The 72089-nt window shown below is 40.0% G+C and overlaps 3 protein-coding genes across 3 annotated transcripts; 2 read left to right on the top strand and 1 right to left on the bottom strand.

Annotated features, from left to right (window-relative positions):
* The first annotated feature begins 18267 nt into the window (after nt 1-18267).
* On the top strand, nt 18268-23752 carry LOC149303320 (transcription factor Ovo-like 2). The gene is made up of 4 exons (XM_089481644.1): nt 18268-18367; nt 19158-19393; nt 21580-21766; nt 23442-23752. The coding sequence occupies exons 1-4, from the start codon at nt 18268-18270 to the stop codon at nt 23750-23752; spliced, it is 834 nt and encodes a 277-aa protein (XP_089337770.1).
* Nucleotides 23753-29429: 5677 nt separating this feature from the next.
* On the bottom strand, nt 29430-35251 carry MGME1 (mitochondrial genome maintenance exonuclease 1). The gene is made up of 4 exons (XM_089481436.1): nt 34672-35251; nt 31566-31788; nt 30927-31059; nt 29430-29576 (listed from the first exon to the last, which is right to left on the bottom strand). Exons 1-4 carry the CDS (start codon nt 35204-35206, stop codon nt 29430-29432), a joined length of 1038 nt encoding a protein of 345 aa, XP_089337562.1. The 5' UTR covers nt 35207-35251.
* Nucleotides 35252-38583: 3332 nt separating this feature from the next.
* Nucleotides 38584-69652, top strand: LOC149303318 (sorting nexin-5-like). Its single transcript, XM_089481435.1, has 14 exons — nt 38584-38784; nt 47428-47450; nt 49610-49709; nt 50283-50393; nt 51003-51124; nt 53980-54103; nt 55050-55145; nt 55514-55619; nt 58256-58331; nt 60930-60969; nt 63264-63350; nt 63576-63735; nt 64992-65077; nt 69602-69652. Exons 1-14 carry the CDS (start codon nt 38584-38586, stop codon nt 69650-69652), a joined length of 1383 nt encoding a protein of 460 aa, XP_089337561.1.
* The last annotated feature ends 2437 nt before the right edge of the window (nt 69653-72089 follow it).

Genomic DNA, 72089 nt, shown 5'->3' with positions numbered 1-72089 from the left:
TCTGACGCTAAAGCATACACACACACACTGGCACTATGATACAGTAGACATACCAACTCTGGCACTATACAGTTACACACTGACTGACACTACAGTATACAAGAACACAGACTCCACCACTGTACATATACAAACATACATAATGGTTCTGACAATACAGTACACACACATACATACATTACTCCCCCTCCCACCTTGCAGAAGCCTGCCTCGCCGCTGCCTGTCTTCTACCTAGGGGTCATGAAACGTACCTTATGTGACCCCATTGGGCGCCTCGCAGCCCCCGCTTCACTGTGCTGTTGTAGCCAAACAGAGGGAGTCTGATTCCTGATGGCGACCCTGGTCAGTGCTACCCCATTGTCCTGCAAAACTTTGATTTTCAAGAAGTGATTTTTCTTTACAGAGGTTGCTCCTTTAAGCAAACCTCGCCTATATTAAAAGCAAAGCTCAAACGTTATCTTAAAAATAAAAAGATCCTGAAGCAGTAAAAAGAGGAAACCTAGGCACAAATCTTTAATATTGCAACTAAATGTGGTAAATGCTATTTTCGGCACTATTTACCAATACTGCTTGAGTTTTGCTGATCAACAAAGCAGTCAGATGTTACTTTACATTCCTGCCCCAGGCATTTCAGTAAATCCAGAAAATGCAGCCAAGTCACTTGAACTATAAAATAGTTGACTGAAAATAAAAGTTAATTTGTGTTTACAAACATAGTCACCCTTTGAATCTTATTTGAACCAGTGGCTGTCCAATTGTGGGTTTTACCCACTGTTGTTTTGTGGTTCCTATATTGCTTGGGCCAACTTACTTGGTGATCAGATCCCTTTCATGTGCCTTACTGTATAGAAAAGCTTTGGCTAAGGTATGTATATTCATGTATTTATATAGTCTCGGAAGGTTTGCTTAGCTCTTGACACTATACGTTAAGTGCATTAAATTGAATTTAAGGTATAATTATGAAAGGGAGTACAACCGGTAAGTAAACCTTGAAGGGATAGTTGAATGTGTCAGGCAGCCTCACCAGAAAATAATGAATATTAAAATACTTTGTGATGACTTTAATATGAATTCTTTAAGATGTTAAAAACTAATACATAAAATACTAACCATAATGAGAAACAGAATGCCCCCAACATGGTTCAGCTGAGCACATGTCCTCCATGGCAAATCGTAAGGACACCACGGAACTATAAAGGGACCACTCAGATATTATATGTTAAAGAGCATATGATGGCTGGAGTGTCGCTTTAATGTAGAAGATTTCAGCCTCATCCAGATTACATTGTACATAAAATATTGTGCATGGGTTTCTAGGAGATTAAACTTTACTTTTATCTACTTCGTTATAATGTGTGCTCGTTACAATGCCTCAGCCTAGCTCAGGACTAACAGACCAACCCCAAATTGTAGAAAATATACAATTACAATTTCTAAAGTGTAATTCTATAAATCGAGTTGCAGATTGGCAGCTAAAGGGAAACCACTTGTTTGGTCCGTTTGAACTATATATATTATCTCTATTTTGCCATTGTTCATTTAGCACTGTGTAAGTTGTGTACTGTAACCATTGTATTGTGTTCATTTTATTATTCTAGTTCCTTTTTCTATGTTTCCCCTTACACCTTACTGGTGTGGTACTCTCATATACATGTTTATATATATATATATATAATTAATATTTATAAAATACTCTTAGGTATACACTATTCTAATTGGATCATTGGTAAGCTATGGGATTCCACTTCACGCCTTGTTTTTATCAGCGAAACTGTAAAGATAAAGAGGGAGGGGAACACCCAGTAACGGTAGACAAAGGTGAGTAGAATGATAAAATCAGTCCTTACCGAAATACTAATATGTATCCACCTGTATTGTCAACCAGAATGCCTGCTGTTGGTGGCACTGTTGAATTGAGAGGGTTTTTTTTGTAGACCCCAATTACCCAAAATTGCTAGACAGACACCCCCCCCCCCCCCCCCCCCGGTACTTCCCACTCTACAAAACCACTGCTTTTGCATTATGGACATGGAGTACTTGCTCATCTGGGTGTAACAGGGGTGCGGAAATACTTAATATTTGTTAAATAAGCACTACTAGTAGTACAATATCCATGTCAGTTCATTTTACATAAAAATAACATGCAGTAATACTGGGTGTATATCGTGGAATCAAGGAGAAATCTTAAGGCCACCTTACTGATTAAGCTAAGCATTATGCAGGGCTAGCAGGGCCAGTCTTGCAAGGGAAATTTTAAATTGCATAAAGAATCATGTGAACGGAAATCACAATTCTCTTACAAATTCTCTCACAAAGTCTTTTATAAGCTAAACTGTGTAAATATAGTGTAACACTGTAAGGTTTAATATTTAATATATCGTAAATATGTGGAACATTGTACAGAACTTTAGAATCATCCTAGGTTAACAAGATAAAAAATAAATGGTGATACCTAAACGGATATCAATACGGGATGCCCTAGATAAGCCAAAAGGTAGTTAAGTTATTACAAGTTAAAGTAAACTCATAGTTCAGGTCATTGTCCTGTAACTGATACGACTGCTTGTGTGAGAGACGAAAGGGGAACTCCTGCCATACTGTTATTGTCTTATGGTGGTAATATTTGGTGCAGAAAGGCACATAAACGGTAACTTTAGAATGTAGTTTTCACGCGGCTATTCACACAGCCGTGATCCTCTGCTTTCTGAGAAGCTGGTTTTTGCAACCTGGAAGTCACTTTGGAGATTGGAACATGACATCTGATTGTCCTACATGTGACACGGTGTGTAAATATTGACACACAGCATATAAATCTGTTTAACCCCTTCAGTACCGGGACGTACCTGGTACTTCCTGGTTAACAGTCACCGGTAGACCGGGACGTACCAGGTACGTCTCCTCCAAAAAACGCCCCCACATCACCACAATCGCGGTGATCGTGGGGGCGCTGCTGCTGCTGTCTGCCCAGGACTCCTGGGCAGACAGCACAGCCTGTCTAAGCCCGCCCCCAAGCCCACGATCACTCCCACGGAGTGATTCTCTAGGCAGAAACTGCGATTGCAGAAAAATCTGCAATCGCTGTTTCAGCTGCCACAGGCAGCTTCAGGGAAGGGGGGGGGGTATTGAATGGGTCCCCACACAAGTGTGGGGACCTGATCCAACACCCCCCTGCTGCCTGATCGCTCCATGAGAGCGTCAGTGCAGCGTTAACCCCTTCAATGCCGCGATCGCGGCATTGAAGGGGTTAATTCCCGTTTTTTAGGGGGTTCTGCTGCTGGTGGTCTGCCTGGAAGCCAGGCAGACCAGCAACAGCAAAAACGAGCCCCCAGAAGTCCTCTGATCAGTCCTGTAGGACTGATCAGAGAGACTCCTCCCCTACAATCTCCAGTCTATTGGAGATTGTGTCCCAGCTGCCAGAGGCAGCTTCAGGGACAGGGAGACAGGGTTCTTTGGTCTCCACATGAGTGTGGAGACCAGACCCCCCCACCCTTCCTCAGTTAACCCCTACCCCCCTCTTCCTCAGTTAACCTCTTCCATGCTGCGATTGTGTATGACCCCCATCGCAGCTTGTGGGGACTAAATATCAATCAATGCTGTGCTTCAATGGAGCATCAGCATTGAAAGAGTTAAAAAAAAATAATGTAAAAAATAATAATAATAATTAAAAAAACAAACAAACAAACAAATAAATTAAAAAAAATTAATAAAATAATAATAATAATAAAAAAAAAAATAACAGCACTGACCTGAAAGTCCAGGGTGCTTCCAGGTCAAATGCTGGGCTGATCAGATCGCCCCTGGCCAATAGGAGTGATCGGATCATTATGGCAGCCCACGGATGACCCTGCTCTACAAAGAGAGAGGGGTCATCTAGGGTAATTATGAAAAAACACAAATTTCTTAATAAAATGAAAAAATCATAATTATTACCTGATCACTTGTCGGTGACATTTTAAGTCGCTGATTATTGATCGGTCTCCCTGATTGATGTCAGCGGTCTAAACCTGTCACTTACAAGTAATCTGATGAAAAAAAATATTTAAAAAAATGTAAATGCACATGTTCCAGTTTTGCCCTCATAGCTTCCTCAAAAAATACATGAACCATGCATGTGAGGCCTTGTTGGAACCGGGGGGTGTTGGTGAACAAAATGTGGTGCTTTCTTCCACTGTTGCACATATGCTGTGCAAGAAATAAATTTTAACATTGAAATGTATTTGTTAAAAACGCAATAAAATAAATTTTCCGTGAACTTTGGCAGACATCAGTGAAGAAAAGGCTAGCTGAAAACTGTCAAAACTACCCTAGTTGAACACCTTGACTTGTCTACTGTTCATAAATATATACTTTTATGGGGTAATTTACAGCAGGGGGCTTCCAAAATGTCCCAAATGGGATATGGGCCCAGGAAACCAATTTCTGAAAATTCCAAATGTGAAAACGAAAATGCGCATGTTCCAGTTTTGCCCTCATAGCTTCCTCAAAAAATGCATGAACCATGCATGTGAGGCCTTGTTGGAACCGGGGGATGTTGGTGAACACAATTTGGTGTTTTGTTCTGCAGTTGCACATATTCTATACAAAATATAATATAAAATCTAAAGCAACATTGCAACATATGCAAAAAAAAACAAAAAAATATAAAAATACCTCAAAATTTGGCAGCAATTGGCGATAAAATCCCTGTTTGAAAAGTGTCAAAATGACCCTAGTTGTACACCTTGACTTATCTACTGTTCATAAACATATAATTTTGGGGGGGTAATCAGTATCTGTGACAACTATTGCAGTTATTAGACTGCCATGCCAAATTTGAAAAAAATTACATTTCAAAAACGTGATGCATGCCTTGCAATATTTGCCCTATACTGGTCAAAATAGATAAAAATCCTGGCCATGTTGGGTGGTTTCCAAATCAGGACAAGTTAATGAATATATTTGGGATAATTTTTTCCCATTGGTTTAATGTGTGTACAATTTGTATGTATACAAAACTGTAAAAAAAATGCGTTTTTTCATTTTTTCCCCACTTTTTCCAGTTTTTTTCAAACAAAACAATGTACTACCCAGCTTACTATGGTTTCAAATGAAAGCCCTACTTGTGCTGAAAAAAACAATATATGATTTGTGTGGGTGCACCAATTGATAAGAGAGAAATTACAGTTGAAGAAAGACATGGCAAAAACACAAAAATGGCTCCGGTCCTTTAGCGACACCTTAGTATCAAAATCCCGGTCCTGAAGGGGTTAAGGAACTAACCGCGAAAGGCGTCAAACATCCTTACGCAAGTCATATTGTTGCAAAAATAATAAAATGCGCGTGGATTTGCGACAATACTCTCGCTTGGTGTGCAGCGCTTCTGACGTCAACTTAGGCAAGTACTTGTGGCTCGCAACTGTGGCAATTACTGGCTATACTGCCTTTAAATCACACCACATAAAATAACTAAGTTACATCCGTGCAAAACCTGAATGTAAGCGTTCCTGCTCTTCTGCTTCAACTTCCCACTTAGCAACCATTGCTTTTTAATTGCCATCTAGCACCTGTGAAAGAAAGAAACACTTGATCCTCTGGCCTTTAGCCCCCTACAAAAGGACAAGTCTGAGCATATTGGTGAGGGGTACATTGTACACTTTTTGTTGTCTGCACTGGTAGAAGTACTGGAAGAACTGTTTGGTGGGGGGAAGTGGGTTGGTATTTTGGCTGTTGAAGATTGCAGCGGTTCTCTGGGGCCGAGCGGTCCATGACATCCAGCCCTCCTGTGGGTTTTTCTGGCAGGGAAGCAAAAAGAAGGGGTTGCAGATCCATTCGAGGAGTGCAACAACAGAAGAAGAAGACTGGGGTCCCGGTAGTACACTGCGACCTTGCAAAGACCCTTGGACAACCATGTTTTTTTTTTTTGTTTTTTTTTAAATACTTTGAATTTAATACTGCAAAAGAAAAAAAAACATTTAATGAAGAAAAAATCCAGTTTTCACATGGTACATGAAGCATTTTTGGAGCAATTAAAACCTAGCAGTAGAGTGCTAAACAACCAGTGTACAGTCCATCTTCTAATGCTTGAAACAATGGTGCTTACTGTGATTAGCTTTCTTTTCAGAATTCATACTTCGTATTTAAACATTAAACAGAAGAATTCCATCGGCTAACACAACGCCCCATGGTGCAATTGGAAAGGGAAGCAGCGTACATGGCGATAGTGTATCTTCCACTGCAACACCGGCGGTGACGTACAAGACACAAAGATTCTTGTTTTAATCTTTTTTCTCCGGAGTTGGAATTCATAAATACTTGCATTTCCACAAATATTACTGGATGTTTGCAAAGGACTGAGTGGCTTGAAGCACATTGTATAAAAAGTCCATAACTACTATGCATTGCCCCATCGGCATCAATAATTTAAAGTCCTCTGGTTAAAGCGTGGGACAACTATATTTTTCACATTTTCATAACAAAGCACTGTACCTTGGGCTTTAACACAAAATAGGTTTTTAAATAGATATGTCACTAAAATACGTTAGCAAACCTGAGAGTGAGAGCAAAAGAGATAGATTAGAAATACTCTAAAGTATTTATTTAAAAACGAACAGTAATTCATAGTACTTGTGAGGACATCTGCTATATCTTTCTAACAAGAAGAACAATCTGACAATTGAAAGAGAAAACAGATAACTGAATTGTCTAAACAGGTTTGGGTGTCTTCCCAGCTAATGTTAACTTTAGTAGGCACTGCTTGCCTACTTTCATGGCAGCTACTTGCTTACATAGTCGGGTAGCGCTGCCGGGGCTCATGTGTGATACCACTGTGTGTAAGTACAAGTATTAGGAGTGGATGCTCATAGACTCCCAATGCACTGAACCCAGCTGTGACCTATTTTTTTAAGACAAGCTAACATGTCAGCGCATGGAAAGGGATAGGGTGGGGTTAAGGGAGTTCTGCAAAGAATAGGATGACTCTCCATTACATGGAGAGAGTAGAAGGTTATTTATATGAATACAAACAGGGATGGAGACAAATGGAATGACTGTTCTTTTAACCTCACATAGTATAGAGACTATTTGCAAGCTAAACCAAAATGTTTCCAGCAGAGTTAAAGGATAGATGGTACAGCAACCTAGGAAGGAAGGAAAGAGGATATTTAAGGTAGAGAAAGAAATAGGGTGGGGGATGGAAAATCAAGAGGAAGACAAAGGGGCCACTAGGTGTTCTCTGATAGTATGGAGGGTTTGAGTGGGATGTCACTTTCTTTTTGATATCATGTGACCTGTTTTCCCTTGTTTTCTTAAATCCAGATTGTTATGTGCTGAGCTAACTGTCCTGCTTTCCCATTTTACGGCGCTGTGGAATATGATGTGATCATATAAGTTTATTAAATAATAATAATCTTAATGTCATATAGTACCTGGAAGAGGACAAACATTCCTCTGGGGTGCTCTGCATATCTAGGAACTCTCCGGGTCTGACCCAGAGTCTCTTCTCTTTGCTGGGCAGGGAAGCAGTGCTTGGCCATGACTACTCTCCCCATGTTCTGCCCATTCCATGCCCACTTTGATCTGCTCTGGCCCACTTTCCTCCCACAAAGCCAATCCCCAGAAGAGGTAGAACTCCTGGTAGCCCACCTTGGGAAATTCCCAGGTACGGTGCTTTGATTTGGGATTTAGGCAATTGTCTAAAACAGTCTAAACAAAATCAAGCAATGTGTAGTGATGAGCTGAACTGTGTCTATCCTTCCCATGCAAGTCTGTGCTACTGAATGACAGGCTATGTGTTTGAGGACAGCAGTGTCTGTGACATGGCTTCTGGGAGGTTTTTTTACCTCTGCTATGCAGCTCACACCCTCTTCCACTGTGTATCTAGTGTGTCGGTTTATTACCAATATCCTATTGTTTAGTAAGTGAAATGTCAGCCTAGACTGAGACTGCCTGAAGATTTACAGCCACTGCTACCTGTTAGCTGACCATTTACTTTGCTGTGTGCCAGATGTAATGAATTCCAAGAATATAACATTGAACTTTTTGTTTTGTTGCATGATTCAGGGTTAGGCAACGCATTGCTCCCCACTTTTTGTCCGCTATATCTTATCTAGGAGGTCTGCCATGTATGTATAGCATATGGTATATGTGAAGAATCTATGTACCCTGTGTTTGTCATACCTGTAATTTAATCAGACAATGTATGTTCGCAGGTTGTATTGTTGCAAGTCTTTTCTAGGAGCTCTGCTTATCACTGATGACAAGGGCAACTCTTGTATTGAAGTTTTGGAGATATACACCATGGTGAGAGAATATAATAGGTTGTATTTGTCACCTTCATTCTGCTTCCATAGAGCAGAAAACAATTAGCTCCAGTAATTCCTTGAAAATCAATAGCATGTTTTTGGGTTTTGGGGTCTTACTACTTATTTAACTCCTACATATATTTTAAGCAAAACTTCTTTTTGGGCTGCCTTTATATCTTGAAAAGACAAGTAATAAGTGCATTTTAATAATTATGACCCTAAAGTGCATATTTGAGGCCACAGGGGCATAACTAGACGCCTCAGGGCCCGGGTGCGAGAATCTGTTAAGGGCCCCCCCACCCCCTCACCCCCCCCAAAAAAAACATGATTTTTACCCAACAATTTTTTTCAACTAATTCAACAAATTCAATTTACATATTGAATCATATCTGTAAAAAAATCTAAGCAAAAGGGGCGCATGTACAAAGGGCATAATCCAGAATTGTATACGTGCGCGGGCCGCACTCATTTTTCACTGTGACAAAAAATATGGCCTTTAATAAAATATGCAGATTAAAATAGAGTAAAATGACACAAAACCTTTACTCTTCCTCTCACTGATTTCTGGGCCTTGAAAGTTTTGCGACTACAAATTCAGGATTCCCTAGATTTATTCTAGGGATGAACTAAAATGAAAATTCTGGACCAAAACATTCAGGGTTCACTTAGCCAAAACCGAAAATGACCCCCACCTTTAAAAATAATAATAATAAAAACTCACATGTTTAATAAAAGTAGCTAACACACAATTGGACAAAATTAGCAATATGACTTGGCATGATAGGAGTGTGATTGCTAACAGCAATCACACTCCTATCATACCCAGGCAACCAGTAAATGCTGGAACCTAGGCATTATGGGACTGTGATTGCTGTTAGCAATCACACTCCTATCATGCCAAGTCAGCCAGTACATGCTGGTACAGGGTGGCTGTAAGTGCAGACCCCATACTGCTGGCAGCATCACTACACAAGGGGGGCAGCTGGCCAGGTTTCAGCATGTACTGGCTGACTTGGCATGATAGGAGTGTGATTGCTAACAGCAATCACAGTCCCATCATGCCTAGGTTCCAGCACTTACACATCCATGCTATCACACACACACACACACACTCATTTATTCATATAATCATTCATTCACAGATTCATTCCCTCAATCACACACACTCATTCAAACACCCTCCCCACCCCCTTACCTGCACTGCAGCTCCTCGATGCCGCTCACAGACCTCAGCAGGGGGCGCGGCCTCCCTCTGCCTTCTCTGCTAAAGAACAGAGGAAGTAGGATGTCCGCTTCCTCTGTGCAGTCCAGAAGACCCTCCCACAAGTAAGTAGCAGGGCTTGAGGTGCGGCTCGCGTAAGATCGGTTGCCCTGGCTGCCGATCTTACGCGAGCCGCACCTCGAGGTCTCGCGGGCCGCATTTGGCCCGCGGGCCGCATGTTGGACGCCCCTGCCTTACTTAAAAAAAAAAAAAAACGGAAAAAAGATTTCGGGCGGCCCCTTGGATTGGGCCCCCCTGCCGCCGGGGCCCGGTCGCAGTCGCAACCCCTGCGACCCCGGTAGTTCCGCCACTGTGAGGCCATCATGTTACAAACGTGTGGTGTTATAGCATCCAATAGGAAGTGCTGCCACCAATTAGCCACATTCAGTATTTCTGAGCACTCTTCATAAAAATGGTAGTTATAAATATCTCTTAAACCTTGGCCCATGAATGTCTTAATCATTTCCCTAAAATTTATTGTATATAATAACCGCCACTTCAAAAATCAAGGCGTCTATGGCAACAGTCCCCTCAGGGTTCACGTAATACCAGGATTCCACTTCGTCCCAATATAGTATATCCACCGACCTTTATCAAGCCATTGATTGATAAAGGTCCGCATGGACTGAAACATCGCCTGTTTTATGTTGGAATAAATTACCGTATCCATTGAAGAAGTGTGCTGTGTCCTTTTTCTGGTGGATACAAAACAGATACGATGATCAGACGATTAACCCCTTAAGGACAATGGGCGGTCCCAAAACCCATTGAAAACAATGCATTTTGAGCCCGTACATGTACGGGCTTTGTCATTAAGGGGTTAAAACTCCCCTTTGTATACAGATTAGAGATACCACCAGGTCACCCTTACTTACCTATACTTTTTTGAACCATTTTCTAGAACCCTAATAACCAACAGCTTAACCCCTTCAGAACAAAGCCCATACATGTACGGGCTTACAATGCATCGTCATTAAAGGGTTTAAGGACAACCCTGTCGTCATTATGGGGTGAAGCTAAACTCTAAAACCCTCCCCCATCTTGTGCTGGGAATGCAACATGTTGTGTTAACGTTACTAAACATACAGCTGCTTTACTAGGCTCACCAACACAATGCTATCTTCCCATGGGTTAACTGTTATGACCTGAGATAAGAGGTGACGCACCCGCTAACTACACTCAGCTGCTTGCACTCTGTACAGTTACAGGAAAGATTTTCTACTTGATTGTAAGCTCACAAGAGCAGGAAGGTTTTCTGTCTTAATGTGTATTATTGTTAGTTTTGTATAATGTCTATTTTAATGTTTAGTTATAGTACTGGCACCAGTGGCACCGTCCTTACTTCTGGGTGTTGGGATATGACATAATTTACTTTTAAAGGAAGTGTGTTTGGAGGAAACTATGGAGTATTGTGTTGACTCGACACAGCCCTCCATAGTGTTAATGGGGAGGATGGAGAGATCAGCCATCTCCCTTTTAACCAGCCCATTGACTAGTGACCATATCTGGGAGCTCACCCAGTGTGCTGCTTCTCCGGTTCTCCAGTTCAAGACCCGAATCCTCCGGGTCGCGGGAGCGGGGTCTTGACACTGAAGTCAGAGGGAACTCTCACTGACGTCAGGGGGAACTCCTACCGATGTCAGGGGGCCTCGTCCCACAAGGGAAGGCTCCAGGTAGCCAGAGCTCAGAAGTTCCCAGGTATGCTAGTGACATTACGGTAAGCCTTATCGCCCTGTCATGTGGGGGGCTGCCACCCCTCTGGACCAGGAGCCCTAGGCCACAACATGCCTCTGACTGGCACTCGTAATAAATATAATGTAATAAGGGTAAATGTCTACTAATAACTTTTGTTTGTTTTTCTGCTGATTTAAAGGAACGTAAAAAAAATATTATTGGTTTAGCCTTGTTTCACCATCTAATGAATAACAAACATACCTGGGAACCTTTTTAAAGAGCTGACCCTCGGACTCTTACAATATTATTAATCCTTTAATAGCACATTGCGAATATTCTATGTAGTTACTTGTCAAATGTGTCAAAAGTGCTCCTCCAAGAAACCTTGACTTGTCATTATCCAAAGATATACTTGAGTCACCTGCATTCAAGCAGGGATATCAACCATAACATACTAGCAGCAAATCCACCAACTGGGACTCTTATACATGATCCCAGTAGTGTAGAATAGGAAGAAGTCAACCCCAGACTATGTGACCCTAAGAGTATGTCCCTTCACCCATAGACTCGGAGGCAAACCCTAAGAGTTCCCAATTATGACCACAAGCATGCAGATCACTTCTCAGCTGGATGTAAAAAAATGTCAGATTGTAAGCACCCAGGAACCATGTCGTCATTATGTTTATGTAGTTTTTAATAACCCTTGACTATCATTATGTTTGTAAGTTTTTTTTGTTTGTAAATTTAAAATTACAAAATTTGGATGAGTTTGTCTTGTCCAGAAGCTGTTAAATAAAAATGTATTGTTCAATCAGTTGTAGTCAATTGTAGTTGAAGTTGTAGTCTCTCTTTGTGTTTAAAGTTGGGGCTATGAATAAATGTCATGGTGTGAATGGAGCTATAACTTGACCTCAGATCGGCAGTAAGCAGTGAATTTGCTGGCCTGAATGATGCTTCACTAAGGATGTACTAAGGGACTTTACTAAGGGACTCCACTTACCCCAGAGCTCTTCCACTTTCTATTCATATGGCAGCTGAAAGGGGTCAGAACTATGGGTAAGGCACCCCCAGGCTTTATGGGGACTAAATGCTTTATCCATACCAATGACTTCCACAAGCCCTGGCATGTACACGGTTGTCTGATGTTGGTGAACAGGATCTTATATAATGGTGGACAAAGAAAGAGTCATGAAGCAAGCATGGGGCAAATATAGCTTAAAGTGCATACAACTCATGTGTCATTTGCCCTAGAAAAATGATGGTGAGCTGCTGTACCTGGGGACATCTACCGTTGTACCTTTATATATCGTTTATAAATAACGAAGGAGGGCATGGGGCAGTGACTTTGCTTGACCCAGGGACATGTTTGGTAAAAAAAAAAGTATGATGGATGACCACTGGGGAAAGGTGGGCTGAGTTCAGCTATACCAACAGGGACGCCAACATGCCTAATAATATTATATAATAAGAATCTTGTAATATAGACATATGTCATATATGCCTGGATTTCCATAAATCAATCTAGGCCCTTACCTGGATCATAACTTGTATTAGCCACATACATTGTCCACATACATCCTTGTTGTATGTCTTAGGCATGTCCAAATTGGTATCAGTTTTTTTTTATTTAACTTTTTTTGGGTGATGACAAATGAATCGGCATGGATGTGGCTTAGTTGCACATATGGTTATTCTCTCCCACACTCTACCCTTTTTCCATACTCCCCCCATATACTAGCTAAGCCATGGCTAGTATATACAATATTATATATATTTACAATTAGGAGCATGGAGTTAAGGTGAGGGAGGATATCTCCAACACTTAATAACAACTAAACAGTAACAATTTTCTGTAAATGTAGAATCAAATGACGTACGTTATGTTTTCACTGCATTCTGAAACTACTATAAAATACCAGAGTTTCAGTGCCAGAGGGCGTTGGGTAGGGTGTGATGTAACAGACTCGCTAGAATTACTGACAATGATCGTAGAATAAAATGCGTGGTGAGATAATAGCTCCAAAAGGTCCAAATGGAAGCTGTCCTAAAATCTATATTGTATAAAAACACTATTGATGGTGGCTCATATTTAACAAGTAATGGGATTGTAAACTTTGTATAGGTTTGTGAATGAGCTGTGAATTCATTCTTCCTAAACCATTATTACAATGCTTGAGTGAAAGGGTGTGCCCGAAATTTTCCTTTGAAGGGTATGTTGTAAAAACACTTTCAGCGGATCACTGGATGACAATATTGTGTTGACACACTCATCTTGTTATACATTTGCTTCTGGAATAGCTAAAAAAGAGTAATAATTTTCTAATTGGTTTCACACCTTTTTAAGCTTTTACTTGATAAAGAAGCCCTTAAGGTATGAAATAGTATGAGGGCAATCAATGAAGGACATCCTACTATTTGTACCCTGAAGCTACAGCTTGTAAACAATCTACACTGAATGGCCTGTAAACTAGCGTTTCAGTGAGACTTCAAAAGGAATATTTAATTATAAAAGTATACAAATCAAGATGGTAAAAAAGCTGCATCCTAATGAGCACATATGATCCTGATGATCACTTTTCCATTGTATTGATATATGTAAATAACCAATCAGACTGCATATTTGCAATATTTAGGATAGCCAAAATTACAATAATAAAATGTAGAACTTTGACACATAGGTATGTGGCTGCTTACAAACATATAACTATGCTATTTATCAGGCCTCATACACTTCTGTAGCATTGTGTTAACATTACATAGCTGATGCATTGGCAAGCGGGATAAAAATTGGGCCTGGCACTTTAAGGCCAGCTGCTGGTAACACGCAGCTGAACACTACATTCTTACACTTTTGCACCCTGCGTTTAGGTGAATGCAGTCTCCTATTAAAAGGCTCAGTCCGTTGTCTGATCTTCCTATCCAGTGTAGGTTTAAATGCTCTCAATGTATTAGCCTCCACCACTTCTACTGGGAGACTGTTCCATTTATCTACCACTCTGTCAGTAAAGAAAAAACTTCATTACATTACATCTGAAACACAGCAGTGATGGGATCACAATAGAAACCAGTGCAAAATATTATCGAGCTACCCAAATTTGCACCAGTTTAGCATTAATAAGCATAGCTCTTTGTGTCAAAATTACTATAACTGCCATGAAATTCCATCAAAAAAATAAATCTAAACTTAAATAAATTGATATTTGCAAACCTCTCAATACTTAAAGGGGAAGACCAGATATTATTTCCAGGTAACGAGTAAATCAAACTATGTTGGCTTCACTGGATTTGTTGTCTGGCTGAATTTGGGGTTGATTAGGTAAATGAACAAATACCAATTGCACTTCACCGAGTGCCACCTGGGGAGGTTAAAGTTAAGATAATAAAAAAGTAAATAAAAAAAGGAAAATTTAGTACTGTCTCTTTAAAATATGTTTGCAAGGAAAATGGCTTGTTTTGTTGACTTTTAGGTTGTTTAAAATAAATATTTGATTTTAATTTCGATAAAAGAAACATGATCTCTATTGATTTGGTACAGTACCTAGAAAGAGGACATATTAGTGAAAGAAAGAAGGCATTTAGTCAAAAAGTGAGACTGCTTTTACACAGCATTGTTCACTACAATATTATATCTATCTATCTATGTTCACTACAATACTATATATATATATATATATATATATATATATAAGTGTGTGTGTGTGTGTACTTAAATCTGTTGTAGAGCAGAGCCCCAAAGCATGCCTGTCTGGCTCCTGCTTTGTGATTGGCAGTTCTGCATTCCTTCCCTTTACTCCTTGGAGGTAAGAAGCCATACTTTAATCCTGAGAGCTACTTAAACCAGCCAAGGAAATCCTTCATGTCTCTGTATCCCAAAACCCTCTCACTCCCCTTCCTAGTCTTCCAGAACTGGAGTCATTTACACCCATTCTTGTGCCATTGGTGATTGTGATGTGGCTCTCGTTGTTCTTACTTTTCTTCTTTAAACCTGTTGTGCATTCACTGACCTAATGGTTGCATTTGATTAGTTTCCTGACCCAGATCCAAGGCAGCCTCATCTGCTGTATTTGCCCATACATGTAGGGTTTGGGGACTATTACCCATCATAGGGATGCAAATCTGTGACCTCTAGGACAATTCCCCACCCCCCAGTATATCAGTACCCTGTATATACCCAGGACGATTTTGTAAGGGCAAACATAACAGCTATCAAGAGGGGCATATATTAACCCCATCCATGCAAGTACCAGACCCCAAGAGCTTATGGATGACCACATCAGTTTGCATAGAACATCAAACACTCTTGGGTCCTCTATATACTTACCAAGGCATGATCGATCAAGTTCTGCAGCTCTAGGTCTAGGATTTAGGTGACCTACAACACTCATTATTATTGCCTCCCCCTGGCTGTGCATGTTGGGAGTTACAGATAAGTTAGTTTTAATTAAGGACATTTCTGCCTCATTGCGGTTTCTGCCACATCAGAGTTTGCCTCTCTATCTCTCTCTCTCTCTAGTTCACTCGCCCCAAGCGGTAGGAGGAAAGTCCTCACTAACCTGACACCTCACCCTCAATGTGCCTGAAATGTGAGCAGCTCCCAGGCATCAGAGGCCCTGAAAACATGCAAAGTGATAGCGATCCACCTTCACGGTGACCTTTGGAACACAAACGCTTAACGGATCCTTCCCTCTCCGCTTAGTCCTGGCACAATGCGGACATTCTTCCACCGGGACCGATCACCAACGATATACAATGGAGACACGTTATTTCATTACATACCAGGGGTACCGATTAACCCTTCAAGCAAACATAACAGCTCACAATTCTACTGGATTTATTTGATGCCCAATGTCAAAGTGCATAAGGTTACCGCCATAATATATGTATTACCGTATATTTAAGGAGTCGGTGACAACGATCTGATCTTTGCCTTCACAGCTGATAAAAGCCACCCTATTGCTCTTTAAATAAACAATAAGAAGGTCAGTTTAACGCTTACAGTACTGAACACTAACTTTTATTTACAAATGTTAACAATCTGCAACTGGGGTTAACCCATGATGACTTTAAAACATATATATATATATATATATATATATATACATATATATATATATATATATATATGTAGATGTGCATATACTTAATGCCAGGCTGAGAATACCTTTCTGTCTTTTTTGTTCCCTGGTGTTGGGGATGGGCGAAGTATTATTCCTCGCCCTGGGGTGGTGTTTGATGTAACCGACTCAAAACAATAGCCCTGGCACCCGAAGAAACCACCTCAGACCTGCTTATCAGGGGTGAGATTGGGCCAGTCTAAAACAATAAGGCAACATCAAAGATGACACTACAGAAGGATGGGGATTGTTTAGGAGATGTGTTGGATTATTTGTTGGTGAAACTTCATATACTGATTTAGTTATCTAATGTGTAAACAATATTACATATACAATATACACTTTTATTATTATTTCCACTATACTGTTACACAGTAGGGACTCTTGTTGCCCCTACAAAGGGGATGGTGAGCTCAAGATTCTTTAGGGGCCCTACCAGTTATAACCCAATTGAATTTTAGGGGGGATTGTTTCCCTCAAGGATTTCAGCATAACCAAAGTTAATAATTCGAATTATGGTTTCAGCTTTCTTTTTGGGAGTTAGTGGCAGAGCCAGCATTATCTCATATATTTCCTATCCCCATGTTCTCTCCCTTCTCCTCACCAACCGTTACAAAAGCTGTTTGTACCAATCAACATCAATCAGCAATATAGTGTGGGGGAGATACCTTATAGGGGAGGGAGATAAGATAACTGTCCCCATAGTATATACACATGGTAGTTTTTTTATTATATGCATAACGTTTAGTTTAATCTGTAAAAGCAGTAAAATTGGTTTATTTATTGTGTAGAACCTGTGAAGAACTTTAAGAGGATTAAGTATTAAGTACTGTATTTCCTGGGAGCGGTCTACACAAAAGGTTCTCATTTAGACTTAATTAAACAATTAATTTTTACAGATAACAGATAACACCATTTTCCCATATTATCAATCCTTAAACTATTTTTGTAATGGTATGTCAATGACCCAGCCTTCTTGCTAATACCTCTTGTATAAGACAGACCAAATGAATACATTGTTGCAATACATAAATAATAAGTGAACCTGGATAACAAACTGGGGGGAAAAAATGCAAAAAAAAATAAAAATTTGTAATAAGTTCCAAAAATGAAATAATAATAATAATAGATATTAACAATATAATTATTTTCATAATACAATTAAATAATAATGGTAAAATATAATATAATGAATACATATTAACAATACAGTAATTTAATAAAAAAATTTGTCAAATAACTGTTATTTTAATAATAAAATTAAATAACAAAATAATAATACTAATAAATATTAACAATACAATAATTTGTTAATAAAAATAAATTATGTAAAATAACAGTAATTTAATAAAAATAATAATAATACTAATAATGATAATAAATAATAATAACGTGTCCGTTTGCATTTCCTTGCGTTATTTTGTTAATGAGTTATAAGCACGAAACTTAAACCGCTGGATTTATTTGAAAGGGCGGGTGGGTTTATCTCCACCGGGCAATGAATGGACTATTGGTGGCTGCGCTTTGTGTTCTGCCAGACGTTGCATTCTTCTGCAAACACTCAGCCTGAGGAAGGGCCGGGACTGATCAGAGCCGCTCTAACCGGTCGGACAGGTAAAGAGGGCTTGTTGACACCGTTATATTTGCACTACGCATGCTCGCTGCTGCAGTTCCTGGTGCATTTTTTTCTATTCCACCTTCTTCTTGCGAGTTTTGGGTAAGGTTACTCTGTAGTAATAGCCTAGCGGATGGCACACCGGGCACCTTAACGCCGTGACTTTGGCTGCAGTGGAGTTTGGGCGGACCCGCCGTGTGAAAAGCGATCTGAGAGTGAGGGAGGAAAAAAGAAAGAAAGAAACAAAAAAGTTTCGAGGGAAACCGCAAGGTGAGAGGAGAGCGGATCCCGACTGCACCCCTGCCCTTCCTAGAAGCGATCAGCATGCCCAGGGCTTTCCTGGTGAAGAGAAGGACCCCGCCGCCCTCCGTGCGCAGCTGGAATGAGCTTCCAGACGAAGAGAGAGCGGACACCTACATCCCAGGTGAGCGGAGACCCCCGGCATGTGGGCAGCCAGCGACCCGATCCTCTCTCCGAGCAGGATCTACATATATCCATATATACATTATATCTATTTATACACTATATCCATATATACAGATAAATTATATATATATATATAATGTGTGCGCGCACGTGTCTTCATTTAATGGGGTCGCACCGTGCGAGAGGCTGTATAGGATCACGTTATATGATGATAATTTTAACGATTTTTTTTTATTATAAATATAATACATGATAATATAAATCACTTGTGTTTAGAACGCTCTCTCGTGTGGCACGGTTGTGTTCCGATCGGATCTCTGTAAATAGTTTTGTAACCTGGGGGGGTTTGTTTCTGGGGTGGCGGTCACCGGGTCCCCGCGCTCCTGCCTGGGGGGGGGCATTGCTTGGGCAGCATGACTTTATACGGGTGCCAAGCTTAGACCGCGGAGGGGGCATTACATTATGTCATCATATCTTGAGCTTTGTCTCCTAATCTAACGGAAAACTCCACGCCATCACTGCAACTTCTAACCACGTCCTATTTGTTTGCTCTCTTCCATTGACTTGTTAATGAGAGGCTTGCATTGTGACTACACCCTCAGTTCAAACAGTAGGAGAAAAAAAAAACCCTCACCTGCCTCCTCCTCCCTCCCCACCTCCACCTTCCATCTCTAGTGATTGTTGCTTCTGGGGGGAAAAAGCTCAATTCCACATATTTGCCTTTCTTTACTTTGCCTGGCTCATCGCTGCAGGTGATGCTCATCCTCCTCCCCTGTGTTTGTGTGCAGACAGCATAGACTGCATCTTGAAGTATGTCACGGAAGACAGCTGGAGTAACAGCAGTGACCCTGCAGGAGACAGTCCCGAGAGGAGCAGCAGTAATGGGGGCGTCACAAGCCCAAAAAGCGGTGACCACCTTGGGGAAGTTTTATTCCCCACAGCAGAGGGCGGCAGGCAAGAAGATGCAGAAGAGCAGCCGCTGGATCTTAAAGGGAAGCGATCACCTGTCAGATCCAAAATAAAGGTAATCACTATATATATATATATATATATATATATATATTTTAATTACGCGTTTGATTTGATGCACAAATAACCCCTTTTATTACACTGCATTTCAAGGATATTCAATATAATTATAGGCGATGCTTGGCTGAGCATGATGGGATTTGTAGTATAGGGGGCTTAACTAAAATGTGCAAATAGAATCATCGCTTGACTTATCTTTTCCATTTGCCCCCCCTCCCCCGTATCGATGAATATGTTAGCCAAGTACTACGCGTATCTATTTTCAAGCACAACTCTCATGACCCTGTGTCATGGGAGCTAAAGAAGAAAAACTATATGTTTGTTAAATTAGACACGTGTTTTGTATATTTACCAATGTTTTATGCATGGATGTAAAACATGCCTTAGGATGATACCACATTAAGAACTCTGATATGAAAATGTTTTTCATTTTTCATTTCAGACCTCAGCTGTCTCTTACGTAAACTACGTATGCATAAGGCACAGATACCGGTTGTCTTAAATGTATCATATATACCTGGTTATAAATACCGGTATATATTATTTTTCTGCGGAAATTCACATCCTGGTTTTTTTTTTTTTTTTACAAATTTGTCGAAAACAATATAATATTTGCAGCCTTGGTCAATCTGAAGATTTTATTACATATTCTTCTCCTTTAACAGAAGTAGTTAAAAATAAGACCCACCGACCTGTATATAGAAGCTTGAAGATAGTTTAAATGCTTTTGACAAAGAAATAACCATTATTAATCCTTTTTTGTTTTTCACCTGTTTGGAAATTTCAAAATTATTTTAAAGAAAAAAGGGATATATTAACTTATTTAATGGGTTTAAATAGCATAGTATAAAGAAAGTATTTTAAGGGTATCTAGTAAATTGGGTCTTCTCACCTCCTATCAGTACAGGGATCTAGTCACTCATGACTGTCCCTCCTTTATTCTCAATAGCTTTAATCACAGCTCCTTTGATCACTTTAAAGTTTTTTTCCTCCCCTTGTCTTTTAATTACAAATGAGATCCGGCTAAATGAAGCAGAATGGAAAGTAACTAGTCAACTAGTCAGTGACTGTTGGTCCCAAAGGATCAGTAATCAGGATGCTGACTACAAAGAGGTCCATTTAAACCTGTGGAAAGGTACTAACTAGCAAGCATCAATGCCACTCAAAGGCTTACACATTCCAAAGCCATGTATGTATAGGTACATGCATGTGTACAATACATGTGCTTGTGACATGATCTTGGGTATTTGTCCTCCCCTCCTAAGAAACCAATTGTATATTCCCAGCATTTAGGGGAAGAAGAATACATTAAGTAGTTGTAGATTAAAATACTGGGGTACTCTACTAAAGATATTTTGGGGGGAAGAGATGCAAAAAGACAAACCTACCATACAATTCAGTTGATTTGAATGACATCACTTTGGACAGAGTTGTGTAGAGCACACATTATTGTGACTCCTGTGCTTGTTAGTTTAACCATTTACCAAATTAGTCATGGAAGATAAGTCTACTTAAAGATTCTTCAGAGTTCTGTTATCTTGGTCCTCATAGCTTGACTCCCTAGCTGGTACTGGTTGTTGCCCTGTGTTTGCACAGTGTCACGTGATTAACCCTTATGCTTGATTGGAAGTGAAATAATTTGGATAACACATTTTAGATTTTTATTAGGTTTTTTTTGCCTTTTTAAAAGTAAAGTTTGCTGTAAATCACACAATGAAATAAATGAAAAAAAGCTATATGACGTCACTCGATAATTAAATAATTTACAACCTGTAATATAATCTATATAGTTTATTATTATTTATTATTAATAATATGTCAGAAATATCTGGGGAGAAGAGAGAGAACAAAGAGAGGATACAATGCATAATAATAATAATTAATACATTAAAATATGTTTCAAACAGTGGCTAATAAGAACAGTAATGTGTGAATAAAATATACTTAATACTTTGTATAGTTGATATAAAAGGGGTGCATTTAAAGTACTGAGCAGTAACAACTACTACCTAGAAAAATCCATTGGCTGTGGATTACGACTCTCATCACTCTACATGCTTGCTGAGCGTGATGGTAATGGGATTCCCGTCCAAGTAGGCCGATGATTTGTTTCCTTGCTCTGTATGATGGTTAGTATTGTGATAAGAAACGCCTTTGTATTTATTGTTATATCTCGTTTAGGTTACAACTGGAACCTACAGTGAGGAGATTTACAGCTGCGATATATGTGGCAAAGGCTTCCGCCTACAGCGCATGCTCAATCGCCACATGAAATGCCACAACCAGGAGAAGCGGCACCTGTGCACCTTCTGCGGCAAGGGCTTCAACGACACTTTCGATCTAAAGAGACACGTGAGGACTCATACAGGTGAGACTGACTCTCTGGTGCCCTCTGCAGGCCGCGCGTAATTATTGCGATTAACTATTGTGTTAACAGTTTGCTAAACCAACTTTTCTGTACATGTTCTATATATTTCTATATATCATCTGTTTCAATAGCAAAATCTCTAGTAGGTAGATATAAAAAAAAATTACTCAAATTTTAGGGCCGCTGTGGTGTTGAGTAGAACGCATATTTATTAGAATGCAGGTTTATATTTAAAATAGATTTCTATAGCAAGGAAATACACAAAGGGTTAAACTTTTACATCACATTATTCAACAAAATACAACCATTGTCTTTCATTCTTTTTGAGTGTAAACTAGATATAAACAGTTGAAGGGCCATATATGCCCCAGTTACACTTCCAGGTCTGAGCAGTGTTACTATGAAACAAACCACTCATTTACTCCTTGATGTTATAGATTACACATGTTTCCCCTTCCCTCCCCTCCAGGGCTAGGTTAAGGACCAAACACATGTCCATGCTTGGGCCTTGAACCCTTTCAGATAGGCCAGGTTTCTTATGCCCATGCAGATGCATTCATAGTAATGGCTTTCTACTTGACTCTTGAAACATATGGAAAGCTTGAGTTAAAATAACAGCATGGCATAATAATTAAACATGGAGCCAGCAAAACCCTGTTCGGCTAAACTTATTGGCCAATAAAACATACAGTGACTCTGGAAAATACCAGGAAGTCCAAGCACTCAAGGTGTGTTTTACAGGCTCAAAGTTTGCCGATTCTGTGCCTTGGCTTGTGATCCTCGTAGGATTGCATCTATCCAAATGGAACTCGGCATAGCTTACACGTAATTGCGTTTTCTATCTGCTAACCTGTCGGTGACTATAAAGCTGTGACCGCCTTTACACTAAAAGTATTCTAGATTCTACTTTTATTGAATAGCATAACCGCTCAAATGGTCACGTTGGGTTTACCAAAACTGTTGCATCCCTATTATTTATAATGGAAATAAGTTAAAAGAATGATATATGTTCTAGAGCAGCACGAGCAACAGTTGAGGAGGTTGCGTGACTCTCTGCTTGTAAGGAAATAGCATGGGTCAGAGTTTATGTGCCACGATCCCCCAACCATCAACCTGCAGCTGCAGGAAAAGAGATACTCTGCAGATAGGAGCTGGGATCTGTGTTTATGGTAGTCAGTATGTGTCTATGTTTTTATATGGGGATATTTGTATATGAATGCATGTGGTTATGCTTATTAAGTGTATGTGTGCAGTTTTGTGGGAACAAAAAGTTGTTCTGCATGATGCCTCCCTAAAATATGATTCCTGTGCATGATACTGTCTGGAGCTTTTGACTTGTGCTCTGACTATCTAAGGGTTAAGGCAGTTAGTGGTGCCAGGCTATAGCACCGGCCACCATATTTAATTTTATTGGGTCACATAGGGGGTCCGAGCCCCTCCCTAGCGATGTCACTGCATTAAACAGACCCAGCCTTACTTTTCTTATAGGAGAAACTCATCTTCCTAATGCATAATGGAAGTAGGAGGTCACAAAGGCAATTTCATACTTTAGTGAATAAAGCCCACTAGCCGGGGCGTAAATCATGCTGATGTTTGCATAGTTTTGCTCTAGCGCATTGTGACCCAAGCTTATTTGAGTATTGCGTGCTGACTGCTTCCTTCTGTTGTATTGCAGGAATCCGTCCGTACAAATGCGAAATCTGTAATAAGGCATTTACTCAGCGCTGCTCTTTGGAATCTCATCTGAAAAAAATTCACGGGGTGCAGCAGGGCTACGCTTACAAACAGAGGAGAGATAAGCTCTTTGTCTGCGAAGACTGCGGCTACACTGGACCCTCCCAAGAGGATTTATACTTGCACGTTTTTGGCACCCACCCCAAAAGTGGATTTCTTAACAAAACCACCAAAAAGATGGCAGCCATTTTGCAAAACAAAATCACATCTGCTTTACAGGGAAGCCCTGAGAAAAACGAGGAGCTGGAGTGAGATTTTATTGGACATTTTTTTTACAGATGTTTACATGGTGTATAAAACATTCCTTTTATTGAAAAATTCACACTTAAAGAAAGAAAAACTGAATGCCTTTTACATTAATTCATGTAATGTAGTAGGACATGTGGTACGCCCAGTGACGTATTCTGCCCTGGGCCTAGTGCGGCAGATCCGGGGGAGCGGCAGCCCCTATCCCGATGCATAACAGGGACCCTCAGGCTGCAACACCATTACCAAATGGACTGGTTTCCCCATGGATCTCCCCAACTAGCCCATTAACGCTATTGAGCGCTGTGCTGAGTCGGCACAGTCCTTCATTGTTTCCTGAAGCACTTCCCTTAAAAGAGGAGCGTCGAGATATGACATCATACCACAAAACCTAGTTGTAAGAACAGTGAAGCAAAGGAGTTAGGCCAAGGGCAGCACCAAAGGTTAATACATCACTGGATATACCTAAAACTACAGATTTTTTGCCAAAAGACTGACAACTAACTTTTAGAATAAACTCGTTAATATATATCAATATAGCCTATTTCTAAGAATTCAACGTAAAGAATGTAAATATGATATACTATATAGTTGTAGAGCAAATATACAAATGCTTGTAGTAATTATTGTAAAAAAAGAAAATAATTTACTGTGGTATTCTTTTTAAGCATTTTTACATTTTTTTATATTTATGAAATGGGTGCTGGTGCCTTTTAATAAATTAATGTTTACATATTCCATGTCTTTTCTCACTGTAATGAATGAAAACAGTCGTTTCTGGTGTTTGCAATTTAACCCTATGTTTGTTGAGCCGGACGTTCTCTATTTTTGTATGAAAATCATATTTTTTTTGTTTTAAAGGACAGATTGGGCTTTCTGTTGAGGTAGTTTTTATAAATATAATAATTTTGTATGAATAATATAACTTAAAAAAGAGAACAGTGGGGAAAAATATCCCCTGCATACAGTAAAATCCCCCACACTTTTTTTTTTTTACATTTTGGATGGCCAAAGGGCTCCTTTACATACAATTTTCCTCTATTTTTAAACTTTTATTGGAGGGTGACAGCAAATAATTATTTTCATTTTATATTTCTAGTTTAAGGGCCACAGAATATCTAGGGTATTTTTGTAATCATCCATTTGGGGTCTTTGTAGACCTCAGGGTTGTGTCTCCTCTAACAAGACTGTACCCCAGATGATTTTTCTACTAAAACTCCGTATCTCCCTCTTGTCTTTGTGATTCTTTCCTGTGGCTGTAACGATACTGATATGAAGCTGGTTAGGAGTCCAGCAGCTGGGCCAGCAGGGTGTCCTGACGGAAGTAGCCGCTAGATGCCCAGGTGGTTGAGTTCCTGAGCTTATAGAAGGGTAATAAGCGTAGCCAGCCAAGCCGAGGTCAGCTGTAGGAGAAAGCAACAAAGTGAGATGGTCCAGAATTGGCAACGGGTAAAGTATAAGCAGCAGTAGGCTTGATTAAAGGGCAAATAGGAACCACAATAATAAGACACACACACAGTAAGTGGCTTTTTTAGGTAGAGAACAGACACTTGATCAGCCACAACTGAGGAGAATAGGCAATCATATCCAGGCTTGTGGAGTCATAGTTACTATGGAAAACAGGCTGGCCAACTGATAAGGATGAGGGCCATCAACATGGAAATCAGGGTTTGAGTCCTGGTGAAGTCTGGGACTAGGACCCACTAGGTTTTAGCTGCTCTCCAGGACATAAGGTACCAGCCCTCCTGTTCTTAAAGGTAGATGTGTGTGTGTAAGTTCTTGAACGATGGAGTGCAAAACTTTCATTGTCCATAAATTAATCATCAGAAGTGCTATTAACGTTACAAGTGCACAGTATTTCCCACTACAATCCTGCTTGGAAAAATATATGGAGATTTTTTCAATTAGTTGGGCACATCCCTCAAGAATAAATTGAAGAAATATTTTCTGTAAAAGCCTAATATAACACATTCCTTCAAGTTTAATAATATCAGTAAAGTACTTGTCTGTTTTTAAGAAATCCCCTTCCATACATTGACATTTTACTGAATGATGACCCCATTGACATATCCTCAGAGCAGAGTTTATCAGTCTGGTTCTCTCTTTTTTGAAATGATAATTTGTGAAATTGGAACTTTTATAGAGTGAGTTTGTGGAAACTTCTGTTAGTTAAATATAAAAGCGCTTATGGTATATTGTCTAAAAGTATGCATTTTTAAAAATTGCACCCACTGTAAAAATGTGTATCCTTTATTTTGCATTAACCATAACGCATATCAACATAGATATATATATTTTCAAGCTTTCAATGTATCACACCAGTAACTCAACCAGACATTGTTTGCTATTCCAAATCAATGACTATATTATATTTAATATCTTTAAAAATGCTTTTACAAACAGGCATGTACAATAGGATTGCCAGACACCACATTTCCTAGTAAAATCCCCTGATGCTCATATCAATTTTAGAATGTTCTTTTATAATGCCCATAGACTGACGATTATTTAAAGAGTGCTGATTAAAACTAATCTTAATGGACATCAATAAATAAACTCCTGAATGCAGACCTGTCATGTACACAGGTTAAATGTGAGGAACTACTTGGTAATCTTTGCATATTACACAATAGATCTATATTCTGCAGAACCTAGTCATTTTTGGTGTTTTTTTCCACTCAAGAGAACTAAACAGGGCACTGTATCAGCAATAATCATACACGAGAACATGTCTAGCTATGTACATGGGCTAAGTTAGTGGTCAATACGGGCGGAATAGCACCAGATATCTTAAATTTGTATGGGAGTGGAATATGGTAGTGTGTGAGTGTACCTAAACACTGCTCCCTGCGAACCGGAGACAGACTATGGTGACCCGGAGAAACATTGCTTCACCCAGAAACTCCAGGTAAAAACTCACAGAGTACACAGGTATAGGATCTTGTCTCTTATAATACTCAGCTGACATTCATTGAAACTCAGTGGCAGCTGGAATCATAATTACTAAACTTATCTCCTGTACAGCACAGAGCACCAGGCAAAACTGGTAATTGCAAGGGGAGCTGTGTAGTTAGGTCTGGTGATGAACAATGGTTGGGTGCAGACATTGCCCTCCAGCGATGGTATCATTTATGTTGATGGGCACTGACTTTTTTGGTCTGGTTTTTCACAAGAAGAATTAGGGGGCTATTGCTATTATGAAAACCAGGTATGGGGCATTTGAGGATCAATAGACATCTAGGTAAGGTCCCAGTGATGATTTTGTGATACCAGCTGAGTAGAGTGGCTCAGCTAGCTGTTTTGGTGGGGGTAGAAGATCAAAACTTGACTCAGCAGCTGGCCATGGGTGGGAGGGAATGTTACATTAGGTTTTTAAGGGAACTTTGTATATTTTTAATATAATATGTATTAATAAAATAAAGTAAATTGTCAATTCTTCACTTGGGACTCAGCCAAGTTTAGCTTCCATGTGGGAAGTCAATATATTATTACCCTTCTACAATTTACCTGGTCACTTACATTAATACTGCATTGGCCATCACCATATGGGTACCTCAATTCCATTGGCCCATATACACAATATTTGCAATCACATTTTCACTTTGAATAAAAAGAAGAAACTAGGGTATTGGTTGCAACCTCCACACTCTAGTATACAGGTTGTTTTTTATGCAATGCCTAAATAAGAACATTACACACATTTCCCATCCTCAAGCTAATTTTAATATTAGACAAAGATAACCAGAAACAAGATGCAGTTCTTAAATGATGATTTTGTTTATTGAAGGAGCACCTTAAATTGCAATTCCCATGGAAATTGTATCCTTTTGTTCCAATAAACCTGTCATCTCTGTATCGGTGTCTCTAGTTTCTCAATTCAAACACCTCACAGAGGCAATGCTTTATTGCAATGCTTTTATTAGTCTCAGGGCTCAACTGGATGATTAAGACAGAGTCCTTCAGTTGCTTACCACAAGGCACAATCTAGTAGATCAGGCTAAGATGACACAGCCCAAAACACATACACCTGGCTAATTTGTAGCTACCTGAAAACATTATGAAAAAACATAGAATGTTTTTAAAAAAGAGATGCACAGTATTTAAAAAAAAAAACAAAAAAAAACATTTAAATCTGATACTTTTAAGAAAAGAAAAATTGGCCAGATCTTCATTCAAATTTAAAGTGGTTGTATGTAACTATCATAACTGACTCTTGTCAAAAAGTGGGCTAAACTGTGGTTTACTCTACAGTGTTCCAATGAGAATCACATTACGGGACAGTATCTGGCCTCACTACTGACATTCAGGGTTGCCACCTTTTCCTCCAAAAAAAATAAATACTGGCCATAGTTGAGGGTCGGTGAGGGCAGAGCTACAAAGGGCAGGGCCACGAAGGGTAGAGCCATAATGCAATGTGTTACAAGCTGTGAAGGTTTACCTGTAAGACTGGAGCACTGCCTGACGGCCTGTGACACTGACACGTCAAAACCACGAGCCAGAGCCCATACTTCCCTCTCACATCGCACCATCCAAAAATGCATTTGCATATTCTGCCAGCATGCTGCTCCCCATGGCCACCATCAGTAGTTTTGGGCCCCCTTACATTTCAGACCAATTTTTTGTTCATTTTTGGCTTATTTGTTTTCTGATGAATTCCATTTCCACGGGCCAAATACCCACACATACATACCTGCTGAGTGGCAGATTGGGCAATGCAGGAAGCAAAGGCCCGTCTGCTACATGACCATAAAAATGTAACGTGGAGCCTGTCATATCCAGCTGTTGGCTGTACCATTAGGCGGCCGCCAGCCTTAAAGTGCAAGGGTCACCACATTATCCCCAGTCCAGCCCTGGATGGCAGTCTCATCACTAGTAACCTAAAAGTGTTGCTGTTGATATTTAGCTGTCAAAAAATTATTTTGTCAACGGAACAGGACGCTCAAAGTGCAACAAGGCAAAATAAGTCCATATACATGGGACTGTCAATAAAACACTTCGGAAGCATTAAAAGCCAAAGTAAGAATGATTTACTGTGCTGTGAACCATACATTTAAAAGCATAACATATCCTCATAATATATATTCTTTGTCCAAAATAGATTTTATTTGGGTAATTATTGATCTATCCAGTATTTACTGAAATTGTGATTTAATAAATTGGTCTTCCACCACTTACATATATATATAAGAAATACACTTATCAGTTAGACATCACTGACCAGTATCTCCAGAACAACTACAATGGTTGGAAAACAGTAAGCCCAACATGTAGTCCAGTTTGATAAATTAAAATTGATGATACTAGAGGCATTGTACGTGCCAGGCCCACGTGTGTAGGTTTCCCTTTTAGCTGTGCCTTAAACAGTATGTGTATGTGGTTATGTAGTTATAATAATTCTGTGCACTACACATTGATAGGAGTCATCTACCAGAAACAAAACAATTCTAGTTACGGTTCCAAGTACAACCTTATGATGTATGACAATAATTTGTTGTGTTTTAAGTGTATTATTTACAAGTCCAAACAGTCCCTTTTTATCAGTTATATTATTTTTAAGACAACACTTATAATTACTGTGTTTGGCATTGTCCTTTAACACATAGGGAGGCATGATTTTACACAACAGTATGAACGACAAATGTCAAACTCTCGCCAGGGAAAAGACACTATGGTCAGTTACTGACTATTGTTTCTCCTCCTTTTTCTCTATATACTCCTCTAAACGCAGCAGCCACTTGTCCCAGTAATGCAAGCAAGCATCACGGTCCATGAAGTGTGGGTGGGCTGGAGAGCCATCTTTGTATGCTACCACTATCAAGCCACAATCAACCTAGAAGAGAAATAATGTTCAATGTAGGTATATAAAGTGCTATTAGTATAAGCAGATTAATCAAAGGGGAAGTGGCAATTTACATGGTTCACAGTACAATATTATATCTCTAGACTAGACTAATTAGACGAGACGAGAATGGCTTTTTCAAGATACCATTAATTTGTTCGTATCATCTAATTCACTATTAACAATGGAAGCTAACAGAAAACATTTGGGAGATGCACATAATTTTTTTGGAATTTTTACATCTGGTCAGTCTGCACCCATGTCCTGTTTGTGTCAAGGTCTGCGGAACAGACCCCGCCCCAGCAACTCACCTGAATACCCGCTTCTGGCGTGTACCGTATCGAGCATAGCGCCCAGTCCTCTCCTCTTCCCTGCCTGCAGCTAAAGGGCGCGCGCGCCTTTCACGCAACTTTATTGCTCCCGAACAGAACCGGTGGGAACACACTTCAGTGATGTCATGGGCGGCAAATTTAAAACCAAGCACTGAGCTTTACTCAGTGCTCAGTTATTGTGCTTCCTATTTGCTTCGTTCATTTGTTTCTCCCATTGATTTCCTGTGTACCAGACCTGGCTTATCCTGACTACCTCCTCTCGTATACCAGACCTCGTCTAGCTTTTGGATTTTGTCTCCCCTTCCTCCTGTGTACCAGACCTGGCTTATCCTGACTACCTCCTCTCATGTACCAGACCTTGGCTTCCTCTACGACGCCGATATTTTGGGGCATTATCTACTAAACGCTGCGCTCCGGTTCCTGTTCCTGCATTCTGGGCTCCGCCATTATCCTATCCTCCTCAATAACCTGACAGTTTGGGACATCTTTGCACCTGACCCTATCAAACCATACATACCATTTAAAATGCTAGTATTTTAACTCTTTCCGTGCCAGAGTTATATTTTTTAACTTTTTCTTTTACATTTTATAGGAACTGGATGGCTACCTCGATGGTGACATCACTATAGAATACTTTTTACAGACTACTAAGTTTTTATTTATTTTGTATACATTTTGCTAATCACGTTGTGATCAGTAAGCTGGGCTCCATTGACTTGCATGGTTGAATGCAGTACTAGTATTTAACCTTTAGGCTCAGAGTTCTTCGGAGGGTCTGGAGAGACCCTTCTGGGAACTCGTTTATTTTTTAGTGGGCCCAACCATCGTTCTCCTGGATCCCACATACCTCATTAAGAATGACATCCCCAATAGATATCGGTTAACAACTCCTCTGCTATACAGAGAGTTTACAATATATTTTAAAATTGTGATTATTGTACTTCCCTATTTTTTTATTGCATCCTATGAATACAAGTTCCCTTGATTCTTGATAAACTCTTATACTCACCTGAAATTTATAATTATTGTCATGATTTATTGCTCCAATATATGCAGCCACCTGCAGGGGATTGTCAAAGGTGTCCCGTAAATTTGGCTTTGGTTTCTCAGAAGTTTTCCAGTCTATTACACACAACTTGTTTCTGCAAAAAAAAAAATAAATAGAAATTATGCCTCATTATAAATAAATATGTTTATCCAAAAAAGGCATGTTAATAAACATTGCAGGTGATTTACAGGTTTGTTGTGTCCAATTGTTTTTCTTTTTAATCTAGAATTCTTCCAAGCATGGATTAATTTAAAGGCCCACATACAATCCAATCATGAAAGAAGTGTAGAGTCTTTCAACTGATTTCAAGGGGAACATTGCCTGCCACGGTTTGGCTGCTTAAGCTGTCAGTCAGTAACAGGAAAGCGCTTCCATTGATCAGAGGCGGAGTACAGATCTTGCTACCAAAGCATCTCTTTTGTGTCAGGTAAGATTCTTAATTTTATTTTGTGATAATATATTAAAGTATTCACAGAGGGTTAAAATTACTCCCAGAGAAGTTTAATATAATTTTTTCTATAGCAGGGGTGTCAGGGAAATTAGACTGCTTCTTTAAGTAATAATCACACCTTTTGCCACGCATAGTATAACAATTCTTACCGGTATTCAGCCACGCAGTCTACAAGACCCAGGTAATGCAGTTCTGAGTGATGGACTGCACTTTCGAGTGACTTCACACCAGCTACATCCGACAAGACATGCTGAACACTGGCTAGATAACCAGATATTTCATCTGTCCATTCCTGCTTCTTGCAAAAACCTTCCTGAGACAAAATGATATCTTCCAGTTGTGCATGGAAAAGTTTGCCCTGTGAAAAGAGAGCTTAAAAAGACATGTTTTTGTGACTAGTTGTGCATGTGAATATACATATGTATAGAAATACATCATTTAAAAGCCTTTAAAAATATGCATATAGTTTTGTATACTGCCATTCGATACAAAATCTTCTGAGAAGAACAGGATCTGAAAATAAAGCTTTAAAAACACACTGCTCTTACAGGCTATAAAGCCTACACTACCCCATAGATAAAGTATTTGCTATACTGGGCAGAGGCAGGTGGTGTTTGTTACTTTCTTTAGTTACCCTTGTTGATTAGCTCGGAAGCCTGTCGGAGTTCTTCCCCGCAGTTCACCAGGTATGTGTTCTCGCTATGTGGCATCCAGTAGGGTGCCGCCATATTTTTTCTGGGCTTCAAGGGCGCATGTGTGGTTGTGTTTGTTAGCCTTTGCAAGATCTCAGATGCGCGGTTATGATGTAAGCCCAACTCTCCTCAGCAGTTCTGTTTTCTGTGTGGTATAGATGTTACCCGCCATTGCGGTTTGGCAGAGGTCCTCAAGCTTTAAAATTACCTGTGCTGGTTTTAAGGTTTTTTTTTTTTATTTGTCTTTTTGCTTGTTTTATATAAAAACAAGTCTGCCGATTGTATTTATGCATTTCTGGTTATTTGCAGGATGTCGGCCCGTAATGAACTTCCACCTGATACTTTAACGGAACAAAAGGGGAAAGTTTCTTTTAAAAGGTTAACATGAGAATTTGCTAAAATACGCCACAAACATTCATGCAGATTCGCCAGTCTGTTTAGCCATGGCAATTAAATGCGTGTTGAGTTAAACATAAATATGAGGAGTTCTTTCTCTGATGATGTAGGTTTTAAAAATACAATAAAAATTGTTTAAACCTAGTTTTCCTTTAGATTGAGACAAAGTAAAAATTTGGGAAGACAACAGTGTCTTGCATAGGGAAGTGTCCCACTATTCCTATAGTTTCCTCTAGACTTATATGTTACGGATAGCAAGGCTGACTGAACATATCTTGCATTAGTAGTACAATGTAAACCTTTTTTCACGGCTGCTACCAACTATCTTATTTCCAACACAAATGGTAACTCTCTACAAAAGACAGATGGGTCCTTGCGATATTGCAGAAAGTTATCGGATAGATCTATTTTAGAAAGTTCGCCCACCTACCAGTCTGCTCTCATATCCACTCTCAAGTTCTGAGGCTAGAGAGGATGAGGGTTATAAACCGGTAGAAAGAAAGATGAACCGAAACGGAACTTTTCAACCTATAATAGACTTATCTTCTGTGAACAGGATGGAATCCCTATTAGGCTAGAAGTCAAAGGCCTCATTTGATGTTCAAGATGCTCCACAAGAATAGACATGAAGGTTCTTGGTCTTCTAGTCACTGCTATTCCAGCGGGTTCTTGGGCAAAATCACACAAGACTCTTACAAATTATGATGATGAGAAGTCAATGTTTCTTAGATAAATTCATCTGGATTCCCAATCTTCTAAACATTCACCTGGCCTGGTGGCAGGTACGGGGTCATTTAAGGAAGGGAATGTTGTTTCATAACGACAATTGGTGCCCCATTACCACAGATGCATCGAACATAGGTTGGGGAGCCTGCATGACAGGTCATATGATAAATAGGAAATGGAATCAAGATGTTTTTCAAATCTCCTAGAACTAAAGCCAGTCTGGCTGGCCCTTCTAAGATTCAAGCCTTTTATCATAGGCCTTCCACTTCTAGTGTGATCAGACAACATGACAGTAGTAGCCTTTGAAAAAGCAGAGAGGCACCAGATCTTCATCCCTAGGGACGTTGTGCACGAAGGCCATGAATTGGGCGGAAAAGTATCTCCTGGCCATTTCTGGGGCCCTAAGGCCCAGGAACACAAAATGTGTTAGCAGACAAGAGTCAAGGTTCCCTTTGAAAGTACATTGGGAACTCTAGACTACATGGCAACAAAAGAAAACTTGAATCTTCCACTTTTCGGTTCCTTATGAACAGGAGACTCAGTCCTTTGGGATTACGCTCCTATGTCTTCTCAAGCTTATAAGGAAGATCAGGGAAGACAACGTCATTGTGATCATTGCTTTATGGCCCAGGAGAGCCGGGTTCACCGACTTCCTTCCCTTATCTCAAGGAAAACTCTGGATTCTTCCCCAGTTAGTGAATATTCTAGAACATGCAGAAGCTTTTCTCAGAGATCTCCAGAGACTCAAGCTTACAGCAGGGCTACTGAACGGGCTACCCTTATGTACAAGGGGATTTTCTGTTGGTAGAAAAATTATCCTGTGCCCCTTTTAAACCTCTCGAAGATTGCCCTCTCAAACTGCTTACCCACAAGATCTCTTTTTATTGTCATCACCTCAGCTAGGAGAACTTCAGGAAAGAAGTGCTCCTTCCTCTTTCATGTCCAATTACCCCACTCCACAAGAGCCATGGCTGCATCATGGTATGAAAGAGCATGTGCCTCTCCACAAATCTGCAGAAGCGCAACTTGGTCATCTCTCCATACACTCTCTAAACATTACAGGCACAACATGCTGCTTTTGGGTGTAACACCTTACAGGCAGCGGTTAAGCTTTCTAACCCACCCTAGTTTTCTGGCTTGCTACATTTCCAGTTTGCTGCCGCAACATTTTCTTACTGTAAATGTCCCCAACTTCAAGCGGCAGCACTTGATACCCTTCCTAAATAAAACGTTTTTGTGGATCTGGGGTGTAGTGTAGGCTTTATAGCCTGTAAGAAGGGGGAGAGGAGGAGCAGTGTGTTGTTAAGATCCCATCCCAGTTTTCTGTCAGGGAAATGAAATTTACGGCAAGACCATTTAGATTTTTCATTGCTTAAACTATATCAGCTTGTCATGTCACGTATAAAACGTAATGTTACAACATACAGTGAAAGATATTAACCTGCCGTGTATTCAATGAAGCCTTCTTCTCCTAGTTCCATGATCATTCTCTGCTTCCATCTCTCTAGGTAATATGCTTGCTCCATTGGCATGGTTTGCTGAAGGATTCGAGTGACACTAGGCACTTTACCATTTGTCATTTGGTTCCTAGCAGGTAAACGAATCTTTAGAGGTGTGCCGGGATCAGTCCTCTCTTCTGATAAATTGACTTTACTGGGGTTATTTAGTGGATACTGTTTTTGAGGAACCTTACATTCAGAGGCTTGCGTCTGGGTCTTTGATTTCACTACTTTACCATATAAGAAGCTGTCTTCTTCAAATATTCTTTCTGGAGTTTGGCGTCCGCTTTTAGAGGTTGTTATAGTCCGTACCAAGCTTGCATATTTCTCCTGATTAATGTCCTCATAGCCACTTACTTTTTTTTTCATGCCCAGGGAACTGCATGTTGTCGACAGACAAGCCTGAAAAGTGCTTTGGTTGAGGAAGATGGTTCCTAACCTCATGGAGTGTCTGTTTATCAGTTGAAGAGGCTTCATTTCTGACACCAATATTAACAGTGATGAAACTCTTCACAAGGACATAGGACAAACAATAACCTGTTCATAATGGAAATACAAACAGCTTCAAAGCAGTGGTATTGAAGCATCAGCTCATACAAAGGCTCAAGAAAACGATAGTGGAGATGTTTTATTTAACATATTAATTAAATTAATAATAATATTAAAATGGTGGGTCTTTTAACCCTGTATATAAAGTCTCCAATGATAACCCCACATGTATTTTTGGTGGTAGTCAACTTGTTGTTTATGTCTACAGTCAGGTTCCAGTAGGTTTAATAAACCGTACGGCCCAATTTTCATGTAACATTTACATGGAGGTACATTATGCATGGACTCTAATGGAATATACTGAATGCCGTTTATTGGTTGCATAAGCTGTCAATCAGCGACAGTAAGAGCTGTCAAAGAAATCAATGGGAGGATTTCCTGTCATGATCAACAGCTTAAGCAACCAATTAGTGGCAGGAAGGTGCTCCCTTTCAAACCAATGGGAAGAACACACACAGTTCACTGAGCCAGTGCGGGATCTGACTGGAGCTGGGGGCACCACATGCAAGGAGATGCATTCAGCCGAATGCATCACCTGCAGGGCATTTAATGGGGGTTGGTTGGGGAAAAGGGGCAAATACATTTGAGGGGATTCTGCAGACTCACTCATTAACCTGTGATATGCATGAAAGTGCAAATGACAGTCTCTTTAAAAATAATAGGTGTGTAATCTCAGCCAAAGAGTAATAGGCTACCCTGATCTTATAAGCAGAACTAAACCCACCAGGATCCCTCATAAAACCCTCCTGCCCCACTGTTCTTAATCAGCAAGGTCTCAGGAGAACCCACAGGAGATCGCAGATTTACACACAAGAAACTGTACATAAACCAAATAGAAAAATACATTTTGATCTTTAACCGAGCTGTTTATGTGGGGAGTCACGTGGGGACTTGAATCACGTCCCTTAGCCACGTGGATCCCCGTTCATAAACTTTCCCGGTGAACATCGTTACCCGTTAACAAGACGTGACGGACCCAGTTCACCCACCTCACAAGGGAAGCCAGCTTCAGGAGCTGTAAAATGTGCGCATCCCTGCCACAGAGAAGTAATTTCCCTTCCAAACGTATCATGGGAAACGTAGTCCGTTAGCCCGCCCGCACTGTGTAGACATAGCCTCTGAAGACTACATTCCCACAATGCACAGCTTCTGCTTTCCGTCTCATTTGCGGTCACTCTGTGCTGGTAGTGACTAGGTTCGCGGGATGGCTTTGCCTCCTGTACTGTGTGTTCGCTATCTGCTCTGGTTATATTTACAGTTAGGGTGTGCAAATGGTCTTTTGATACATGGACATTCACTTACGGCATGCTGCATGATATACAAGAGCTGTAATACTAAAGTGTTAGCAGCCCGCGTACTGTTGTTTAATTTATATAGAATGGTGTATGGTTTAAAAAGGCCAAATGTAACACACTAGTGTATATGCCCGTCGTCAAAATGACTTACACTGTTTTCTTCTCTTTGCCTCTTTCCTCTACTCATTTTTCCCTGTCTCGTCTCTCTCCCTCTTGCTTCTTTCATTTTCTTCTTTCACTCCCACTTTCTTCCTTTCCCCCTTTCTTTTCTTTCTCTGCTCTAGCTGTCGGAAGGGAGGTCCAGCCTGATCTCCTGTGCTTCTGCAGGATGTTAGCCCTACTGGACTAGAAAGGCAAGACGGGGCAGGAAGGATAAGGGGAGACTTTTGTGGCTGTGGGGTGGGGAAGGACAGGATAGGTAACAGAAGAAACTTGTCCTCCTGGGGATTATAATGCTTGGCAGAACACCCAACATGACCAACAATTTCCACTGCAAAAAAGGCTATTATGTATTATATTATTATAAATAAACTTTGTTTTATAAGAAATAAATTATTATTTGCTCCACCATTCTATTTCTTTATAGCTCATCCACCCTGTATATAGAGAATGGTGGGATTCTATGGCGTTGTGTTTCAGCTTCTTGACTTCACTGTCTATTACGAAGGTTTAGTGCACCCAATAATGATATTTTGTTTTTTTCAAGGCCTGATAGGGTTTTCTCCTTTCTCTGCTTATCTGTAAAGTCTATCATTTATTACAAATATGTGAAAAAAACAGTAAAGCTTAAAGAAAAAAAATAATTAGTGTAATTTGCGGAAGAAATCCTGTTTTTTTTTCTTATTTTTGAACTTTGGATTTCCAGTGGCAGGACAAGAGGTGTTTGGAAACCTATTTTTACATTTATATATATATATTTTTTTAACTGGGGATCCATTTGAAGTCTTTAAAGACCTGAGGGATCTCTCTTGAAACTGGATGGGGTACCCTTTATGATGTCACGATGACATCACTGGAGTCTATTATTTTAAATGTTTTATTTTTTTTATTCATTTTTTTTTTAAATCCTCACTGCCGATGATTACTGAGTGACTCGGAGAGCATGCATACATTGCAGTACCAGGAGTTTCTGGCAGTACCAGGACTTACACAGCCAGAATAGAATGCCCAAAGTTCTGTTCAGACATTCTCTATTATGACACCGGATCAGCATACCTGGGAACTCTCCGGGAGAAGCGCCGATTCTCTAGTTCAACACCCAAATCCTCTGGGTCATGACACCCCATTCATGAGAGAGGTCCCATTCCCCCTTTAAATGGGGTGTTTCACATGACAACAGTGGAACGCCCACTGATGGCAGTCTTGGCTGTGTCCCACAAAGGTAGGCTCCGGGTAACTGGAGCCCACAAGTTCCTAGATGTGCAGATCAGCAGGAAGCTAATGATGCAAAAACCATAAAACATAATGTTAGGTCCTCAGTCATCTAGGACTTGTTTTATAGAACATATTAGTACGTCCTAAGGACAGGAAGGGTTTAAAGAATTTAAACACTTCCAAAATGGGGGTATAACCGTACCTGTAATCCGTCACAGGCCTCTTCATTGTCCTCTCAAGGGACTGGGCCCTTGCAGGCTTTGGCACTTTTTTGAGGATTGGTGCCTCAGATTGAGGTCTAGTGGCCCCTTTGAAATGAAGCAGGCTAGCAGGAGGTGGAGCATGGGCAGGGGCAGAACATGGGCCCACTCTTTAAATTTGTATTAAGCCCATGACTTCTGGTGGTATTAGAAATATCTGGTATGTAAACATTAAATAAAAACTATGTGGACCATGACATCTCAGTTCTGAGTTATTTTTTTTATATACACAATTTGGAACAAAACACCAGTGCCGTTTTTAAGGGTTGTAGTGTGGCCTCTTTAAAGGAAAATGAAGGGGAAATGAAGAAGCGCTTGTGACTTTACTACTTTCCCTGGTTTTAGTAGAAAGTGGGCGTGGCTGCCCACAACAGACATGGAAGGAGTGTGTGAAGGTTGGGGGTGTGACTATGAACTTCACGAGGTGTTGCCAGTAGTAGAAGGGGCGGAGCTTGTACCCTGCTGGGAGCCGGTGCTTTGCATGTCCGAAGGGACACTGGTGCGGTCTACTTGTGTCCAGCAGTGTAACAGCATCGACATGGCTTCGCTGTCAGTCGACGATAACAGTAAGAGCAAGGTAAGATCGGACATCACGGTGCATTTGTTAATTTCCATGAGTCCGACACGTATCGGGACACTTCCTGATTCCACTCCCAGAAATCTCCATATGCCTTTACACTTGTTTTAGTTTGTTCACAATGCCGCTGATAAAGTTTAATTAAAGTTTTATTCACATGAGACTAAAGCTGACATATTTACCTCATGCACTGTCTCTTATATAATGCATTTACCTCAGGCTTATCTGTAGAGTGAAAAAGCGGGCTCCAGTTTAGGTGGCTTTGCAGTAAATACATTTCTGGTACATACCCGGTTGAAGGAAGTGAAATGGTACTCACGAGAACTGGGCTTGTCTGTGGTAAACAGGGAGGTCTCAGATGTTCCATTCAGGAGTGTCTGGCTGCTTTATAGACTCTGGTGGGAATTCTGTGACGTGCTTTGGAATAATCTCACTTTGTGCCCTTAATGTTTATTGCTTTCTAGTCTTTGGTATACTGTTTACTTTTGACAAGTTCCAAAATAACCCTTTGCTCTGGCCCCATGAAGAATCCATATGGATTCCATGATCCCTCTCTGCTAGAGGCAGGGAAACTTCCTTAAGGATGGAAGATCTGATGAAAAAAGGAGCTTCAATGTCCCTACAGTAATCCAGTTTGACTGAAGATATGGATTCCCTTTATATTATTTATACGTCACGCACTAGTCTTTTATAGATTTGCTCCGTACATGGTTCTTGTTGAGCGTTGATTCTTAAATCTGTACACTTTAGTCCACCGTGTATTGGATCACATAGAGTGTTATAGTTAATTTAAATTATTATAGTTAAATAGAATGCATGGTAATTTGAGAATATAGTTTATCGGACTTTAGCGCTGGAGCATAACTCAGTTTGTCATTTATTTCTGTGTAAAATTTATTGCGTGGAACCTAACCCGATGATGTAAGCGGGAGGACGACTCCGATTTATTTATTGTTTGGAGAAAAGTTGAATTAAAAAAAGGTGTTTAGGTAAAAGAAGAAATAAATCATGCATGTGGCTATCCTGGATCTGAGACAAGATCAAAGATCCATAACAGTGGGAGCAATGGACCGACCAGATGAGCCAAAGGGTTCTTATCTGCCATCAGGTTCTGTGTTTCTACTAAATACAGTAGGTAGTACCCACTAGTAAAAAGATCCACTATATACTGCTAAATGTATGCTGTATACAGAATTTTGCTGTTTGTTTAACCCTCACCCCGTTCTCTCAAGATTGTAAGCTTGCGAGCAGGGCTCTCCACCTAATATATCGGTTTGTCTTAGTCTGTCAATTCTCGTCTTGTCATACCCCTTGAAAATCTGTATTGTATTAAGAGCCGCCTAGATTGTTGGTGCTATATAAATAAAAGATAATAATCATAATGCAGTTCTTATTAATGTTTTTTATGAAATCCCAGCACTTCCTGATTGGATGAGGTTAAGCGTCCACATGTTTCAGGCAATCTCAGTGTAAATCCAGAGACCTTAGATTTGCAGAGGGGTCCATAATCGGTTATCACAGTTACCGCTTGCAGATGACAGCCCTGGGGATATGAATGTGCAGCTTGCTAGGACGCTTAAGGACATTAGACCACTTAGCCAAAGGTCTGTGCCTGAAAAACGTGGCCTTCCCACAAACACAAACGTCTCCTATAATGCAGATTGTTCATTATGCAAAGTGCTTTGTTGAGAACACTCATGTAGTTAGCTGTTATTTTTTTCCTCTATTACGTGCTGCTATTTCACATGGCAGATTTTTTAGAAATGTGTTTGAGAGTAGTAGACATTGCAATAATGTAGCTTAAAATTAAATCATAATATATATGGATATATTAAGTGAATTCCGGTTCACTCGTCTGTTTCATTGGAGAGGAATTGAGCTTTAGAGACCCCTCTGGTATTAAACAATTAAGTGAACTCCCAATTAATAGAATACACAATTATAAATGTTCACATCCTTTTATTTACCAACTCAGCACTGTTTGTTATTGATGCTGATTTCTAAGATAAGTGTTTACCATGCTTTACTAAGGTATTTCTTGAGCATTTATATCCATATATTTGTGTTAGTTTTCTTAGCAGGGTAATTTCATACAAAGCATGAAAGTCAGGATCTATATAATTCTGTTCTTAGACGGAATAAAATGTGTGATCTGCTTACATATAACTGCAGACTCTTTACACCAGCCTGGTCCATATAGATTGGCTGGGCTATTCCAAAAAGGGCTTAAAACTGATCTGAACACACCATAAGTAAAGCTTTGTGTATCAAAATGAGCTTTCACGTGAACTGTTTACGTAAACTCTCACACATACCAGCGATCCAAACTTAATACCTAATTAAAAAAAATTGGCTGAGTCAATCGTGAAGGACACGCTTGTTCCGGGTGTTCCTATTTATGTCATGAAGCTCTGTAAAGAACATCAAAGTGGATATATAATTATAAAGTGTAACGAATGCTTGATTTAATTACTTGCATGTAGTGCCGTCATTGTGAGCTGCCTCTGGTGAAGGTGACATCGTCTTTAAGTTTCAGGAGAAGGGCCTGGCCTTCAGTCCTCTTCATTATAAGTAGCAGGAGATGTCTATGCAGTCTTTAGCACAACTGATAATATGCAACCTCACCATCAGGTAATCAAAACAATTTTCACAGGTACCTTGGATTGAAAGTGGCTAAATACGTTTGCCATCATTGGCTGATGAAAAAGTGAAATGACACATCTGGGTTAAGGCTTCAAGAGTTGGCTGAAATGTTAACTGCTGTTTTTTAATGTAAACCAACACTTTTTTTCATAAATCTAAAATGGGATTAAAAAACATCTGAAGGTAAGCAGGCAATACAATAAAGCGCCACAAAAGCAAGCATCGTTATGGGTTGTATAGACAGAGGTATTAGTAGCAGCAGGGCCGGCCTTAGGGGTGTGCGATATGATATCATATTCCGGCGCTCAGCTGTAAACGCCGGGACCGCGACAGAGTCACGGAGAGTGAGGGGCGCCGAGCGGTTGCTGAAAACTTCACGAGCAAGCGCTCTGCGCCCCTGCCCGGAACTTAAATGAAAGCATCAGGTTTTTTTTGTTTTAACTTTATTTAACATCCAGAGCGGCAGAGCGAGAAGACGTACGCCTCCCGCTCCCATCACAGGACTCAACAAGGTAAGTAAGGATAATTAGAAGTAGGGAGAGGGGGTGAGGGGAAGGCAGTGAGAAGGGGCAGGGGGGGGCAGTGAGAAGGGGCAGGGGGGGGACAGTGAGAAGGGGCAGGGGAGGGAGGCAGTGAGATGGGGCAGAGGGGGGGGAAGGCAGTGAGATGGGGCAGAGGTGGTAGATAGTGAGAGGGGAGTTTTGTGACGAGATTTTTTTCCTTTCCTTTTTGGGATGGGGGGGCGCCACAGGAGTAGTCCGCACAGGGCACTAGAACACTTAAGGCCGGCTCTGAGTAGAAGGAGGAGGGAGGTGGTTCTGCCTCCTTTGGTGAGGCGTCATCTAGAGTGTTGTGAACACTTCTGGATACCCCATCTCCAAAATAATTACATTTTGGAGAGGGTCCAGATAGGGCTACTAAAGTGATGAATGGTTTGCATTATAAAAAAAATATCATGTAAGACTGTGGGATCTCAATATGTATAGCTGGAAGGAAATAAGAGAAAAAAGGAGATGTGACATAGAAATGCTTAAAGGGATTTAACAAAGAACAGGTGGAAAACTGATTTTAAAGGAGAAAAATTTTTAGAACAAGAGGTCATAGTCTAAAACTAGCGGATCAGAGGTTTAGATGTGATGTAAGTTTCGCTGTACTGTGCGGGTGGTAGATAAATGGAACAGCCTCCCATCAAGAAATGTTAATACATGCATGGGACTAAGATCCTGAAACTAAGATTTTGTAATTCCAAGTGTAACGGGGTAACGTTTATAAAGACAACATTTAATCCTTTAAATAAACTAAAGTCTGAATTGAAGTCAAGTCTCTCTTAGTCAAGTATTATTGTAAAAAGGCTCTTTGCAAAGTTGGATTTGGATCTTTGTAAACGATTTCTAGAAAGCAGAAGGCAGGTTCTTGGTACGTGAGCAGCAGAGCGAGGAACATATTTGAAAGCACACAGAACGCTTTTATGTTGAACAGAGACGGGGAAAAGGATGTTGTCACGTGTACGGAGGGGTGAGTAGTCCTCGCCTTTGCAAAGACCAAGCTCTAACGCTTAGTGTAACGAACAGACAGTGGCTTCAAAGCTGCATAATAAAATTCCTTCCTAGTGAGAGAAAAAATCAATCCTCAATCACTAAATAATTTTCTTAATGATATTCATTGGCCAATTAATTTTTTTGTACAGGTGGAAGCCGATACAAGTCAAGCTGAATGTCATTATTGCTTCTAAACTATTCTATTTTTAGATACCAAATCATGCAAGATATTGGGAGATTAAAAATGTATTAAATGAAATAATAATAAAAAAAAAGTTTCCATAAATCAGTAGCATATAGAACATAGTACATAAGATTTATAAGTCCTTAAACAGATCCTGGTGTTTCAAATTCCGCTTTATGCATAGCCCCTTACTACCCAAACTAAGTAAACTTTAAAAAGCATTGAATATATGGCCAACAGAAGTGCAGTTGGATATCTTCATATTTTTATTTACTTCACTGGGGCCCTTTTTACTAAATTAGCAGGGTTTCCCTGGGGCACTCCATTTGTTCACATCTTGGTGGATATTTCCAGGCCCTTTGTCGATGTTCAGCGATTGTCGATGGATCCCTGCAGCATTCTGGCCATACTATTAGCTAGCCAAAGAAGGGAGGCATACGTATTTCTCCTGGGCCTTCACTGGATCTGCTAGGGCTTCTTTAGCCAGTATGGAGATTTTGGGCACAAGCAGATTTTGATTTGTAATAAACTGAAATAATACATTCTAATGTAAAGGGCAAACACCAGCAGGTATCCTGGCTGGTAACTGGCATGGAGAAAAAGTATATACATACAATATAATTTATCTCTCGATAGATACTCTCTATGCTCCTTCTGCAGATTTCCTATGTAGGTTTTGTTTTGCTAAGATATGGTCCTTCCAGGACTGTATAGAGAGTATATGAAAATAAAAAGCTCTCCTTGTATATCAGACGGCAGAGACAGAATTGAGTTTAAAAACTGGGAAGAATGTGTATTCTACGATGACAAATCTCCGTTGGCCTGGTTGAACGCCGGTAATATGCTGTACGTCATTATGCGATAACCTCACCATGACTCGATGCCGTATCGTTGTTCCGGCATCAGGGAAGCAGTTCACCGATGTGCTTTCAGGTAAACAGGTGATGTTTCTCTAAGAAAAACATCATTCGTTTTCCATCTCAGCAGCTACAGCCTGCCTGGTTGGCTTCTGGTGTCTACTCTGCTGGCCGCGTATTGCGTATGTGGTTTGCACTGTGATGGCTTGAGTGTTCCTAACCTTTAATCAATGATCCACAAAGAACTATTAATATATAATAGCTGAAGACATGGTTGTTTTCTTTGCATTCTTTGCTCAGGGCCTGTCACTTGCTAGCTTGGGGTAAGATTACTCATGTTTATTTGATGAACACCCAGGGAATCTCCTTTTCTCCTGTGACTCTTGTCAACACTATTATTATTACGTTTTACCTGGGGCTGCTTTACCAAGACCCAAGGAAACGGCTACAGATTTTTAACCTTTGTAAGAACTCTACTGTCTGGTGTCAGAACTGAGAGATCATCCCTTATCGTCGGATAAATGTGTACGTGAGCAAGTAAGAAAGCTCGCTAGTTACGGATGGTACGGTGCTTGGAGGAGAAGCTCACCCGGCTCAGCCGTTCAGTGCTGACAATACCGGCACCGTTTCCCACTTGGGTCTACGGTAAGGGTGCTGTTTGTCACAATCATTAGTTCTTGGCACCGATCACAAAAGGTATCCAAGCTGCAATCAGCTAGAGTTGCCAAGGTTTGGTAATCATATTTATCTGGTTGCTCTGGTCGTATAAATATTAGGAGAGCATAATAACTGCCCATACTTATTTTATATTGCAGTTTATAATTTGCTGAGAAGACAGGTTTATACCAGCATACATGTACCCGACGGGCTAATCATTTAACTCCTTTGTTATTGGTCACAGGTCAACTTTAACTATTAGACTTGTACCCGTGCATTCTAAACGGTACTGTAGACCCTTAACCCCTTCAGGACCGGGATTTTTAAGCTAGGGTGTCGCTAAAGGACCGGAGCCGTTTTTGTGTTTTTGCCATGTCTTTCTTCAACTGTAATTTCTCTCTTATCAATTGGTGCACCCACACAAATCATATATTGTTTTTTTCAGCACAAGTAGGGCTTTCATTTGAAACCATAGTAAGCTGGGTAGTACATTGTTTTGTTTGAAAAAAACTGGAAAAAGTGGGGAAAAAATAAAAAAAAACGCATTTTTTTACAGTTTTGTATACATACAAATTGTACACACATTAAACCAATGGGAAAAAATTATCCCAAATATATTCATTAACTTGTCCTGATTTGGAAACCACCCAACATGGCCAGGATTTTTATCTATTTTGACCAGTATAGGGCAAATATTGCAAGGCATGCATCACGTTTTTGAAATGTAATTTTTTTCAAATTTGGCATGGTAGTCTAATAACTGCAATAGTTGTCACAAATACTGATTATCCCCCCAAAATTATATGTTTATGAAAAGTAGATAAGTCAAGGTGTACAACTAGGGTCATTTTGACACTTTTCAAACAGGGATTTTATCGCCAATTGCTGCAAAATTTTGAGGTATTTTTATATTTTTGGGTTTTTTTTTGCATATGTTGCAATGTTGCTTTAGATTTTATATTATATTTTGTATAGAATATGTGCAACTGCAGAACAAAACCAAATTGTGTTCACCAACATCCCCCGGTTCCAACAAGGCCTCACATGCATGGTTCATGCATTTTTTGAGGAAGCTATGAGGGCAAAACTGGAACATGCGCATTTTCGTTTTCACATTTGGAATTTTCAGAAATTGGTTTCCTGGGCCCATATCCCATTTGGGACATTTTGGAAGCCCCCTGCTGTAAATTACCCCATAAAAGTATATATTTATGAACAGTAGACAAGTCAAGGTGTTCAACTAGGGTAGTTTTGACAGTTTTCAGCTAGCCTTTTCTTCACTGATGTCTGCCAAAGTTCACGGAAAATTTATTTTATTGCGTTTTTAACAAATACATTTCAATGTTAAAATGTATTTCTTGCACAGCATATGTGCAACAGTGGAAGAAAGCACCACATTTTGTTCACCAACACCCCCCGGTTCCAACACGGCCTCACATGCATGGTTCATGCATTTTTTGAGGAAGCCATGAGGCCATAACTGGAACATGCGCAAGTTTTCAGAAATTGGTTTCCTGGGCCCATATCCCATTTGGGACATTTTGGAAGCCCCCCCACTGTAAATTACCCCATAAAAGTATATATTTATGAACAGTAGACGAGTCAAGGTGTTCAACTAGGGTAGTTTTGACAGTTTTCAGCCAGCCATTTCTTCACTGATGTCTGCCAAACTTCACAGGGAAATTATTTTATTGCGTTTTTAACGCATACATTTCAATGTTGCAATTTATTTCTTGCACAGCATATGTGTAACACTGGAAAAAAAACACCACATTTTGTTCACCAACACCCCCCGGTTCCAACAAGGCCTCACATGCATGGTTCATGTATTTTTTGAGGAAGCTATGAGGGCAAAACTGGAACATGTGCATTTACATTTTTTTAAATATTTTTTTTCATCAGATTACTTGTAAGTGACAGGTTTAGGCCGCTGACTTCAATCAGGGAGACCGATCAATAATCAGCGACTTAAAATGTCACCGACAAGTGATCAGGTAATAATTATGATTTTTTCATTTATTAATAATTTGTGTTTTTTCATAATTACCCTAGATGACCCCTCTCTCTTTGTAGAGCAGGGTCATCCATGGGCTGCCATAATGATCCGATCACTCCTATTGGCCAGGAGTGATCTGATCAGCCCAGCATTTGACCTGGAAGCACCCTGGACTTTCAGGTCAGTGCTGTTATTTTTTTTTAATTATTATTATTATTATTTTTTAATTTATTTATTTTTTTTAAAAAAAAATTTAATTATTATTTTTTACATTATTTTTTTTTAACTCTTTCAATGCTGATGCTCCATTGAAGCACAGCATTGATTGATATTTAGTCCCCACAAGCTTGTGGGGACTAATATTAACCCCTGCAATGCTGCGATGGGGGTCATACACAATCACAGCATTGAAGGGGTTAATTGAGGAAGAGGGGGTAGGGGTTAACTGAGGAAGGGTGGGGGTGGGGGAGGTCTGGTCTCCACACTCATGTGGAGACCAAAGAACCCTGTCTCCCTGTCCCTGAAGCTGCCTCTGGCAGCTGGGACACAATCTCCAATAGACTGGAGATTGTAGGGGAGGAGTCTCTCTGATCAGTCCTACAGGACTGATCAGAGGACTTCTGGGGGCTCGTTTTTGCTGTTGCTGGTCTGCCTGGAAGCCCAGACCAGCAGCAGAACCCCCTAAAAAACGGGAATTAACCCCTTCAATGCCGCGATCGCGGCATTGAAGGGGTTAACGCTGCACTGACGCTTTCATGGAGCGATCAGGCAGCAGGGGGGTGTTGGATCAGGTCCCCACACTTGTGTGGGGACCCATTCAATACCCCCCCTTCCCTGAAGATGCCTGTGGCAGCTGAAACAGCGATTGCAGATTTTTCTGCAATCGCTGTTTCTGCCTAGAGAATCACTCCGTGGGAGTGATCGTGGGCTTGGGGGCGGGCTTAGACAGGCTGTGCTGTCTGCCCAGGAGTCCTGGGCAGACAGCAGCAGCAGCGCCCCCACGATCACCGCGATTGTGGTGATGTGGGGGCGTTTTTTGGAGGAGACGTACCTGGTACGTCCCGGTCTACCGGTGACTGTTAACCAGGAAGTACCAGGTACGTCCCGGTACTGAAGGGGTTAAAGGGGATACTTAGAATCAGACTAAAAATACGTTTATTAAAATATTGTGCTGTATTATTTATTTTTTTTGAAAAGGCCTGTTTTTTGCGTAATGTTTTTGGGTATGTCCATATTAGCTCTGTCATCTTAATCCAATCTACCAGACAAACACCCCGAGTCTTTGTCATACTGCCTGCCATAAAAAAATACAACAATACACTTTTAGTATTGATCACCAATACTCTGGCAAACGAAAGCCTGTGTTGGAATAGACCTCATTAGCATCGCTGTGAAGAATCGTCACGGAATGTGATGTTTGCGCAGGAGAAGTCACCCAAAATATCTCATGACTGACAGCAATGGCAGCCTCCAGGTCTATAAGTTAAACTATGTTTTCGTCAATGTCGTCCACAATACTATGTACAGCACTGTATTTTTATGGTAATTTCCATGGGACGTCTCCTTTAAGTAAAACAGTACTTGTCGAGATCTGTTTCCTGCCATTTATCTAGGAGGATGTTTGGAGTTTTGCTTTATCTCCTTTTTTCCCCCAAACTCAGCATTTTCCCTTTGGTTGCCGCTCTGGAACGACGAGTTCACATGCAGTGAATGTAAGATGACACGGGCATAAAGCTAAAAAGTAAAACCTGCGACACAAAAATAGATTTCCTCAGCAATTCATTAGAAGGTTCTAGCATGATCAGCGCAGCTTAATGTTCCAAATCCAAACCCAAAATAAAACAGAGAATATTCATCTAAAATGAAAACAAAAAATGTAATTATCTCCAATACTCCATTTGTACCATCCTCATATTTTAATACCCCATGTAAAGCATTCTCTCCTGTATTGGCTTTTACGAAGTCTGTATGGGAAGAGGCACTTGTTCTTCTGCAGTTGAATAAGGAACAACACGTACCCATGTGAAAAAGACACAACCAGGCTGCTCCTTTCATTTTGATTATTATATATGTAATAATCATACCAGAGTATAATTTATCAGCCGGAAAGACAGTTTCAAGGATCGGTATGAGATTCAAACCAACCCTGCGTTATTCACATTTATAAATTTCAAGGACGTGTGATATTGCGTCACATTCAGTGTAATGGGGACCATTGAATACCGCTATTTACCTTTCCCCATTTACTTGGAGTTCGGTAGGACAGTGACGCGGCCTTAAGCCGTAACGTGAGGTTCAGCTGTGAATGCACATCTAGTTGTAGATCATGGCTGGCAGAGGCACAGCAGTCTGGGCTAGTACTATCGCAGAGCAGGCAATTAGACACTTTGTCATAGCCAGGAGGAGAACCGGCCGCTCAAGAGTAGCCAGCAAAAATAACGGTACTTGGGAACGTGTTTCCACCGGGGCATCAGACAACCTGAACGTTCGTTGGGATATGCAGATGGTTTGTCTGGGGTGGAATTAGTTTCCTGTGTGATTATGCAGAAACAGAGTGGATCGGGTAACTTTGGCTGGAGGGCTTTAGGGTCTTAGTTATCAAGGGAGATCTGCAGCAAAATGCTAAATAAATATAGAGAAATTCTTCTGAAACCAGTAAAACGATCTTATCGATGTGTTTTGCTTTTCCATGCATAGGCGGAATTTTTGATCAAGAAAAATACCTCATTCTACTAGAGGCGACCTTCATATAGCCATTATATAAAAATCTATGAAAAAAGGGTTGGACTTGGAATATTAGAGCACCAAGTGTCATATTTTTCTGTATCTATTTAAAGAGCAGTCCTTTCTTTCTTAACATTTTTGTAAATTACATATTTAAATGGATTGCTTATGATTCTGGTATTCGGTGCATCTGCACATATCTATCTGTTTTTTCTCTTTAGGTGAGATCAGTGTCAGTGGATTTGAACACCGATCCTTCTCTTCAGATTGATATTCCGGATGCGTTAAGCGAGAAAGACAAAGTAAAGTTTACGGTCCATACAAAGGTAATTTTAGGAAGTTTTATTTTGCAGAGAGGGTGGCGGATAAATGAAACGGCCTCCCATCAGAAGTGGCAGCGGCTTATACAGTGATGGAGTTTAAGCATGCATAAGATATGAGAAGGAATAAAGCAATGCTGAATTTAAGACAAGACCAAGGATTGATTAAGGTCCGAGTCTCTACATCAGGATGGGTTATAAATGGTTCTTATCGGCTTTCCTCATAGAGAGAGTTGCTAGGAGCCTGCCACATTTATTTTGTTCAAGGGACACGTTAGCAATAACACGGAAAACAGACTCCAAGGAAATCGTTCAAATGTCTTTAGTTACCTAAACCATTGCTTGTGTGGCTAATTATTATTATTATTTTATCTCCTGTTTTTGCATCTACTTAAACCAGATAGTGTAACTGGAGGCATGTTTCTTGCACATGCTCAGTAGCGCTCTCATTGACTTCCATTGGAAGTAGTCGTAGCAGCCAGTATGCTAGTCCTGGATTCTACCACCACCCTTTATTTCCAAAAATCCTTCTAGACATTGCTCTTGTGAATTGTGTTTTTTCTTGTAATTTATTTCCAGACCACGCTGAGCACATTCAAAAGCCCAGAGTTCAATGTGATTCGTCAGCACGAAGATTTCATTTGGCTACATGAAGCCCTTGTCGAGACTGAAGAATATGCTGGATTTATTGTAAGTGTCCTTTCTGTAAGATCGCAGATGTGCCTCGCATATTGTCACTTATGGCTGTAATTGAAGAACAGAGGTATCTGTGACTAGCCTGTTAAAGCCTATTTTAAAGTTGTTGCCAGCCAGTAGCTCTCGTCTTCAACTAAAATGAGCATTGAGCAGAAATATTTTGCGGTAGAGATCTGATGGTTACTGTATGTCCTAGGTTTAACATATGCAGACTGTACGATTTTCACAGTGTTACTGAAATAGTCTGCCCGTCTGGGAAAATGGATGCGACCTCCTTTTTTGTGTGGGTTGTATCACTTTGTATCATGATTTACAGCTATGTGAATGAAAAGCATAGTCGGAGGTGGCATATTGTATAAAGGTAACTCTGCCTTAATGCTTCATGACTTAAATGACCATAGGCCTTAAACAGGTCAAGATTTATGGGCATCTTGGTCGGGTTGAGATCTGGCATTGAGCTCCCCTATACTATACAGACAAAAGACGCGCGTAAGAAAGTTTACATCTAGGATTACAAAAAACGCCATGAGAGGCGATCACAGCTGGTAAGGATATACAGTGTGTGAGAAGCACCTTACCCCGTACATTCTCTTTTTGGGACAGATTCCACCAGCGCCTGCGAAACCCGACTTTGATGGACCTCGAGAGAAGATGCAGAAGCTGGGGGAGGGGGAAGGCTCCATGACCAAGGATGAATTTGCCAAAATGAAACAGGAGCTGGAGGCGTGAGTCCCCATTTTTGAATTCTTACCTAGTAAGCTAATACTGAGCGAGTGGGGGGCAACTACCAAAGAATGGACAGGTCCGGTAAGCCTACTGTTCCAGAATCACTTTTTATACATTACCCAATAGTCACAAATTATATCGTATGTGTCAACAAATTATGAAAAAATTCTGTTTTATTATCTAGTGCGAAGTAGGCTGGATAGGTCCCAGTTGTCTACTACTCCTACTTTAACACTTGGTTATGCTTCACTGGAACTTTCCAAACCAAATTGTTTTCGTTTGTGGTTGAAATTCGGAATGCATAAAATGTTGCTCATGAACAGAGTACTATCTGTGTCAGTCCTGATGCTCACTCACACAACCTCAGTCACTCGGGATCGTCAGATAACTAATCGAATGCACAAGACCAAAGAGCAGAAGACCAAAGTTGACTCATTAACGAGGAGCCTCTGTTCTGTTTTGTACTTCAGTCCTTTTTCTTTTTCTTCTGTTCTGTGACAAAATATGCAAAGGCCCTTCGCAGCTTTTAACATAACTAACTTCATTTATTCAAACTTCCTAGCTTGTGATGTTTGTTTTGCTATCAGGCATCAAACAGTCACCGTTATCTAATCAATATCCTGTCCCGAGGTCGTCTCCCTTCTCCTAAGTCTATAAATGCTCCTAAGCGAATGTGAGCAGAAAAACGGGGACTGTTACTTCACTATAATAGGCAAAAATGTTAAAGGTTCCTTATTAAGGAGTCTCCTGTGTTCCGTAAATAACCCATAGACTCTACTGGCCCAATACTCTCATCAGGAACGTGGCACTTTAATGGCTCTCACAGATAAAATAGTTCATATTCCAGGTCAGTATAACTCTCTACATGGCAGCATGTTTCCTTCTTCAGCTTACCTTTCGAATGCCACATTTTGTCTCCTGACTTCATCCAGGAAGTGTCACCGGACCGCTTAGTGAATGCTGCTTCTTCTTGCAGTCACAGTCGTGTCTCGTTAGAGAGTTACATAGTTAAATAGAAACATAAAAGGTGCCATTGAGCCATCCAGTCTAAGTTCTCAATACTTTCCTTAGTCCCTGGCCTTATTTTCAGGATAGCCTAATGCATATCCAATACATGCTTAAACTCCTTCACTCTGCTAACCTTTACCACCCCTGCTGGAAATCTATTCCATGCATCCACATACCCTCTCAGTAAAGTAATATTTCCTGATATTACTTTTAAACCTTTGCCTCTCTAATTTAAGGCTATGTCCTCTTGTCGTGGTAGTTTTTCTTCTTTTAAGTATACTCTGCTCCTTTATCGTCTTGATTTCCTTTATGTATTTAAATGTTTCTGTCATATAGTTTAATCATTTGGTACCTGCAGCTATGGACTTCAAATTCGTGATCATAGACCCTGGGTTTAAAAACAGACTTAAGCCGGTGGTCAATACAGTGCTATCTGTTTAGTTTAACTTAGTTATGGGGAGTAGATGGAAACGTCAATTGGAGGTGGCACTATGGTAACGGGAGTTTTAAAACATTTTTTGCAAATAGTTTGGTATTATCTGAAATAATTAAACCAACTAACCTTCTCAATGGATAATAATTGCTATTAGCTTATCCATCTGCTAAGCAACGTCAGCAAACGAAAGAGCCGCATGCTGTGGCAAGCGAGTATTGTTCGTTACAGTGCTGCGTAATGTTGGCGTTTTATCCATCAACAGAAAATAACACCAAGCTTTATGTGTCAAGGGATCCATCATTTGTCAGATGCTGGTTAGCATCTGTGATTACTGGCAGAAATATTTTTGGCACCGTTTTCTATAAGTTATTTAAATGTGAGGCTAGAGCCAGGATTTATAGTGCACTTGGTAAACCTTCACAGTTCAAGATTTCTTGGTCATATAAATGTCCAAATTATTGCTCGCTACAGACGTACCAGATGTGTGCAGTCATCTAGAACATGAGCTATGGTGTGAAACTCAGCAATTATATATATATATACATACATACATACATACATACGTATACCTAGTAAAAGTCCCGAACTGCTATTCTGTTTCGTCAGTTATGTGCAGGGTTGCATAAATAAATTTGTACAAAATTTGCCCCATAAAAACAAATAAAGAGCTCAGAATTTTCCTTTGAATTGCATTGGATCGTTCACTCACTCGCACTCTCGTTCACTCACTCGCACTCTCATTCACTCACTCGCACTCTCATTCACTGTCTAACGCTCTCTCTGAATGTCTCCCTATCTGCTCCGCCGACTGCTTCCGTGTCCCTGTCTCTTTGCCACGGAGCTCCGCTTCTTCGCTTGCATCTTCTCGTTCTTCTGTCTTCTTTCTTTGTCCGCTGATCCTTTGTGTCTTCTTTCTTCTTTTCTGTGGACATAGCCTCCCAATGAACTTCTGCAAAACGGCAGAGATTCTGGAAATACCCTCTCCCCTGATTTGAGGAACGGGGGGAAAAGTGTGTCCAGTGGCTCTGCCCTTTTGCTAAAATCTATTCAGAGGCCAGAATAACGAAGACAGAATCTCTGAGAAGCAGCCCTCTGATATTCGTCCAAACTGAAAGGGCAGGAGAAAGGATTCGTTGTCACAAAACAAATGTACTAAAAACAAAACAAAAATGTTTTAATGCACGTTGTCTACTGCACTCCACCTCTCTGTTCTATAGTTGCTGTTTATTTCTATATTAAGACACTAGAGTTTGCACTGTGCGTGTATATTTTTTCTCTTGAGATATATAGCAAACACTTCGTTGTTTTAAAAAACAAGGGACCATTCTGTGAGCATTTGCTGTCTGTCGTCATAACACGCAAATCTTTGTCATTCTCCCTCCCATGGCTTCCCTTCCTGTGTCGTTGCAGGGAATATTTGGCGGTGTTTAAGAAGACAGTATCGGTCCACGAAGTCTTCCTCCAGAGACTGTCATCTCATCCCATATTAAGCAAAGACCACAACTTTCATATATTCTTGGAATATGAGCAAGATGTAAGCATCCTTTCTTCCCGTGCATAATGCTGACACAGCTAGCGTCTACAAGCCTCCTATAAGATTTTTTTGCATGCTTCACAAAATTTCTTAGTGAAGGAACAATTCCGCTTTCCATGCATGTTGAGCATAGTAAGGTAAATGCTCGTTAGAAACCTCCCAGTTACTTGTTATTCTATTTCCATTTAAAGCCGGGCTCTTCTTTGACTAGAGAAAAGTAGGTGCATAAATCAGGCTTTTCTCCGTTCCTTCCTCCAGCCATTCTAACCACCATATTAATTTCAAACAAATGAATTAGATTTTTATATGCCACAAATTGTAAAAATATAGTATGATGCCCAGTAACACTGCATGGATATTTTTTTTAGAATATTTATTATAATTTTGTTTTGTGTTTTACACTGTTTGTCTGGCTAGTATTCATAGAACATCTGAATAAGGGACATTGGAGGTCTTTCTGTCTTTTATGGGTATCTTTACCTATTTTTAACACCTGACTCCTGGGAGAGATGCATTATGCTTTAGAAAATATCTAGTGCAGTTGGCTTGGCACGTGCCAGCTTCTTCTACATTTAGTAACGGCATATACAGTAGGTTTATTAACAATACACACCTTTAGTTATTATGTATCATATATGTTCCATCAAGCAACTCAATTTGTGTATAGTGACATATTACACTCCTATAAACATAGCCTTTCTTGCTTTTTTATGCCTGCTGGCTTCATAAAAGGTGTTATTGAGGCGATTGCTTGGAAACGTCCTTTTCACTGTTTGCTGAACAAATAGCAATAAATAAATGGCGGTGCGTTCGAGATCTGCTGCTGGCAAAACGGTCTCGTGAATCCGCTGGCTCGGACTGTAAGCCACGTCAGTTTCAGCATGGATGATTTTTTGTTTGGATGAAAAGAGTGTTGCTTAAGTCTTTCTTTCTCCCTCGATCCTAGCTAACCGTAAGAAGGAAGAATACCAAAGAGATGTTTGGTGGCTTTTTTAAGAGTATGGTAAAAAGTGCTGACGAGGTTCTGTTTTCTGGAGTTAAGGTGAGCGACACATGTATGGGATTCTCTTTGAGGGAGAACTTTGTGCATAGTTCTAGAATTAATATAATGTTTTCCACTTCCATACTACTAGCCCACAGGCAAGATGTGCCCCCCAAAACTTGCCAACAAGCTTCTAGCATCTGTGTTATGTTAGTATCTGGGACCCCAATCTTAATTTAAAAATATGGGGGTAACTATGAGAAAAAACCCAAAGCAATCAGCATTGAAGCAGGGAGGTGATGTTATTATGTTTGATGTTAGTATGTTATAGACAGTGCAGTACAGGTTAATTATATTAGACCAAGTTGGTCACTATAGAGTGCAGTGCTGGAGTTTGTTGGAGATGTCTGCTTCTTTCCCTGACACAGGAAGTTGATGATTTCTTTGAACAAGAAAAGATCTTCTTGATGAATTACTACAACAGGATCAAGGATTCTTGTGCCAAAGCTGACAAAATGACAAGAACTCACAAGAGTAAGTATTGTTTGGCATCTCAAAGCTCCCCCGGCCAATGCCAGTCTGGTCCTTGTTTAATTCTAACTCATAGCATTGGGGTGCTCTCCATCTGCTGAGGATGATGGGGGTAATCATTATACACATCTAGTATACGGTTCTGCTATAGGTATGATTCAAACCGACCGAAAACACAATAAAAATGGTTGCCAGTTTATCACTAAATGGTATCACCGTAAACGTTTTATGCGCCCATTTAATTTTACTTTCTTTTAGGGAGTTTTCATTGGGGATTTTGTCATAACTACCGTATTTGCTCGATTATAAGACGAGGTTTTTTTCAGAGCAAATGCTCTGAAAAATACCCCTCGTCTTCTAATCGGGGTCGTCTTCTAATCAGACCTCAAATAGAGGTCTGATTATGAGACCAAGATCCAGATCCCCCGCACCGCTGCAGGGGACCTGGATCCTCCTGTCTCCCACCCCACACACACCCCACACCCCCCACACACACACTTACCGGTGCTTCCGGCTGTATTGCCGGGGCAGCGGGTTGACGTCTAAGCGATTCGCGTAGACAACGTCCGCTGCAGCCGGAAGGAGGTGTGGCTAGCAGCAGGGGTTGTCTGCGTCCGTCGCGGATACCTTCCCCGACTGTCAGAGATCAGGGGAACTCTGATCTCTGACAGCCGGGGAAGGTATCCGCGACGGACGCAGACAAACCCCCGCTGCCAACTCCACCTCCTTCCGGCTGCAGTGGAAGGAGACGTCAACCCGCTGCCCCGGCAATACAGCAGGAAATTGGAAGCCCGGTAAGTGTGTGTGTGTGTGTGTTAAATGGGGGCATAGGGCATTTCTGGAATGCCTTATACCCCTATATGCCACTCTGGCACTTAAGGGGTTAAAATGCATATTATGGGGCAGAGTGGCATATAGGGAGGTATAAGGCATTTCAGGAGGCATAGTGGCATTAAGGGGGCATTTAATAGAGCACTCTGCCTCCTGAAATGCCTTATACCTCCCTATATGCCACTCTGCCCCATAATATGCCTTTTAACCCCCTAAATGCCAGAGTGGCATATAGGGGTATAAGGCATTTCTGGAGGCAGAGTGCTCTATACAATGCCTTTTAACTCCCTTAATGCCACTCTGCCTCCTGGAATGCCTTATACCTCCCTATATGCCACTCTGCCCCATAATATGCATTTTAACCCCCTAAATGCCAGAATGGGAAATAGGGGTATAAGGCATTTCTGGAGGCAGAGTGGCACATAGGAGGTCAAAAGGCATACCATGGGGCACAGTGGCATATAGAGGGTTAAAAGGCATATCATGGGCCACAGTGCCATATTGGTGTGGCAAGCCTTGGGGCAGATGTGCGTAACTGGGGGACAGGTTGGAAAATACAAGGAAATAAAAACAAAAAAAAATATTTTTCTCAATCATAGCTTTTATTTAAAAAAAATAGTTTACATGAATTAACATTTACTGGTAAAACTTTTTTCCTTTAGGGTCGTCTTATATTCAGGCTTTTTCTTTTTTTCCTAAGTTAATATTCAGATTTTGGGGGGTCGTCTTATAATCAGGGTCGTCTTATAATCGAGCAAATACGGTATTATGGAACGCGTTGTAATAGGATACTTTTAATGCTTCTCCATGTTTCCGTAATAAATATAGAAAATATTTGAAAGTATACAAAGTAACACCGTGAGGGTTTGGTACATTTTAGGATATTTTCTACGGATTAAACAGGTAATGTTAGTACAAACCTATTAAAATATCTTTATAAAATGTGGAGCAATTAAAAAATATTCGTGCATAATATGTGCACAATGCTTTTGCCCGTTGTAACTGAGAGCAGTTCCTCTTAACATTTGCAGACATAAAGTCTTTATAAGAGTTTATATGTGCCATCCTGTCGAGTCCTTTTGAAGGGGAAGTCTCAAGCAGAATAAAGAAACAATTGTATACATTGCTTGCTCAGTAAACTTCCTTTATCTGCAGTCCTCTAGGCCACGATAGTAAGCACCCTGTGATTTTTTTTTTTGATTTTTTTTTTTTTTTTTTTTTAGCCAGGCGTTCCCTTTTCAAGCACTACACTTAGGGTCACCTTTAACACGGGGAGGAAAGGGGGCAGCTGCTTCAGGACCCCCTTAACAGATATTGGGCCCTACAGCTCTCTTCACTAATTATTCTTCCTCCGTGGTCATATATTATATGCATTAGGTGGTACACAGACCAAGAATGAGGAGTCCCTAGAAGGAAGCTCAGTGCCAGGTGCTGCACAAACTCCGCTTCTAACATTTTGGGGCAGGTACAGCTGGGTGGTGGAGGGTCCCAGTAGGGAAACTTGCCCGGGTCCCCATTGTTGATGATTACCTATAGCAGCCGATCTGTTAGTCAAACACAGCACATGAGTGATTCAGACTTTAGACATTCTGTCGTTTACCATCAGACAGTATCATAAGGAGTAAGTGCTTCTCTAGTTGATTGATATAATATCAGAGTTAGAACACCTAAAATAAGCTTATATATATTGCATTATGCAACACCGATAACTTTTATGAAGAAAAAAAAAGACAAGTTGTAACAAGTAAGTGATTGGTGTGGCCCCTTTACGATTGTGCTGAAATATTTCCTGTGCGCTTTGTTTTCAGGTGTTGCTGATGATTATATTCATATTTCAGCCGCTGTGACCTCTTTATCCGAGGAGGAGAACCCAACTGTTAGAAAGTAAGCATTGATGTGAATTGTGGGAAGAAAGTATTTTGAGTAGGAAGTCACATTGATGGTTTCCCTTTTGCTGAGTAAACACATTCCAGCCAGCGTAGGTCCTGAAAACCCTTGCTCAATACACTTCTTGCACACTGAGCATGTGTTAAAGGTTATGCCTGTTTCTAAAGAGATTAAAACAAGAATAATACAAAAATGTTTTGATTTTAGGGGATCCTGTAGAACGTTTTTTTATTGCACGCAGTCTGAGTTCATCCACTAGAGGGAGATGTTGCTTTAGGCTTTTCACCAAAGATCATACTCGTGCTTCTGAAACTCCCAAAGAACACACACCTATATATCATATGGCTCTATAATTAAAACCTAAAAAGGGGAAAAAGGTTGCATACATGTCGTGCCTCTTTGTATATGCTTGTTATACACATCTGTTCTTTTAGTATACTAAATTGTGTCCCTAAAAGACATTTTACTATTCAACTGGAATTGGAAGGTTCTGAGGGTCCCCAAGGCTTCTTGGTGCAGAAGTAGAGTCCTTTTAACCTTGTCCAATGACATCTCCTGCTAGGGATGACTTTAAAAGCCCAGCACCGACTGGCCAAAGACGTAAGATACTCATTGCATTCTCCTTAAATTCAATGTCTAACTATGGACAAGTGACATTATTAATGGCAGCTAGAGGACCTGCCTTTGGCAACTTTTGTATGTGTACAGGCGTTTGAACAGACCCTGCCCTCGCCATTCACTAAGCCAGCGCTAGAACGGGCAGGAGGTGAGTATCCCACGCACAACAAGATGTTTTTGGCCAAACACATCTGCTGTATTGCAGATAGTTGGGTTGGGGGGGGGGGGGTTGCTTAGGTAGGGGCCAATGCATATGTGGGATTCTGCAAAATTACACTCCATAAAAACTTAAAGGGGCCATGACCTAGCACAGACTGATGCACTGACAGTTACTGGTTGTGTCATCACTGGAAAGTGGCACATGAGGAGCCGGGCACTGGATTAAGGGAGAAAAGTTTGAAGAACACTGGGCTAATAAAGTGTAATTTGATTTCTTCCCAACGTGTAACTTGTTCTGAGTGCTAATAAAGTACTGCAGCATTTTTATGGCCTGAGCATGATTATTTGCTTGTTGTTCCAAGCTGCATTGAGAACCGTTGTTCATTTGCAAACTATACGATGTGTAATTTTAGCTTTTCAACTCCAGGTAGGCACCACCACCTGGTGTACTGCGCCAATGCATACGTGCACAATGCTTTCCTCAATAGCAAAACGGCCTACTAGCATACCTTTAATAGCTTTTGATATTTGACTGATCCCTTAACAAGATCTACCATTGCTAAAAAGCAGAGAACCAGGATATAGTCTTAATAAGAGACACTTGTGTTTTGTGTTATGTTACATATACCTCAAATCAGGAAATCATGCTTAAATATGTTAGCGGAATGTAAACTGTATTCATTCCTAAACTGTTATGGTTCCTAAATCTCTTCCTAAAAAGTGTAAACATACTTATATATTAAAGTTATTAAAACCGTACCAGAAATGGACACAAAATACAGTTTTAAATGATTAATGCCACGTTTGGTTTAAATGAAGATAAAACTGCAAAGAGAAGAATAGCACTGTTTGTTTGATCGCCCACAGAAAAATACAAAGTCCAATGCATGGCAAATAATAAAAAAAAAAAGTTCAGAAACATTGTTTGCCCTTGTGTAAAATTTTAACCTTGTTCTAGACATACAACCTAAATGTCCATTTTTGAACTACTTGACCCATTCCATGGCTGAGTTTTAAACTTCTCACCATATCTGCTTATACTAAATGTCCACAAAAGCAATTCACCGATTGTTACATCAGTATATTGTAATTTCACCCTTGCCTGTACAGTTTTTCTATAGACTTGAATTGCCCATCATGCCTGTATGTTCATCTAATATGTGTAAGAAGACTTTTCTAGAGAGCAGGCTACTAATGTTGGCCAGGTAGAGATTTCTGACTCTAACTTGTATTGTATTTATCAGAGTGCATGTACCTATATATGAATGAAGGTGGCTGGTAAAACCATAATGTATTTTCAGAGCTTGGAAGAGTTTGGTATGTGCTGCGGCCTACAGAGGCAATTTTACAAGAATCTATTGAGACTTTGTCACGGAGGATGCAAGCATGTATATGTGTTTTGGCAGCAGTGCTGGTTTCTTAATCTCAAGTAGGACACATAGCCAAGAACATTCTTTGTACACTTAACCACTTCAGTATTTGAAGAGGCATATTCCATATGTCTGCAGTTTTAAGGCTTGTGCATTCCAAACAAGATGTTCTATATTTAAAGGCTGCAGAGGTATTTGCAAGATGGTGCTGAACCCTTAATGAAAGTAGTTCTATACTTTTCTTTTAAAGTCAGGTGAGGTCAGTAGGTACAAACGTAAAACTGCTGCACCACATGCTATTTAGATCTTTGGTTCTTTCAGAGGAAACAAGGAGTAATATAAGTCCTTTTGCTGACCTAGTCCTATGACATCCTAGGTTCTCATGTGTGGAGATCATTTGTACCTAAATATCTCAAAAAATATTTATTCTGATGTCTGTCTCTTTCAGACACTTGGTAAAACTTGCAGAGCTATTTGAAAAACTACGGGTAAGTAGAATTTACAGCTTTTTTTTTTCTTCCTCACTAAACTAGGGTGTGTGTGCGCATGTGTAACATTGGATAAGTGAGCTGTATAAGTTGTATGTATCCCTTGTGGCTAAACATTAGTAGTATATGCATTTCAAAATACTTATAGTCACCATTAACATTTTTTAAAAGGGATAGTCTAAAATCCCATTCAGCCTAACCAACAAAGAATTCATATTAACCCCTTAACGACCAATATCGTGCAAGGCTTGACGGGGTAAATTAATTTGTCTGGGTTCAAACATGTCCCAAATAGGACATGGGCACAGATTGACCAGATGTGAAAATGAAAAATGTGCACCTCTTAAATGTGGCCTTTTAGCCCCATAACCAACCCAACAAACCTATGCATGGGGCATCACTGTACTCAGAAGATGTTGCAGAACACGTATCGGGGTGTTGTTTGTCGGTGACTTATACCAAGAGCTACAAATTCATACTTAAAGTACAATGTGTATAGGGAACAACAAAAAAAAAAAGACTACCACGAAGTTTGACTTTGACAAATGCTGCTTGTAGAATTAGTGCATGGAAAGAGTTAAAATACCACCATTTGAATTACCCTGGTATTTCTAGTTTTCAAAAATATATGGTTTGATGGGATAAATTGAGCTGGCTGGCTTCAAAGATATCCCAAATAGGACATGGGGACAGGTTTACCAGATTTGAAAAAAAAATGGTTTTGAAATAGCAACTACTACTTGCACTTAAAAAAGAAAAAAAAGGCAACCCCCCCCCCAAAAAAACATTGGGTATTTCTAAACTCAGGACACATATTAGAATCTATTTAGCAGGTATTTCCATTAGCTTTTGTGGATGAGTAAAATATTATTAAAATAAGTGAGGGAAAGTTGTTTTTTTTTTAATAAAACCTCTTGCTTTTCTTATTTTTATAGGAAATTAGATGATATGATAAAAAATGGTATTTAAAGAATGCCGTTCTTGTTTTGAAAACAAACAAACAAAACCCGTGTACACGCTAAATGAGAGAGAAGTAAATTACATCTAACTCATAGAGCACTGCAAAAATGTTAAAACTGCCTCGGTCACAAAGGGCACAAAAAGAAAAGGGGTTAAAGTAGTTTGTAAAACTAATGTAAAAATGAAGTGACAAAAAAGAGCACTCATTGAAATCGGGGGAAACCTTTGTTTAGCTAGTAATGGAGCCGATTTGCAAGGTTATCATACATACTCAAGTCAGGAATAAGGCAAATGCATATCAGGGGATTTTGCAGAATCCCCTCATGGATTTGCAAGAGAGAATTGGTAGGGGGTCACTCGGCTATCATATGAATTAAAGTTTGTATGACAAAGATGTTTAACCAAAAAAAAATAAATTACTTGATTGATTGACTGACCGAGTGTCACAAAACATTGTTACTTGGCGTGAATGCTTGCCTGACATTGGCGTGTTTTATTTGGCACGGTGCAGAAAAGGTTGAGTCAATCTTGGGGTGACCCCGTCTACCAAATGTGGGTTTGAGTGCAATGATTCCTGCCAATTTTCACTCTAGTTGTTGTGCAGCAAAATTCCCCCACATCTTATGTTAACAAAAACCATATGTTACACATGTTTGGATGAATATTCTCTGCTGTATATTTCTGTGTTCAACTTTCAAGATAAGTATATTTAGTTGTAGCTGCGAATATAATAAAACAAGAGACATTTTTGGGAGTGGTTACATTGATCATGTCTGATCTGTAACAAGGAAAATGGGCAACAACCACTGCGTCCAATTAAATATTTCTGCTGACTGCAGCGCTTTTACCAGGTTGCATCAGAACAGCTTTCTAAATGACCCCCACTGTGTGATGGTTCCACTGGACTGCCACTATAATATAAAACATGTTTAAACACGGAAGTCATCGAAAGTGTACTTTTACAAACAGTTTTTTTTTCTTTCAACTACACTTCAACTTAATTTATGGCATTGGTTATGCAAAGGTTAACAAAGAAATTGCAAACTAAATGTACATAGGCTCCTTTATATATAAAGGATATATTAGTATTAATAAATGACCAAATAAGGTTTACAGATACTGCTGCACTTTACTAGTATTTAATATTAAAGGCAGATGTTGGAGGATCACTAAACATTTGATGGCTTTAAAAAATAGAGTTAAATGCCAAAAACAATATGACTTAGGCTTTTAAAATGTCTACCCGGTCTCGCTTGTAGCAACCTCCGAATATTTGTAAGAGATACCGTATATATAACATAACAAGCTTGGATTTTGATTTTTTTTTTTTGCAGAAAGTTGAGGCCAGAGTTTCTTCAGATGAAGATTTAAAACTCACAGAACTTTTAAGATACTACTTGCTTAATATTGAAGCAGCCAAGGTAACATCTGCTTATATTGCACGATGCATACTGTTGAATGATACTTTTTTACATGACCCCTTTTTGATTATATGGGATAAAAATGTGCAGTCTATGAGGGAATATTGTTGATTACTATGGTGATTACACTTGCTTTTACCATTCTGCCAGCATTGCTGTGTATCCGTAACCCCCACGTGTATTGGTATATTTACCGCTTAATAAGGTTTTGTGCAAACTTTTTAGGACCTACTATACAGAAGGACCAAAAGTCTAGTCGATTATGAGAATTCTAACAAAGCCCTTGATAAAGCAAGGTTGAAAAGCAAAGATGTGAAACAGGCAGAGTTGCACCAACAAGAGTGTTGCCAGAAATTCGAGAAACTCTCCGATTCGGCAAAACAAGGTAGGCTGAAGGGCCACTTCATGTTTTACATCTCAGGTCATCTTTACGGATGCTTTCTAGCTTGATTCGACAGTAAGTCCACATGTGTTGAAGGTGTCCATGTACGATATGAGCAATCATTAAAAGAGGAAAAATATATCAACACTTGTCCATGTAATAAACATACCTGGGAACTCTCCGGATTTGACCAGGAGATTGCTGGGTGAAGCACCGCTTCTCCGGTTCTCTAGGTCAAGACCCAAATCCTCCAGGTCGCAGGAGCGGGGTCTTGACACGCCCCGCTCCCCGCCCCTGCTCCCGCGCCCATTTTCCCTTTAAATAGAGGTGTCAGTGTGCAGTCCTGGCCGCATCCCGCAAGGGAAGGCTCCGTAGCCGGAGCCCAGAGGTTCCCAGGTATGGTAATAAAGTATTAAAAATCCCTCCCAAACATGATCTCTCTCATATTAAAAGATAAGATGATGTGGCTAGTGTTGTCTATATTGATTTCTAGATCAAACTGCTATTCGACAATGACCAAACCTGGAATAAAGATATTTTTTGTTATTTTATCACCCAAATTATACCTTTAAACTAGATGTGGGCTCAACATTTTTTATTCATTAAAGTCCCACGTTTGAATAGATTTTTCCCGCATGCATGTATTCTTCTAAATTGGTTTTCTCTGGCATTCTTAACTTGCACAGTCCATTGCTTGTTTCTAGTTCTTCTGTTTACTTAAGCAGCAAGACAGAATATTTAATTTTTTAAAAACCAAAAAAATTTTGATTCAGGGTTATGACTGTTTAGATAGAGTGGTAACTCTAGAATGTTTCACTGTACATATATATAGGGTCAGTTTTTTTAGTAGTGATGTCACTCTACAATGAAGATATGTGATGATAAAGAAATTACTGTACTTTAGATGAACTAGATTCTATAATCTTACCAGAAGCTCCTTTTTATTAGAACTACCCTTTTTGGCAATTCAGACTTCTCCTTTTTTAATGCATAGCTAATAAAAAGTATTGACGTATTTTGTTTTTCCCAGTGTTCTATCAGTTCTCTTGAAAAAAACACCTAGTTATCATTTTTTATACATAACCTCACCGTATTCTCTAAAGAGGTACAGAACATGGAAGATCTTTCATTGGAAATATTGTTAAATCTCCCACATAGTCGCATACAGTGTTTGATCCTTTTCTTTTGACAGAACCATTAAAATTATTTAATCTCTAATCCATATCAAACTCCAAAACTGTGCAACTTGTGTTTTGCAGAGCTAATTAGCTTCAAGAAAAGAAGAGTGTCTGCCTTTCGCAAAAATCTAGTTGAAATGACGGAATTAGAAATTAAGCATGCGAAGGTTTGTATAAAGTTTGTATGCTCTGCCTTTGCTTTGATCTGTTTCACATTTAAGCCATATGTTGTCTAGAACTCTACAAGCTTTTAACCATGAAGTAACACTTCAATGCTTTACGAAAGGGCCTTGGTGCATAAATCATGTCTGAACATAGAGCATAAAACAAGTCTATCCACTGTACAATCAGAACCACAAAAAACATATTACCTGCGTTATTACTTGCAGACGGCAGTCGTGAGATTATCCTGTAAGAAATTTGGGAATGAATTGTTCCCTCAATGATGGCATGCTGTTCATGGCAAGGCAGCCCCAAATCATGATGCTCCCTCAACCATTGAGATGATGATTTCGTGTTTGTAGGCAGTTCCCTTTTAAAGCCATACGTAGGGGTGCATGTTCTTCCCGAACAATAAAACCTTGGTTTGATCAACCAAAAAAAAACATTTTCCCTGTAGCGTTGTGGAGGGTTACTGTGCTCTTTGGTAAACTTCAGGCATGCAGCAATGTTTTTTTTGGGGGGGTTTTTTTTTTTTATTTTTTTTTTTTTGGAGAGCAGTGTTTTCCTCCGTGGTGTCCTGCCATGGGCTCCATGCCTATTCGATGTTTGCATGGTAGACTCATGAACAGAGACTTTAGCTGTTACTAGGGCTCTTCTTTACCTCATTGAGCATTCTACCTTGGGCCCTTGGAGTCATCTTGGAAGGGCCTCTTCTTCTAGGTAGAGTAGCCACAGTACTTAATTGTCTCCATTTGTTGAACTGTGCACTGATGAATATGTAAACTCTTTTATATTACTTTGTTATCCTTTCCAGCTTTATGGAAATAGACAATTCTTTTTTGTAGGTCTTCTGGGGTTTCTTTTTTTTGTGAGTCATGGCATCAGCAGATGCTTCTTGAGAATAGCATGTTAAATGTTTGTGTTTGGTTTTTGTGTTATGTCAAAGTAGCCGTAAAACACACCTTCAATCCTGTTTCATTGATTGGACTAGTGATTCACATACTTTGTCCCAACCTAAAATGTGAATGTTTGAATTATATATTTGATGTGGACAAGAACAATACAATAACTTGTGTGTTATTAGTTAAAACAGATTGCATTTGTTCATTATTGTAACTTTACATGAAGATCGTATCATATTTTAAGACAAATTTATACATAAATGCTGGTAATCCTAAAGGGTTCACTTACTTTTTCTTGCCACTGTGTATACTACATAATATATTGTAGAGGATAATGGTCTTTTCAAATTGATGATAAGAATTTGGAGGAAATAAAAATACCCTGCACCTACAAATTGGTTCCCGTATGTGCCATATAGCTTCTATCGATAATAATCGATAATGAAAATTGTTGACACCGATTTTCATTATCGATTAGTCGAATCGATTTTAATCAATTATAAAAAGAGGTTTTTTTCAGAGCAAATGCTCTGAAAAACTCCTCTCCTTATATAATCCGACCTCAAACAGAGATCGGATTATAACACTAGAATCCAGATCCCCCACAACGCTGCAGGGAACCTGGATTCCCCTCACTGTCGGCCGGTGGGTGTCCGTGCGATGCGCACAGACAACTTCCGTCTCTCCCCTCCACTTCCGCTCCTACGATGCAGCGCCAGCATCACAAGATGTAGAAGCCCCAGCGGAAGTGAAGGGTAGTAACGGAGGCTGTCTGTGGGGGTCTGCGCCTCCGTTACTGCCCTTCACTTACACTGAGGCTTCTATGAAGCTGCAGTAAAAGTGCCTGTCAGCAACGGAGGTTCACAAAACACCAAGGAGTCGGGAGAGAGGCAGAGCAGTGAAGTGGAGGGGGGAGGAGGCAGAGTGGTGTATGGGAGCCACCCTCCCATACACCACTCTGACTCTTCCCCCCTCCCATACAACACTCTGCCTCTCTCCCCCTCCCATACACCACTCTGCCTCTCCCCCCCCATACACCACTCTGCCTCCTCCCCCTCCCATACACCACTCTGCCTCTCTACCCGACTCCCTGATGTTTTGTGAACCTCCGTTGCTAACAGGAGTGGTGTATAGGAGGGGGGAGAGAGGCAGGGTGGTGTATGGGTAAGTAATAGTGGTGTATGGGGGTATAATGAATTTCAGGGTAGCAGAGTGGTGTATGGGAGGGGGGGAGAGAGGCAGGGTGGTGTATGGGTGAGTTATAGTGGTGTATGGGGGTATAATGAATATCAGGGTAGCAGAGTGGCATATCTGGGGGAGGTAAAATGGTGTATAGGGGGAGGTAGAGTGGTGTATGGGGGGTATAATGAATTTCAGAGTGGCATATCTGGGGGAGGCAGATTGGTGAATCAGGGAGTATAATGAATTTCAGGGTGGTGCGTGGCATATCAGGATGCACAGTGGCATAGGGAGTTATAAGGCATAAATGGGGGCACAGTGGCATATAGGGGGTATAAGGCATATCGATATTAGGCATATCATGGGGGCATAAGACATATCTGGGGGTATAAGGTATATCAGGGGGCTCAGTTGCATATCACTGGCATATAAGGAGTATAAGGCATATCAGGGGCACAGTGGAATCTCTGGCATATAGGCAGTATAAGGCATATCTGGGGGCAGAGTGGCAAGCTGGGGGTCAGATGTGCATAACTGGGGGCAGTTTGGTAAATAAAAGAAAATATAAACAAGGCTTTTTTCTCATAGTTTTTATTAAATATGAAAGATAGTTAACATGAATTAATATTTACTAATAACTTTGTATTAAAACCTAGTTTGAGAAACACTGTGTTTGGGTTCTTGTAGCTTTTATTATGTCAGTAAAATAAGAAAAATAGAGAAATGCCATTGTGATAAAGAGATGAAAGCGTAAATTGTAAGTTTTTTATTACATTATTTTAACTAAAAAAAAATGTGCATTTTTTTTAATCCGATTAATCGAAAAAATAATCGGTCAACTAATCGATTATTAAAATCGTTAGTTGCAGCCCTACATTTGTACAGCAGGTGTGAAAATAAATAGGCATGTTAAATAGTTGCAAAGTGAGTAAACAGAAGAAATCTAAATATTTGGTGTGACTGCCTGTCGCATCAGTTTTTTAGGTACACTTGCATATAGGTTTTTAAGGCACTCAGCAGGTAGGTTGTTCCAAACACATTGGAGAACTAACTACATCTCTTCTGTGGAAAGATGCGGCCTCAGTAATCCCTGGCTGACTCTGTGATGAAATCAAGGCTCTGTGGGGGCCATACCATCTCTTCCAGGACTCCTTGTTCTTATACCTTAGCTGTATGTTTGGGATTATTGTCATGCAGCAGAATAAATTTGGGGCCAATCCTGTCCTTTCCTGGTGATATTGCATAATGGATACGTTTCTTCCTGTACTTCTCTGCATTAAGGAGACAATTCTGACCAAATCCTGAATTCCATTTGCAGAAATGCAACTCCAAATCATCTACCATGCTTCGTTTGCCTGCAAACGCACACGTGTTCCGCTCTCCAGCCCTTTGGCAAAACAAACTGCATTCTGCTGCAGACAAATATTTTAAAATGTTAATCAGTCCACAGCTGTTGCTGCCATTTTTTGGCACCCCTGTTCCTTTGTTTTTGTGAATAGTCGCTAAGCCTTATTTCCACGTCAGAAGGTATGGCTTTTTGGCCACAATTCTTCCATGAAGACCACTTGTGACCAGACTTTTCCAGACGGTAGATGGGTGTATTAGGGTCCCACTGTTTTCTGCCAATGCGTAGCTGATGGTGCTGCTGGATGTCTTTCATCTGCTGCGCTAAGTTTTCTTGGCCGGCCACTGTGGCTATGGTCTTCAACATTACCGGTTTCTTTGTGCTTCTTCAAAAGAGCTTGTACAGAACATCTGGAAACCCCTGTCTGCCTTGAAATGTCTGCTTGGGGGAGACCTTGCTGTTGCAGTATAACTACCTTGTGTCTTGTTCTGTGCTCAGTCTTGTCGTGGTGTATGACTGTTGACATTAAACTGTCTTCAGCAACCTCCCCTTGTTAATGAGTTTGGCTGTTCCTTATCCAGTTTTATTCCACCAGTTTCTGTTTACGTTACTGATTATGTTTCAACCTCTATATTAAATTGATGATTATTAGCACTTGTTTGGAATAATTGTTTAATCGAATTATGCCTACAAAATCCCTGGCTTTGTGCAAGTGTACCTAATAAGAACTGATGCTGTTTTAAAGGCAAAGGTCACACCAAATATTGATTCGATTTAGATTTTCTTCTGTTTCTGCAAAGAGAATATTGGAATGGAAACAGGTTCTCGCAAAAGAAACAGAAAACGTATCTCAGTATCTTAAAAGTTAGTGTTGTTTTTTCTGGTAAAACTAAAGAATAAATATCAACGCTTTCTTTGCTTATGTTAGTGTTCAATGTTTTATGTGTAAGTTGAGCAGCAAATTTTAATCATTACAAGTTGAAAATTCAGACTCTTATATTCAGCTACTTATTAATGAGCAAAACGTCCCTTCGAGGTCAGAACCTAGGAGTGCATACTACTTATTCTAATCTATTTTTTTTTTTTTTTTTATTCGTTCACAGAATAACATAGCCATGTTACAAGGCTGCATTGAACTGTTCAAGAACACTTAAAGGATTATTTACACTAACTCAGGAACAATGTGACCAATAAGCCCAATTGCACTTCATGTGCCGGCCTTCTTCATTAGCACAGCTGTCCAGAATTTATATATATATATATGTGTGTGTGTGTATATATATATATATATTATCACTGTGATTTAATAGAACTCATTGTAAATCATTGTTTTACAGATATTCTGCAGCTTAATCTTGACCTGCATTGCTTGGATGCCTAGACCTGTTCGGACTGTTCATATATCGCAGTGATCGTTTACTAATCTATGCATTGGGTGTACCATAGGTTTTAAAGTTTAGTGCACCAGGGCAGAATAATCAAATTAACCTCCAGTTTCTATTTTTTTATGTTGGTAATTGCCTTTATATTTTGTAACCATAAAAAAAAAAAGAAAAAATCCTGGGCTCTGTTAAAAATATTTTCTTGAATCAGTCATATGGTAAAATGTTAAATGTAAATTGTTTAATCTTGCAGCTCTAGTCAATATTTTGACATTCGTATCTCCATATATTGAAAATGTATTTTTCATGGGAAGCATTTTTTGATCTTAATAAATGTGCTTCTACTGGAAAAAAATGTGCAAGTGCTTATGTGTTTTATTACATCTCATACCTATTTATCATTTTTCATCTTAGAAATGTTATACCTGGTGTCATTTTTTTATACAATTCCAAGAATCATAAACAGCAAGTCATACCATTTAAACAGTGTAAAAATGATCGCGCCTTCTTGCTAAAATATACTGAGTTATATGGTCTTAACTTTCTATAAAAAACACTTTGAACCTGCCTAAACTCAAAGGGCCTTAGAACCTTTAGCTTCTCTCAGCTTTAGGATGTTCTAGTGGAGAACGGCAGTCTAGAAGGACCGATGTAAATGTCTATTTCTGCTTTGAAGAGTAAGTGCGTGGTTATGGGCCTATCAATGTCAAACTCATTTCAAAGTTCTGGACAACAGACCTTTTAAGGGAAAGCTGTTTTTTTTTCCTTTTTTAAAAAAAATAAATGGCCATGTTCACCTTGTACGTGATTTACCAATAATGTGAGCCTTATTCAGTGTTTAATGGTACGCAAAGGAGGACAATATGTATTATAATCTCTGGTAGAATAAGGTACAAGGTGGGGTCTCTCCCTCACTCTCACTCTCTCTCACGCTCTCATTCCCAAACTACAGTCCAGACACTTACAGAACCTTGTTCCCAGACAATGAAATGTTCAGTTAACTGCCTGTTAAGGCAACCTCTACATTTTTACATGGTACTTTCTCTTTTTTTGTCATGTGCTTTGTTATATTTAATGCCATCACTTTTTTTTTGTTTTATTAGCCCTTTTACTTTTAAAGTTTGTTGTTTTTAGTTGAAGCACCCACTAAGGGAACATTACGAGTCACACTGGTCTATTTGGTCTAACTGTTTTGTTTTTTTTTTGTTTAACCCCTTGATGACAATTGCCGGTCCGGGCACGTCACCGAAAATCGTGACGATTATGACAATTGACGTGCCAGGACCGGCACGTCTTTAAACGGGTGAAAAAATCGATCCGTGATCGATTTTTTTCACTCAAACGGTGTTGCTCTAATGCCTCGACATCGAGGCATTGAGCAACACCAAAAAAAACATTCCCGGCCCCCCCCGATCGCTCCTAGGAGCAAATAAAAAAACATGTTTGAAAGACTGCACGTCTTTCAAACATGGCGGCGCCCGCCGCCGAAAAACGGGTTTAGGAAGCGATCGCGAGTCGCTTCCTTTGCTTAGCTGGTGTTGCTAAGATGCCTCAGTATCGAGGCATCTTTGCAACACCTGTTTAGCAAAGGAAGCGACTCGCGATCGCTTCCTAAATGCTCAACTTACCTTCCCGGTGCCGGCGTCTTCGAAACACATGCGGTGTTTCAAGATGGCGGCGCCCATCAAGCCGGGGGCGGAGCCTGCTGTCATCATCGGGGGGGGGGTGTTGCTGGATGTCATGGACATCCAGTGAATAACACCCCTAGTGGTCAGATCACTCATAAGAGTGATCATGATCTGATAAATCAAAGGCAATGTTTTCTAAACATTGCCTTTGATCAGTATTGGATCTGCCTCCCTCCTTCACTTGCTTCTAGTGAGGGAGAGAGACAGATCAGTGTGTTTTTAGGTATTCTCAATAATATATATTATTATTGATCCAAAGGCTCTTATAAGAGCCACCCATTTAATATTAACCCCTTCATTGCCATTGATCACTGCATAAACAGTGATCTTGCATAGTGGCAATTGTTTTTGGGGTTCTTTTTTTTTACAATTTTTTTTACTTTTTATTTTTTTTTGTACTTTTTTTTAGGGTTTTTTTAATTTTTTTTATTAGAGCCATTAACCCTTTCCTTCCCTACTATTTTTGCTGCAATTGTTGCCATGCAGCGGTATACGGCTGAGGAGGCATGTTCCAAATTTGG

This window comes from Sceloporus occidentalis, unplaced genomic scaffold (assembly GCF_023333645.1).
Source record: "Sceloporus occidentalis isolate IW3139 unplaced genomic scaffold, rSceOcc1.0.p SCAF_15, whole genome shotgun sequence".
In the NCBI taxonomy this organism is placed as follows: Eukaryota; Metazoa; Chordata; class Lepidosauria; order Squamata; family Phrynosomatidae; genus Sceloporus; species Sceloporus occidentalis.
Note: the sequence above shows the minus strand (reverse complement) of the source record. Positions and strands in the feature narration are given on the sequence as shown.

Bases quoted from the DNA above. Each gene is read 5' to 3' on its own strand.
- LOC149303318 (XM_089481435.1), top strand. From the start codon at position 38,584: ATGGAAGGAGTGTGTGAAGGTTGGGGGTGTGACTATGAACTTCACGAG. The intron at 55,620-58,255 runs GTAAGTATTGTT...CTTTGTTTTCAG, and splicing joins AATGACAAGAACTCACAAGA to GTGTTGCTGATGATTATATT. The intron at 65,078-69,601 runs GTTTGTATAAAG...ATTCGTTCACAG, and splicing joins TAGAAATTAAGCATGCGAAG to AATAACATAGCCATGTTACA.
- MGME1 (XM_089481436.1), bottom strand. From the start codon at position 35,206: ATGAAGCCTCTTCAACTGATAAACAGACACTCCATGAGGTTAGGAACC. The intron at 31,060-31,565 runs GTAAGAATTGTT...TTTTTTTTGCAG, and splicing joins GACTGCGTGGCTGAATACCG to AAACAAGTTGTGTGTAATAG. The intron at 29,577-30,926 runs GTGAGTATAAGA...TTTCTCTTCTAG, and splicing joins ACAATAATTATAAATTTCAG to GTTGATTGTGGCTTGATAGT.
- LOC149303320 (XM_089481644.1), top strand. From the start codon at position 18,268: ATGCCCAGGGCTTTCCTGGTGAAGAGAAGGACCCCGCCGCCCTCCGTG. The intron at 18,368-19,157 runs GTGAGCGGAGAC...GTTTGTGTGCAG, and splicing joins AGCGGACACCTACATCCCAG to ACAGCATAGACTGCATCTTG. The intron at 19,394-21,579 runs GTAATCACTATA...TATCTCGTTTAG, and splicing joins CTGTCAGATCCAAAATAAAG to GTTACAACTGGAACCTACAG.